Source organism: Neltuma alba, unplaced genomic scaffold, assembly GCF_004799145.2.
Source record: "Neltuma alba isolate B1F8T4 unplaced genomic scaffold, ASM479914v2 tig00000426_pilon, whole genome shotgun sequence".
Taxonomy (NCBI): Eukaryota; Viridiplantae; Streptophyta; class Magnoliopsida; order Fabales; family Fabaceae; genus Neltuma; species Neltuma alba.
The window spans coordinates 84,957-157,045 of record NW_021632044.1 but is presented as its reverse complement, the minus strand read 5'-3'; the positions used below and the strand labels follow the sequence as shown (position 1 = coordinate 157,045).

Here is a 72,089-nt window from a genome sequence, read left to right as displayed (position 1 = left end):
ACTTATCATATATACTCTATGAGAGAGTTTGTAATTCTTTTTACTCAAATCTGTGAGTGACTCAAGAGTGTGGGACTCTTGAGGGGATTGTAACCTTATAGGTAGTGAGGGGGAGTGATTGAGAGTCACTCAATTGTTGTACTGTGGCACCAAGAATCCATTGAATCTTAGGGATTTGTGAAAACTCAGAGGCGCTCTGAGGACTGGACTTAGGTCAAGTAGTTGAGACCGAACCAGTATAATCTCCTGTGTCATCTTTCTTCTACTCATTCTCGGTGAAATCTTTCTAAACTTATTTCCATCACATTATTTGGTTATTTATTTTATTAAGTCAAATTTTTATATATCACCCAATTCAACCCCCTCTTGGGTGAAACTGGCACTAACATTTAGTATTAGAGTAGGTCTCTTCGAAAAGGACTTAATCATCTGAAGAGAGATCTTCAATAGCAGGATTTGGTGACAGTGTGCTACCCGAATGATGTTCAATGACAAAACCACCAGAATTGAACAGAGAAAATTTCACCTTCTGGAAGATGAGAATGAAAATCTTTATTAAGGCTACTGAATATGGTTGATGGGATATGATAGAGCACGGGAACTATGTTTCGATGAAGAAAGTAGATAATCAACAAGTTCCCAAAAGTCTGAGAGAATTTGATGATGAGGATAAAAGGCTCATTCTGCTGAATGATAAAACAATCAACATGCTAACCTATGCTTTGAGTCAAAAAGAATATTTCTGGGTTTCAAGTCTGGAAACTGCAAAGAAAATGTGGGAAGCACTGTAGATTGCTCACAAGGGAACAACCAGAGTAAAACAGAGCAGAATCAATACTCTTACTACAGAATTCGAGCTATTCAGGATGAAAGATGGAGAGAGCATTCGAGATATGGAAGTAAGGTTCTCACACCTCATCAATCACCTCACTATACTCAGCAAGAAATATAGTTAAGAGGATCAAGTGAGAAAAATATTGAGTGGACTCACCAAAGAGTGGGAACCGAAGGTAACAGCCATTGAGGAGACAAAAGGAGAATCAATTGGTTCAGTTGTTGTACTATTCAGAAGCCTGGCAGAGTATGAAAGCAAGTAGAAGTATAAGAAGGAGATTAACGAGAAGAATCGCAAAGGCATTGCTCTTAAAGGCTCAAGAGAGTAAAGATGACGATGAAGAAGATCTAGAGGATGAGGAAATGAGCCTTGTAATAAAAAGGTTCAAGAAATTCTATAAGAATAGAGCCGGAAGAAGATTCCAATCAAAACAAAAGCCTCCACATCTTAAATGGAGACTAAAGATCCAATCATTTGCTTTGAGTGCAAGAAGCTGGGACACATCAAAGCATATTGTCCTCAACTATATAAGTCAAAGGACAAAGATAAAAGAAAAGAAAAATTCAGAAAGAAGAAGGCTTTTGTTACTTCAATCTGGGGAGATAGCTTATCTGAAGAAGATGATAGTGACGATGAAGAGAGGACAAGAAGACGAAGATTCAGAGACCAATGAGGTAATTATTTTTGAACCTTCCTATGATGAATTACAATCTAAATACAATACTTTACATTCTAAGTTAGTTAGAATAGCTAAGGAGTTGGTAAGCTCGAAAAAGAAAATCATGAGTCTGGAAGAACAAGTCAAGCAAAAAGAAATTAGTCCATCAACCTGTACAGAGTGTGAGCAAAATAAGAAGAAAAATGAGGAGCTCACAAAAACTCTGAAGAAGTTCACAAAGGGCAGTGAAATGCTCAAAGTGATACTAGAAGCTCAATGGTGTACAATGGACAAATCCAGAATAGGATATTATCCTATTCAGGATAAAAGAAAAGGAAAGAAGAAAAGTGGTGAACAATCATATCTAACATTCTTTAGAAATTCCGTTCATTCTTCTAATCCATTTGCACTTTGTTTTTTCTGTAACTGTAAGGGTTATACAACATCTTTTTGTCATCAAAAGAAGAAAGGAACCTACGAAACATTAAAAAGGGTGCCCAAAGGTATATATATACCATGGACAAGCAAAACTAACTTGAAAGGACCTAAGAAGGTATGGGTACCTAAAATGTGAATTTTCTGATGTAGGTATGTTTTAAAGCATCCAGAACAAACAAATGGTACATCAACAGTGGATGCTCCAAACACATGATGGGTGACACTGACAAATTCTTAACACTCAAAGCCAAAGAGGGTGGTAAAGTGAGCTTTGGTGGGAATCAATCTAGAAGAATAGCAGGAATCGGAGAAGTAGGAAGTAATAAAGGAATAAAAGTTGAAGACATGTACTACATCGAAGATTTATGTCACAACCTGCTCAGTGTCAGTCAGAGCACCAATAAGAATAATTGGGTAATCTTTGATTCAGAAGAATACTTCATCATTAGCAAAGATGACCTACCACTCAAAAAGGAAGAATTAAATGTGAAGCTGAGAGCACCAAGGGACGGTAACTATTATACTATTCCAATTGACTCTAAGCTTTTTGAAAACTGCTTTGTTAGTAAAAATAAAGAAAGTTGGCTTTGGCATAAACGTCTTGCTCATGTAAACATAAATCAACTTTTAAAACTAACTAAAAGATATTTGGTTATTGGTTTACCTAAAATTCAGCTTGAACACAATATTATCTGTGATGCTTGTTAGAAGGGTAAACAAATAAAGTCCTCTTTTAAATCAAAGAAGACAGTCTCAACTGAGAGACCACTCCAAATGCTTCATATGGATTTGGTTGGTCCATCAAGAGTTAAAAGTTTCAGAGGAAACTTATATACTCTTGTGATAGTTGATGACTATTCAAGATTTACTTGGACTCTGTTTCTTTCCATGAAGGACAAGACTTTTAGTGCATTCATTGTTTTTGCTAAAAAGGTCCAAAATGAGAAAGGTATATCTATTGTGTCGATCAGGAAATGAGAGACCATTTATTTAAGCAACTCGATGAATGGTGGAGGGATTTTAAATCCATGCTTACAAGAGAGTATCTTCGTGGAAAAAGAAAGGGTAAGCATCTTAAGGATCGATACTTTTTTGTTAGCGACGAGGCATAGGAGAGGTTTGTGAAGCAACGTGAAGACCCTACATTTAAGGTTTGGTTTCTTCAAACTTAGTTTTTAACCAATTTATATTTTATTTAACTAAACTAACTTTGGTGAATTTGTTTCATTGTCATAGGCATTAAGCAAGAAGAACAAGCAAATATCTGAGCAGAATGTGTACCCACATACCATGTCTCGTCGGGATACGGTGGGTTGGAAAGAAGTATGATGGAGGAGCAGAAAAAGAATACACAGATGGCTGCTGCTTCAGATCCTACTAGCTACATTACACCCATTTAGCGTCCTTCTCGCCAAGAAAAATGGAAGGTGGCGAGGGTTAAAAGGGGTCAATATATTACTCCAGAGTTTGCTACTGTTGCTGAGAGGATTGTAAGTAATATTTATGCATTATGCTTCATTAATTACTTTTTTCAATTATCTTAAATTGAATTTGTTGCTTTAATGTTACAGGATACACTTGAGGAGCAATTATCCCAAGGTACATTCATTCCTCATAGACGGATGGATATCTTGGCCACTGCCATTAGAAAGGCTGACCATCATGGCAGAGTCAGAGGGGACCCTAAAGGGATTAGCATTAAATAGTTCTTTGGCCCTGGTTCACGAAGAAGCACTGGATCATCCTTTGCTAACATGGTATCTAAAGAGGAGCTCGACCAGTGATTACAGGAAGAAACGGAGAGAGTTCGAGCTGAACTTAGTGAACAACACAAGGGTTAGAATGTATGTTTAAGTATGTGTTAAGGCCTATATGATTAAGGATGGGTAAAAGGTTAAGAAAAGATAAAACCAGGTATGGTTAGGGGATGAACTTTCCCTAGAAATGATCTAACTTGGGACACACGAAATAAATAGCAAATGTTTGAATTTGGACATGAAATTTAGCAGATTTATAGGACACATTTTTATCTTTAAATCAAGTTCTAGATCATTAAATTTGGAATTTTGTGCAAAGAGTTATGCCCTTCCAAATTTGGGCAAAAAAACTAGAAATTCCAGAATTTACCAAATGAACAGCACATATTTTTGTGGAAACTGGTATTGATCCGTGAGGAAATGATATCCATGATTATTTTTCCTATGTAAATCTTTTCATAAGCTTCGTGTGAGACTTGGAACCACTCCATTTTGATTTTTCTACATTTAGTTATGATTTTTCAAAGTTGACACGATTTTAAGGGTTACATGAATAGTACAAAAAAATCAAATTTTTAAATCCTTGGCTTTTACCTACTTTAAGTACAATGTAACGCTTTCGAATGGTTCCAAATGATGTATAATAGGTTTTAAAAATGAAGGTGTGACAGGAGAGTTGTAACATCAAAAAAAAAAATATATTTAGATTTAAGTTTATTAAAATGAGATTAATTAATTATCATTGAAGTTAATCTTAATTACGAGTTAGACTACTAATTAATAAATAATAGTTAAATAATAATTAATATATATTTAAAATATATATAGATAAATATAATATATAAAAATATATATATTTTAATAGTGGGTGGCACCCACTGTTTGTTTTTGGAGGGGGGGAGTTAAATCCCCGGTGGGCTGTGACCCACCTTTTATTAAAAAAAAAACTAAGGGAATGAATAAGGGGTCACGTGACCCACTACAAATGAATCATTTTTCCCTTCTTCCACCTCTAGTCTAGTAGCCCCTCCTCACTGCTTCGTCTTCACGTTCCTCTGGTCTGTTGTCTCGCCTCGTGAGAGAGTGAGAGTGAGAGGTTGAGGGTGTGAGCAAGAAGAGATTCTTTGGTCTCATCTAAAATATTTAGGTAAGCTATTTTCCTTCCTACTTTCTCTATTTAGTTTCTTCTATTTATTTTTCTAAGTTTATGGCAGAAGAATAAATTTTTAGGGTTTGATAGATTGTTGATATTTGAAGTTCTAACTTATTTTTGATATTGATGGAGCTTATGGGGTTAGAATAGAAGCCTTATGACTTAGATTTTTAGTTAGATGGTTGATTTGAGGCAATATATATTAGGGTTTGGTTGGAAAATTGTGATTTGTGTTAATGATGATATTAATTTCGAAATTTATCTCTTAGTTTAGTTCATTAGAGGTTATATTGAGGATTCAATGCTTGAACTTTGAGGATTTTTGTTGAAATATGAATGTTGATGATTTTTGGAGAGACTTTAACTAGTGGAAATTGGGTGTTTGGAGTAAATTGGAGAAAATAATATAAGTTATTGATTCTAATGAATGGGGAATGATTAATGGAAGAAGAGAATAGGATTATAACAATGATTGGAGGCGTAGTTGATGTATGGTTATTTTTCTAAGAGTTAAAGTAAGCACTTTTTGGAGATGTTTGGATGATTTGAAGGAATTATTCTTATTAATAATATGAATGAGGGAAATAGAGTTGGGAAGTACTAGAAATTGTTACTTGGAGGAATAGATGAATTATTATATTTCCTTTAAGTGAGCCAATTAGGGGGATTTAATTAATAAAATATTTTAATGCTATATTAATTAGTCTTTTTATATTAATATATGTTTATAAATTTATTATTGTAGAGTGAGTTTGGTTTGGGCTCTTGGATCTTGAATCCTCCCATTTTAGTTCTTGTGTCAAGAACTTGAGGTAACCACTTTCTAATTTACCTTGTATGCTTGTTGATGTGATTATAAGTATGTGTTGATATTATAAATGTTATTATTACATGTTATAGTGGTTTATGTATAAAAAGTGATATATATATACATATGTATATATGAAAATTTATGTTTTGATAAATTTATTAGTTAAATGGGCATGAATTATTTCATCTTATGAATATCTTGTTGATGTTAAACAAATTTGATTATTGAATCTGAGAATACTTTATGAATATTGGATTGTGTGGAATTAGATGGTTGGGTTGTGCTGAAATGTAATTGTGGGAGGTTTGATTATTTATACCACATGGTATAGTTGCCACTTGGCTCCCAGTGCTGGCTTCAACATTCTTAGGGCCCTCGGTATCACCTTTCCTTTGGTCGAGTCAAGAGTCAGCCCAAGGGACATGACACCTTTCCGTATTCCATGAAAAGGAAACCCATGGTTCAATATGAGCTCTGTAACTTTTGGCCGAGTTAAACCTCATTATTAGAGATCTTGGTGTAGTCTTGTTAAAGAGACGAAACCTGTTATGTATGAATAGCCTATAGGTTTTGTCAGAGGTTACAAGAAAGTTATAAGGATGGTTGATGAAGTTCTGTGCATGCAAGTTATTTTTTCAATTATTATATATTGTTTTCTGTAAAGATGTTTATCCTATATGTTATTTGAAATTGTGCTTTGCCCGCTTAACTATCTTGTAATCACTCCCTGTATACTTATTGAATCGGAATTGTGGTTATTGGGTCAATTTAACTCACCCCATGGTTATTTAATATTTTTCAGACGAGGTTTAGGTGTTGGTCCCAAGGGGAAGTTGTCCGAGGCTTAATTTTTCCCTTTTCACTCTGTATAGCCTCTGTTTTGTTATACATGCCTTGATCGATGTATATTGCCAAACTTTAGGGCCTTTTTGTTATACTTAACATAATTTTAACTTTTCCGCTGCATTCTGGAATTGTGCTGTTGGGCGGAGGCCTTTTAGACACATATGTGACTTTTATTTTGGTTGCGACTGTTATGGGTGGTAGTGACTATTATTCTGACGGGCTTCAAAGGCTCTAGCCCATTTACAACTGGTTTTAATTGTATTTTGAGATTCCAGAGTATTGCTGATGGATTTGATATGTATGTAAAAAATTAAGTATTGATTACTTCTTATTTCATTAACTTCCTTTACTATTCTAGAATAGTAGCTACTACTCTGATAAGGATATTAATTGTTAATGACTATGGTAGATTTCTAATTGATTGGTTTTATTCTTCCTACCATAGCTATTACTTAAATGTTTTTGGTTAATTCTTTTCTATTTATTGATCTTTGAAGAATTAATTATCATTTTGGAAATGTTTATTTACCATTAATTACAAAGGCTGTTACAATAACTTTTATTTTGGTTGCGACTGTTATGGGTGGCAGTGACTGTTATTCTGACGGGCTTCAAAGGCTCTAGCCCATTTACAACTGGTTTTAATTGTATTTTGAGATTCTAGAGTATTGCTGATGGATTTGATATGTATGTAAAAAATCAAGTGTTGATTACTTCTTATTTCATTAACTTTCTTTGCTATTCTAGAATAGTAGCTACTACTCTGATAAGGATATTAATTGTTAATGACTATGGTAGATTTCTAATTGATTGGTTTTATTCTTCCTACCATAGCTATTACTTAAATGTTTTTGGTTAATTCTTTTCTATTTATTGATCTTTAAAGAATTAATTATCATTTTGGAAATGTTTATTTACCATTAATTACAAAGGCTGTTACAATACTCCTACTCAATCTATGAAATTACTTGACCTTAGTGACAAAAGAAGAAAAGATTCTACAATTTTTCCAAATCAATTTACACATGCTAATGAATCTTTCCAACAAATTTTTTCCTATGATTTGCCACTAGATATAAGCATGGCTGTTATTGATTTGAATATAATTACATCTTTGGAAGCCAAGGCTTTTATTGAAGGGAGTCTTATTGATTTTATTGGATGTGAGAATTATTTTTGCTTAGCTTATTATAAACATCTCACATCTTTAACTTTGATAAGTAACATAGAATACTTAAATTCTTTTCATGGGTTTAAGTATTTTGATTCTAGCCCTATACTTGGTGTTGGAAAAGGTATTGCCTTAGATTTGTTGAATTCTTTACAGGAACCTCACTTAGGAGACTTCTATGGTGCTTACTCCATATCCTACATTTTGGCACATCCACAAATTGACCTTGAGCCACCACCTTAAACTGCTAGAGAGGGTTATAAAGATAAGATCTACTTGAGTAAAAGCAAGTTTCTCATTATAGATGAGAATTTCAACTTCAAGACACTCAAACGGCATAAATGCATCAGGTTGTTTCTTTCTTTTCCTTATCTATTTTTGATATAGTTTGAGCCTTATTGCTTAGGATAAGTGTGGGGGAGAGACAATTTCAGTAGAAAAAATAGCAGTATTTAGTTTTTAATTAGTCAGTAATTTAGCTTTTAGTTTCAGCAATTTTAACTAGTTTTGATTAGTTTTTTTTTTTGTTCCTTAGACTCCCTAACACATATATATCCTTCAGCCACTAAATTTCTCTTGCCATGTTTTAGATTTACATTGAGGACAATGTAAGATTTAAGTATGGGGAAGGGATTAATGAATTAAATTTTGATTTTCTAAAAATATGCCCTAATTTTTTTCAAATTACCTTATAATTAAGCTAATGCACTACTTGTTTTATAAATAAAAGAAAATAAATTATTCAGATTATACTTAATGCAACTAAGAAATCCTACATATTCATTGTTAACTATAATAATTTGATTAATTATTATTCTTAAGGTCAGTAATTGAAATAGGCGAATTAATGTCTTGTGGTTAATATGCTATTCAGTTTATTAATGTGAATTACTTCATGAGAAATAAACCCTTTTTTGAAGGTATTTTGAGCCTAATTTTTTCTTTCTTGTGTGTTTTTCACTTGTTTTAGTTTATTCTTCAGAACTTGTCTTAATTCTTTTTGTAGCTGCCTAATTCATGTGCAATTCTTTAAAATGATTGAGGTGCTCATATTCTAAACCCTTTTATCCCAAACACAAACCAAATTTATATTTTATCCATAGTTACCGCCTTTGAGCCCAACGCTTTTCTTAAATTCCCTCTTATAGTTAGGTTATATGTGTGTACATAACTCATTCTCGTGACATCTTTTTTTACAATTCATTAAAGTGCTTTTTTTTTTTGTATTGTTGCTATTGCTCTTATATATTATGGGGTACCAAAAAAAGGAAAAAAAGGAAAAAAGAGAGAGAGAAAGAGGAACAAAAGAGAAAAAAAAATATAATGCTCCAAAAAAAAGAAAAAAAAAGAAAAAAATTACCCTAAAAAAAAAGGAGGAAGGAAATACCCCTTTATTTCTTATAATTAGCAACCTATTTATCTTTTATACACTATATACATAAAACAAAGATGTCATTTGTTTCCTTTTGCATGCATATTACTTATTGTTTATCGTCTTCCATTCCATATAACCTATTTCTAACATTACAAGCCATAAAGACCTCTTGATTTCTGAATACACATGAAACTGGCAGCGGTAAATTAGGATAATTACAACCTTATAGTAGGGTGGTGAAACAAGTGAATCGAGTGAAACAAATACCCCATATGGGAGAGATGAGCGATACAGATATATCCTAAGTGTTCTCTCATTTTTTATTCCTATTAATTTAACTGAATATCAATTTAATCTATTTGCATTAATTTATCCTATGAATCTTACTAATCTAAAGGATATAATCAATCAAGTTATTACTTTTGTGCTCGAATATTGTCCAACTTTCTTCTTGCTGAGTTGATTTGATTGATTTTGTATTTTATTGCTTTGCTCAGGAGTGCAAAGATTTAAGTGTGGAGGAATTTGATATATCCTTATTTTATAATATATTTTTATATATAATTAAGAGATTTTATAATGTTTAAAGGGCTTAAAATGCAGAAGATACTCATATTTTGAATTAAGAAAATTATATAAATTAATTGATTGAAAGTGCATTTTTATTATATTTTTATAATTTCTCTTTTGAAAGGTATCTTTGCTTTGACTCCAGGGAATATTCTGTCAAGAAAAATATGGAACCCATGGAAACTACATTTGTGGCAGCGACCTGGCATTAAAAGAGAATTTTCCACTTCCTCTAGCTGGTCTATCATCACATTATCAGTCTGATATACCCTAGCTTCACTCGTTATCAACTGCACCTGATAAATAGGACCCCAATCTCTCACATCTTCTATCATTTCATACTCTTTAACTATTAGTGGTGCTACCTATATTACCTTTTTGCTCAATGCGTTGGCCACAAAATTGGCCTTACCCAGATGGTTTTTGATCTAATAGTTGTAGTCCTTGAGTAGTTCCATCCATCCTCTGTCTCATGTTCACCTCTTTCTGGTCCTGGAGGTACTTGAGACTTTTATGGTCACAGTATAACTCAACAGATACCTCGTACAAATAATGTCCCCATATATTTAAGGCATATACTATTGCTGCTAGCTCCAGATCATGTGTGGGATAGTTCTCTTTATAACACCCTGAAAATTTTAACCCTGGAGATTAAGGAAATAAAATAGACCAAGGGTCAGTTAGTATAAAGGGGACATAGTTCATACAATTTTTGAATTGAACCGGATAGTGGCCGAACTGATATTTTTGAAATATCAGTTAAAGAAAGATCTGATTGGGATGTCAGGTTAGAAATTTCCAAAAATTCCCAAAAAATCATGCAAAATAGAATTAAGGTCAAGGAATAGTGTTTGAGGCCCCAAAGGAATTATTGAAAGGAAAATAAATAAATATAGAATTTTCTATATTTTTAGGTATTTTTGGTTACACTAAGTAATAGTAACCAAAGTTAATTATTTAAAATATTTAAAGGTCTCAATAATTTTGAAAAAAATGTGACAAATTTTCTTAGAGGATTATCATAATTTATTAAATTGCTCTTGAATTCAATTGATGAGGAGGTTAGCTTTAATAATATTTAAAGCTGAATTATTGCTAGTAGAATGCTGGTTTTACTGGAAATGAAATTTAGAGAATTCCAGGGTGAATTAAATTCTAAGAAAAATTATGGAACTTCGCTACACTGATTGGCATGACATGAGCATGTGACATCATCACCATGACATCACATAGACAAGTGGCATGATCATGTTCTTGAAGCCTAAGATTTGTCCATTTATTTTTATTCTATTTTTCATTATTTTTGGAAGAATTTTAGAGGGCTAGGATTTATCCACCTAACCCTTGTAATTTTGTTGAAATTCAAGGGCAAATATTTAATTGAATTGCTATAAATACCCCCTCCCACACTCATGAATTTTGGCCAAGAGAGAGAAAAGCAAATCCTAGAGAGAGAAAGGTCACACAAGCTTAAGGAATCATCAAGGTAAGCTTCTATCCCTCTTGTGATTTTATGTGGGACTATTTTTATGGTGGTTTCATGTTGATTGGATGGCCATTTTGTTAAGGAAAAATGCTGCCAAATTTTCAAAACAATAGAGGAAAAATAGCCAAGAGATTGAAACATGAATTAGACACTTAAAAAGAGTAGGAATCGATTGGTTATGCTTGAGTTCCCTGAACTTGTGTAATGTTTTGGCCAAGAAGAGAAATAGGGGTTAGAGTTGGATTCAATTCAATTTGATGCTTCCAGTGTATTTAGAAATGGTGTAGGGAAAGGAAGTTTGAAAGCATTAAAAATTGAAAGTGGAAATTTTGGAATTAATTCCCCTATGTTTTCGCCAAATAATGATCAATAGGGAGGAATTGGATTTTCATAAATCTAAGTTGATATTTAAATTCTGTTGGAAATTGTGCCCTAGGGGCCAATCATTATGTTATGAACATTGTTGATTTATGAATTTATGAATTATGTTATCATATTATTTGCATGTTTACTGTGATGACTATCCTTGGATAACTCATGATTTATCCTAAATGTCCCTGGTCGGTCATCTATGTGGGAGTAGAGATGAAATAAGACCAGTATGACTTTGAAGATATATAGAGATATAAATCAAAGTCATAGGCACATGTAAGAGTACAAGGTGTTGGACCGACCCGCTATGAGAGAGCTGCATGGGTTAAGTCATAAGCTTCTCTCATATACAAACCATGTCACTGTGCCCTTTGACCTGAGATCATCATGGATTCCTACATGAGAAAAGCTCAGCTTTGACCTAGTCAAAAGTCACTTTTGACCGAGTGATCATAAAGACTCTGTTCAGGCTTAGTGGTTTTTCATGCGGAGGAATGTGAATGGTCAAGATGGAATTTGTCCCTCACATTTGTAGAGAGATATTACTGGGCCCCTCGATGAGTGAGTCTGAGAAATGTATGGCCATACTATAATGGAAAGGTAGTCCCGTTTCTATACTCAGACTACTCAGGGATCGAGAAAGTAATGGTCATGAATAGGAGGATGACGTTCTCCATGCCTCATCCATGACCAAAATGTTGTGTGACAAAAGGGAGGTGATATGGTTGTATGAAAGGTTATATCGTTCAACAATCCTCATATGATTTGGGTAGTCGTGATGTCTTGCTAGAGACCGCTTACGACTTGTGAGTCATTATAGTTAATGGCCCACTGCCAACTTCATATGGGCCTACAGGGTCGCACATAAAATAGCCCAACACGAGCTATGATGTCCAGATTCATTGAATCTAAGATATGTCCAGATTCAATGAATAATATAGGGTGGACGTATATATATATAAATTCGTATATATATACATATTATATAAATATAAGAGATATTAGTTATTAGATTTAATTTATAAGGATAAATTAGATCTATATCACTTTTAAATTTGAAATTTAAATGGATATGATATCTTAGATTTAATTTATTAGGATAAATTAATTCTATATACCAATTTTTAAATTGATAAGAAATATATATCTCTTGGATTTAATTTATTAGGATAAATTAAATCTATATATCAATTTTAAATTGATAAGAAATATATATCTCTTAGATTTAATTTATTAGGATAAATTAAATCTATATCAATTTTAAATTGATAAGATATAATATAATATCTTAAATTTGATTTATGAGAATAAATCAAATATAATTCCATCATATCTTTATTTTGAGTTAAATAAATAGGTGAATTAAATCTATGGGACGGATTTAATATAAACCATATTTATTTAATTGTTTTCTTATCTGATTACGCAATATTTGATATTGTATTAATTTCGAAATTAATTTAGGATTAATTTCAAAATTAAATATCCTTCATAATACCTATAGCATCCTATATATTTGATATTAGGAGCTAGGGTTTTGGGGGTGAGAGTGCAAAAGCTTGCAGATAAGAGACGGCCAGTAAATAGAGAAGGGAGGACGGATTCTTCGAAAATAAACCCTAGAAGGACAAGAGGCGCTAGCACGTCGTTCGTGATTGGAACACTGTTCGTGTGGATACCGATAGAGAAAGCCGATCTGAGTTGTCGACTTCGAGTGATAAAAGAGGCGAGCAGAGGCATCCTGAACGGCGGAATCCCCAAGCCACCAAGAAATCAAACATCGAAGGTAATACTTCTTACTACTTGACTTAAACACAATCGGTAGATCCGAGCAAGGGATTGAAAATTTTAAAGTTATTTTCCGTTGCGCGTCTTTCAATTCCCTTTAAATTCTACATGAAAAATTATGTAGGAATGACCCAAGGGAATTAAGGAATCAAAGCTAAAAATAATAACCCAAAAATCAAGTAAAAAGGGATTAAGGGTTATTATGATAAATGAAATAATAATGTGTGATGCTTTATTGTGTTACCAATAGGTTTGAAATCAAAAGAGAAGGAGATTTGCTAAGAGGAAGAGCTTGGAAATAAAGGATAAGCATTGAAAGATGTAGCTAGCATTTACTATTTAAATGTTACCTCGCATTGTATTTATTGCTATATGTTATGCTATGTTGCTATGCCATGATGTGAAGGGAATTGAAAGACGACGCGCAGCGGAAATCAACTTAAAATTTTAAAACTTTCAATCCCTTGCCCGGATCTACCGATCGCATTTAAGTCAGGTAGTAAGAAGCATTACCTTCGGTGTTCGATTTCCTGGTGACTCGATGATTCGGCCGTTCAGGATGCTTCTGATCGCCTCCTTTGTCGTTCGAAGTCGACAACTCCGGTCGGCTCCCTCTACCGGTATCCACACGAGTAGCCCTCAACCTCGAACGGCGTGCTAGCGTCTATGTCCGTCTAGGGTTTTGAAAATCCGTCCTCTCTCCTCACTTTTGGCCGTCCCTTATCTCCTTAGTGCTTTCACTCTCACTCTTAAAACCCTAGCTCCCTAATATCGAATATATAGGATGCTATAGGTATTATGAGTGATATTTTAATTTCGAAATTAATCCCAAATTAATTCCGAAATTAATACAATATCAAATATTGCATAATTAGATAAGAGAACAATTAAATAAATACGGTTTATATTAAATCCGTCTCACAGATTTAATTCACCTATTTATCTAATTCAAAAATAAAGATATGACGGAATTAATTTACATAGATCTAATTTATCCTTATAAATTAAATCTAACAATTAATATCTCTTATATTCATATATAATATATAAATACGAATATATATATATATATACACGTCCACCCTGTTTATTCATTGAATCTGGACATATCCTAGATTCAATGAATCTGGACATCATAACTCGTGTTGGGCTATTTTGTGTGCGACCCTGTAGGCCCATATGAAGTTGGCAGTGGGCCATTAACTATAATGACTCACAAGTCGTAAGCGGTCTCTAGCAAGACATCACGACTACCCAAAACATATGAGGATCATTGAACGATGCAACCTTTCATACAACCATATCGCGTCCCTTTTGTCACACGACATTTTGGTCATGGAAGAGGCATGGAGAACGTCATCCTCCTATTCATGACCGTTACTTTCTCGATCCCTGAGTAGTCTGAGTATAGAAATGGAACTACCTTTCCATTATAGTATGGCCATACATTTCTCAGACTCACTCATCGAGGGGCCCAGTAATGTCTCTCTACGAATGTGAGGGACAAATTCCATCTTGACCATTCACATTCCTCCGCATGAAAAACCACTAAGCCTGAACATAGTCTTTATGATCACTCGGTCAAAAGTGACTTTTGACTAGGTCAAAGCTAAGCGTTTCTCATGTAGGAATCCATGATGATCTCAGGTCAAAGGGCACAGTGACATGGTTTGTATATGAGAGAAGCTTATGACTTAACCCATGCAGCTCTCTCATAGCGGGTCGGTCCAACACCTTGTACTCTTACATGTGCCTATGACTTTGATTTATATCTCTATATATCTTCAAAGTCATACTGGTCTTATTTCATCTTTGCTCCCACATAGATGACCGACCAGGGACATTTAGGATAAATCATGAGTTATCCAAGGATAGTCATCACAGTAAACATGCAAATAATATGATAACGTAATTCATAAATTCATAAATTAACAATGTTCAAAACATAATGATTGGCCCCTAGGGCACAATTTCCAACATCCTCCCACTTGCACTAGGTACAATCATTAATTTGTCTAATTCCCATTGACCTAACATGACGCTCATGCTTTGCTTGCACAAGCGGCTTTGTTAGAGGATCAGCAACATTGTCTTCTCCTGCTACTTTGCATATTTTTATATCACCTCTATCGTTGATTTCTCTGATGAGATGAAATCGCCTGAGTATATGCTTGGTCCTTTGATGTGACCTAGGCTCTTTGACCTGTGCAATAGCACTGCTGTTGTCACAGAACAAAGTTATTGGATCTGAGATGGTAGGTATCACCCCAAGTTCAGTAATGAACTTCCTTATCCAAACGGCTTCCTTAGCTGCATCAGATGCTGCTATATACTCAGCTTCCGTTGCAGAATCCGCTATAGTGCCCTGCTTAGAGCTCTTCCAGCTTACTGCTCCATTATTCAGGAGGAATATATATCCTGATTGCGATTTACTGTCGTCCTGGTCAGTTTGGAAACTTGCATCTGTGTAACCAGTTACACAGAGCTCATCATCCAATCCACCATAGACCAAGAATAAGTCCTTAGTCCTTCTTAAGTACTTAAGGATATTCTTGACAGCAGTCCAATGGCCTTCACAGGGTCCTGTTGATATCTGCTAGTCATACTTAAGGCAAACGAGACATCCGGTCGAGTACATAACATGGCGTACATGATAGATCCTATGGCCGAGGCATATGGAACCTTACTCATGCGACCTCGCTGATCAGGTGTACTAGGACACAAATCCTTGCTGAGGTGAATACCATGAGACATGGGTATAAAACCCCTCTTTGATTCCTGCATACTGAACCTATGCAGTATTTTGTCTATGTATGTGCTCTGACTTAGTCCTAGAAGTCTTTTAGATCTATCTCTATAGATCCTAATTCCTAGGATGTAGGTGGCTTCACCCAAGTCTTTCATTGAGAAAGACTTTCCTAACCAAGACTTGACAATCTGCAAGGTAGGAATGTCATTCCCAATAAGTAGGATGTCATCGACATAGAGTACCAAAAACACAACTGTGCTCCCACTAACCTTCTTGTACACACAAGGTTCATCAGCATTTTGAAGAAATCCAAACCCTTTGACTACTTCATCAAAACGATGATTCCAACTCCGAGATGCTTGCTTCAATCCATAAATGGACCTTTGAAGTTTGCACACCTTACCAGAGTCCTCAGAACGCACAAACCCTTCAGGTTGTGTCATGTACACATCCTCAAGTAGCTTTCCATTAAGGAATGCTGTCTTGACGTCCATCTGCCATATTTCATAGTCATAATATGCTACAATGGCAAGGAGGATTCTGATTGACTTGGCCATTGCAACCGGGGAAAAAGTCTCATCATAGTCCACACCATGAGTTTGATTAAATCCTCTTGCAACCAGCCGTGCCTTGTAGACATTTACATTGCCATCCATGTCAGTTTTCTCCTTAAAAACCCACTTGCACCCGACGGTTTTTACACCTTCAGGCGGATCGACTAAGGTCCAAACCTGATTGTCGTACATGGATTGCATCTCAGACTTCATGGCATTAAGCCATTTTTCAGAGTTTGGTCCCACTATAGCCTCTTGATAGGTAGTCGGCTCATTATGCTCAATGAGCAACACATCACGATTGTCAGAAATCAGAAATCCATATCTCTGAGGCTGAAACCGTGCCCTATTAGATCTCCGTGGACCTTGCGTGACTTGAGGAGTCTCAACAACTTGTTGTGAGTTATCTCCGATTTCCACCTGTAGGTCTGTGGTGTCTTGTGGCTCTCGAACTTCTTCGAGCTGTACCTTGCTCCCACTGGTTCTTTTAGAGATAAACTCTCGTTCGAGAAAGATACCATTTCTGACAACAAACACTTTGTTATCGGTGGGGTTGTAGACATAGTATCCCTTGGTTTCCTTAGGATATCCCACAAAAAGGCACTTTGAGGATTTGGGCACTAATTTATCTGAGGCTTGTTGCTTAACATAGACCTCACATCCCCAAATCTTGAGAAAAGACAAACTAGGTTTTCTCCCAGTCCATATCTCATAGGGAGTCTTTTCAACTGCCTTAGATGGAACACGATTCAGTGTGAACGCAGCTGTCTCTAGGCATGGCCCCAAAAGGACGGTGGAAGATCTGTTCGACTCATCATGGATCGAACCATATCTAATAGTGTTCGATTCCTCCGTTCAGAAACGCCATTCCATTGTGGTGTTCCTGGAGGAGTCAATTGTGAGACTATCCCACAACTCCTAAGATGATCAATGAACTCTTGGCTCAAATATTCACCACCCCGATCAGATCGAAGGGCTTTAATTGTTTTGCCAAGCTGGTTTTGTACTTCATTTTGAAATATCTTGAACATTTCAAAAGACTCGGATTTATGTTTCATCAGATAGATGTACCCATATCTGCTAAAATCATCTATAAATGTGATGAAGTACGAATAACCTCCTCTAGCATTTGTATTCATCGGTCCACACACATCTGTATGTATGAGGCCCAACAAATCTGTGGCCCTCTCACTGTGCCCAGTGAAAGGTGACTTAGTCATCTTTCCTAACAAGCAAGACTCGCAAGTATCATATGATTCAAAATCAAATGAGTTGAGAAATCCATCTTGATGGAGCTTAGAAATGCGTTTCTCATTTATGTGGCCCAGACGACAGTGCCAGAGGTATGTCGGATTCAAATCGTTTGGTTTGACCCTTTTGGCAGTTATGTTATAGATATTTCCATGATTGAGTTGTTCTAAATTCAATATATAATGATCACCATGCAAATCACCATGAGCATAAAAAATATCATTACGATAAATAGAACATCTGCCATTCCCAGCAATGGAAGTATAACCTTCCTTATCCAAATAAGAAAGAGAAACAATGTTACTACTCAAAGCAGGAACATAATAGCAATTGTTCAAAACTAACAAAAGCCCAGTGGGAAGAACTAATTCATAAGCGCCTACAGCTAAAGCAGCAACCCTTGCTCTGTTTCCAACCCGTAGGTCAACTTCGCCCTTCTTCAGCTTCCTACTGTCCTTTAGACCCTGCACATTCGTACAAATGTGAGAACCACATGCAGTATCTAATACCCATGTAGTGGAAGTAGAAAGATGAATGTCTATAACATAAATACCTGAAGTGATAGCCCCGCTATCCTTCTTGTTCTTTTTCAGATCATCGAGGTAGAGCTTGCAATTCCTCTTCCAATGACCAGGTTCATTGCAGAAGAAGCAGACTCCTTCCTTTGGAGGCTTTGCCTTCTTTGGTGCAGGCTTGGTTTGAGGATTGCCTGACTCTCTGGTCTTACCGGATGAGCCATGACCTTTCCCTTTGCCCTTGCCTTTGCCTTTCTTCTTCATATCCTTTCCTTTCTGAACCATCAAAACAGAACTGGGCTTCTTCTTAAGACTCGGCTCAGCAGTTTTAAGCATCCCATGCAGTTCAGAAATAGATTTCTCCATGTTGTTCATGTTGTAGTTCATGACAAACTGGTCATAACTTTCGGGGAGTGAGTTCAAGATCAAATCTGTAGCTAACTCCTGGCTCACGGGAAATCCAAGCCTTTCCAGGTGATCAATGTACCCTTTCATCTTTAAGACATGAGCACTGACTGATGCACCTTCAGCCATCTTGCAGGAATGTAAGGCCTTAGTGGTCTCATACCTCTCTTGCCTTGCCTGTTGCTGGAACATTTCCTTGAGATGGACAATCATCTCATAAGCCTCCATGTGTTCGAGATCTCTTTGGAGTTCTGGAACCATGGTGGCAAGCATCAAGCATCCCACATCGACAGAGTCTTCCTTATGCTTTGCGTAAGCATCTCTCTGAGCTCTAGGAGCGTTGGCTGCTGGCTCTTCAGGAATAGGTTGATCTAGGACATGTGCCTTTCTTTCATGCTTGAGAACAATTCTCAAGTTCCTAAACCAGTCAAGAAAGTTTGTCCCATTGAGTTTGTCCTTCTCAAGGACAGATCGCAACGATAATGTAGCAGTATTACTAGTCGTCATGATTCTACAATAAAAAAATATGCAATTGTATTAGCAATCTCCCACTAAACATACAACCCTCAATGTATTAATTAGTGGGCTAAGATCCATATTTGGCTTAAACTTAAGTCCGCTTTGGCAGGACGCTTAAAATTAAGTTATTTAGGTAGGTAACACCTTTACCAATTACATCGAATGTAACTCTTAGATGTTTATGGGATTCTATCATCATATGATCCGGCATGTCTTAATCCCATCTAATGCCTTGAGACCCAAAACCGTTTTGTTAGTCTCAATTAAGTCAAACAATAACAAACAAATGTGAGTAGCACCATTACTCTTGCTTATCTCCCCAAGATAACTTAAATGCACCCACTTTGGTGGAGCCTACAATTGAGTGATCGAGGTTTTGACAAGTGTTCATTAATTGACGGCATTATGACTTAAGATTTCATTTAGAGGGCTTAATTAACTATCTGGTTTACTAGAATGCATGCATCGCGGTTGTATCTCATACAAGTAATATGCATATAAAACATACATAGAGTAACATAATCATAAGATGCATGATTTAAAACGTGACTCAATATGGCTCACCTACCCTAAGTCCCTTCAAGCCAATGAGAGGAGCTCTCTAATAAGTAAAGGAAAATTACATAAAGAAACCTCATTTTAACATTGAGGGGAGTGAGATGAGAAGAGAATGTACATGGAGAGAAATTAGAGGAAGGCACGACACGAGGCCGTATTTAGAAAAATTACAACACTTGTAATCTAGAGCCATATTGTTCACCATACCCAAACAGTCAAGAATCAATATTCATACTATGTGAAGGGCAATCAAGTTACAAAACTAAAGCATTCATACATCAAGAAAGGCAGTATAGGTTACGATTAAGTCGCGCTAGGATTAGATAGCCACAATCGCACATACATGTAACGAACGAATTCAGATTCAATTCGGATTCCCTATATGTCATACATAATCTCCTACGACAATTATCTTCTACGTTCTCAACGGTTATTTTCGCACAAGGATTGTACAATAGGAACGTTCAATTCGAATTACAGATCATACAACTATGCACGTTCAATTCGAATTACAGAAACAGCTACTCAGGCACAACGCACATGATCGACTAATAAATTCAGCATACATCACATGTATCAAACAATCGAACCTAACTTAAACACAGAACGGCACGGCTCTGATGCCACTGTAGGGAATTGAAAGACGACGCGCAGCGGAAAAATTTTAAAACTTTCAATCCCTTTCCGGATCTACCGATCGCGTTTAAGTCAGGTAGTAAGAAGCATTACCTTTAGGCGTTCGATTCCCTGGTGACTTGATGATTCGGCCGTTCAGGATGCTTTTGCTTGCCTCCTGTGTCGTTCGAAGTCGACAACTCCGGTCGGCTTCCTCTACCGGTATCCACACGAGTAGCCCTCAACCTCGAACGGCGTGCCAGCGCCTATGTCCGTCTAGGGTTTTAGGAATCCGTCCTCTCTCCTCTCTTAGGCCGTCTCTTATCTGTTGGTTCTCTCTCAATTAAACCCTAGCTCCTCATATCAAATATATAGGATGCTATATAGGTTTAATTAATAATATTTAATTTCGAAATTAACTCTAAATTAATTCCGAAATTAATACAATATCAAATATTGCCTGATCAGATAAGAGAACAATTAAATAAATATAGTTTAAATTAAATCCGTCTCACAGATTTAATTCTCCTATTTATTTAATAAAGAGATGACGGAATTAATTTGTATATATTTAATTTATCCTTATAAATTAAATCTAACAATTAATATCTCTTATATTTATATATATACGAATTTATATATATATATATATACACGTCCACCCTATATTATTCATTGAATCTGGACATATCTTAGATTCAATGAATCTGGACATCATAACTCGTGTCGGGCTATTTTGTGTGCGACCCTGTAGGCCCATATGAAGTTGGCAGTGGGCCATTAACTATAATGACCCACAAGTCGTAAGCGGTCTCTAGCAAGACATCACGACTACCCAAATCATATGAGGATCATTGAACGATGCAACCTTTCATACAACCATATCACGTCCCTTTTGTCTCACGACATTTTGGTCATGGATGAGGCATGGAGAACGTCATCCTCCTATCCATGACCGTTACTTTCTCGATCCCTGAGTAGTCTGAGTACAGAAACGGAACTACCTTTCCATTATAGTATGGCCATACATTTCTCAGACTCACTCATCGAGGGGCCCAGTAATGTCTCTCTACGAATGTGAGGGACAAATTCCATCTTGACCATTCACATTCCTACGCATGAAAAACCACTAAGCCTGAACATAGTCTTTATGATCACTCGGTCAAAAGTGACTTTTGACTAGGTCAAAGCTAAGCGTTTCTCATGTAGGAATCCATGACGATCTCAGGTCAAAGGGCACAGTGACATGGTTTGTATATGAGAGAAGCTTATGACTTAACCCATGCAGCTCTCTCATAGCGGGTCGGTCCAACACCTTGTACTCTTACATGTGCCTATGACTTTAATTTATATCTCTATATATCTTTAAAGTCATACTGGTCTTATTTCATCTTTGCTCCCACATAGATGACCGACCAGGGACATTTAGGATAAACCATGAGTTATCCAAGGATAGTTACCACAGAAAACATGCAAATAATATGATAACGTAATTGATAAATTCATAAATTAACAATGTTCAAAACATAATGATTGGCCCCTAGGGCACAATTTCCAACATATGGCATGTATATGCATGAGTTAAATGCTTGCATATAACATGAATAAACTTTACATTTTGATGCTGTAATTGTTGTTCTTTGCTACTGGGATTCTTTGAAATCTCATCCTATTATGTTTAAATTCTAACCATTTAGGGGATGTAAGCATCAAGGGAAAAGGCAAAGAGGTGGCCATAGCTTAAAAATTCTTGCCATGTTATGAAATTTTTGGAACTATGTTATATATCATGTGTGATCATGGATGATTAACTCTTTGGCCATTGTATGCTGTACATTATGGTTCAAGCATGGTTTTAAGCTGAATGGCATGATAGCTAGTGATTTTGAAATGGTAAAACATAAGGGTGCAAGAATAGGGTTTAAAAAGGGATAAAATTTGACTTAATTTGCACTCATTTTAGGACCCCTTTGATTTTGAGCAAATAAAGGAGTTTGGTTCTAAAATTTGAGAGATCAATAGATCTTATTTTTAGCTTTAAAATGAGTGATAATTCTTAAAAATTGGATTTTTGTACAAAATGTTATGCATTTCCAAAGTTAGGCATAAATTTTGAAAAATTAAAAAATTGACCAAATGAATAGTACATTTTGACGAAAGAAGTGAGCACACATGAGATGGATCCATAACCTAGAAGTATTTTTCCTTTAAACATCTCTTTGAAAGCTTTAAATAGAATTCAAAATTACTTCATTTTGATTTTTGTAGAATTAGTTATGATTTTTTAAAATTGGGTAAAATTTTAGGGTTATAGTGAATAGTAACTCGAGAACAATTATCGTAAATTTTAAATTTTTTTCAATTTAAGGACTTGATGAATGGTTTCAATTGTTTCTATTTGATGTAAAAAGGGTTTAAAGCTAAGGTATTACAATTGTAGTAGAGATATAGATGGCACAACTTTTGAAGTGAAACCCAGGCAGGGACTAGACTGTCATTTTGAAAAATTTCGTTTAAGGAAGGGCAAAATTAAAAATTATATCCAAAATTCCTGAAAATTTCCAAAAATTCATGAAAAATATAAGGGAAAACTATGTTCTAGGTCCTTATGGTTTCAGTCAAACTTGGTCAAGATTATTTTTTTAAGTATGGGTCCTTGTAATTTAAAACCGTTAAGCTTTAACTCCTGTTAATTAACCGAGCTGACATGGCTTAACAATATGAGTTGTCATTTTTTTGTCCGATGCCTAAGCTTTTCTTTTTCAAAAAAAAAACAAGAAGAGAAAATGGTTCCTCTTCATGATTTGGGAATGGGAGAAGGCATTGGATGGAAGTGGCTAGAAATCACTAAATGTCCAAATTGTCTTCTTCTCACGTTTGCTCTAGAGCTGAACAAACTCAAATCTTACTATCGAAACCCACACGGACCTCCCTAATCCACTCATCAAACTTAGCAGGCCCTAAATTCTCACCAACACTAGTGAGGATATGATGACGTTCGGAGACAGAGACGAAGTCAGTAGACTCTATCAAGATCCTTGAAAGCGTTGTGAAGTTGGCAATCGAAAAGCTTAGACTTTATGTGCGTGGCCATGACCCATAAGGTCGAGAAAGCGAGAGAAGACAAAGTGGAGCAGTGAGATTCTGTTGGGCGCCGATGGCTTTGAGTTGGGCTTATGTTGGATTGCCACCGAGAGAACGCCCTATGGTGAAAACTTCATGGAAGAAACTTAGTTGTTGATCAAATCCTTACCTATTTTCTGTATTTCTTCTTCGCTCTCAACCTTCCACCCTGTAAGATGGCCTCCCCAATCCAGTCCCCAACCCCTTCATATATGTTCAGCAATTAATGGAAGGAAACCAGATAAAAACAAAGATCTGAACTTGGACTCTTAGAGGTTGATAATCTTGTGAAGAGAGCTCTTAATAAAACCCCAAGATTCTACTTGGCACTTGCTCCCATCTCTGGATGTTAACTCGCTAGAAACTATGAACACAGACTTTTTTTTATTTAGTCTTTCTATTGTATCGGAAAACAAAATTAATCTGAAGGCATTAAAAAAATTACATCTATTATTTCATTGATTGCCAATCAGTTTTCAATTTTTTTAAATTAAAAAAATGCCCTCAGATGACGTGTGTTTTGTTATATGCCAAGTGACCATGAAAAAAAAATTGTAATCCCATGAACCCATCTGCCACCTAATCATTTTTCACCTTATTAAGCCGTGTCAGCACCGTTAATTGACAGAAGGACTTGAAACCTAACAGATTTAAATTTTAAGGACTCACATCCTCAAAAATAAACTATAGGGACCCTAACCAAGTTTGACTAAAACTAGAAGGACCCAGAAGATAGCTTTCCCAAAATATAATAAATGGTCTAAAAAAGTGTTTAAAGGGTAAAAAAAAGTAAAAAAATTTATTTTAAAATTTTCTATAATAATTGGTATTTTTGGTTAATTAAGGGAAAATTGGTCAAATTAAATTATTTTAATTATATAAAGGCCTCAATAAATCAAGAAAAAATGAGGAAGAATTATTTGAGAGTTTATTACAAATTATAAAATTATTCCCCACTTCTAAAAGTGCAGAGGTTAACTTTAAATATCTTCTCTAACTGGTTAATTTAATCCTCCACAACTTGCACAGCAAATGTCCCTTCAAGAGCAGGTGGATTGTGTTTACCAAATTCTAGTGTAGGTTTTCCCTGACCAACAAGCAAACCTTAAGGTTGGACTGGTTGCTGAGGTGCCCTAACTATTTCTTGCCCAGGTTGTTGTAGGTTTGCTATAGCTACTGCCACTATTGCTGTTATTGTAGCATCCCGCTCTCGTCGAGCCTGATTAGCTCGAATTTCTTCCATTATATTTTATTGTTCCTCTGGTGTGCTCATAATTACTTACATTGGGTCTACAAGGGGTCCTTCTTGCCTTTCTGGCTGTTTCCCTATACCAACATTTCTTCCTACTCTATCCATTTTGTTTCTCCTTAAACTACAAAAGGAACAGGATCATCATATATAGGAAACTTAGATTTCATTCATATTACTATAGGATTGTTTGGTAATAATGAAAAGTGCTTTTAAAATCATGGTTTGGTTTCCACCTAAACACCCCCTATATATAGTGAGCAGCAAAAACCATTTATACAAGTACAGGAAAAAGTCACATATTCACATATCTCAAAAGTTCTACTATGCTTAACTACTATTCTATGGGAAGTTTGCTAGTATAAACATCTCTATAGCATCAACTATCTCTTTAAAGATAGCTACCTCCCCATCATAGAGCCTAAAAAGTCCATCAAACCATATGTCCATAATAGAAAGCAAATCAAATAAGGTTCTCAACTAGGTCATATTATCTAAAGTACGATCCTCTTGGGTTACTACATAATGCAGCATCCTAATGTCATGCAAAAAGTCAATATATACTTGAGCCACTTGATTCTCATCCTTGTTTATATAGCTCGTCCAGTACTGGAACTTCTCTAACAATATGCCATAAGTTGAAAATTCCATCTTTATTAGTAATGACGCTACTCCACTAGGTCCAGCCTGATTAGTCTAGGGCACCGGGACCCTTTTTGTATCATCATCTAGGCTATAAAATTCACATCATTGAATTCCACCTCTGAATGAATATCCTCTATCTCATGGAGCAGTGTGTAGTACTTTGGAAGGGAAGTAGGATCATCGGGGTCTTCCATTACCAAATGATACCATGCAGGAAATGATTTGCCAAGAAGTCTTTGGTGAATAGTTTCCTCAGAGTGACCTCCCTTTGTACAAGCCATTATTCTATTTCCTGCAAATCTCATCATATATAACTAATATAACATCTATCACATACAATCAAACATACCATACAGAGCCAAAACCTTTATTCTGATACAAAAAATGTAACACCACCATTTTAGATAACAAGTGAAGCCAAAATATGTCCATTAGAACCACATTAGGTGGCCTTAAGCTTAGGAAATTTAACTTTGAAAAATTAGTTTATCAGGTTACTATTCATTTGGTAACCTAAAATTTTGGCCAACTTTTGAAAAATCATAACTAATTCTAGAAAAATAAAAATAAGGTGGTTCTAAACTCTGATTGAAACTGTTTCATTTCTATACATAGGAAAAATAATCACTGGTTCTTTTCCTTTACCATTCGAGTTCCATTTAATGTGCAAAAGGTACTGTTCAAACTGGCAAATTTTTAATTTCCAGCTTTTTATCATAATTTCACAAATTCATATTTTTTAGCTCACAACTCTAAATTCACTAATCTACTACTCTATTTAAAGCTTAAAATATGAACTTTAAGCCTACAAAGTTTCATGGTCAAATTCAAATATTTGGGCAAAAAAGTCGCATGTCCCAGTTCATGGTTTTTCATGCATTTTTATCCCTTTTAGTGCTTTGTTTTCACTTCCTTAAATCATGATCATGCAATTTTACCCTTTTTCCTTTCATACCAACCCATATTCATACATGACATAACTTCTTTAGTGATGGGAGCATAAACCCTTGCAAGAAATCCATTAAGTTATACAAACCACTAATATTATCCAAAAGTCACTAATTATATCACATAATCATCAACATAATATAACAAGTATTCTTTTCTCATCTCATCTTATCTTCCCCTTTCTCCCTTAATGATCCAGCATCTAGGGTTACCATCGTATAAAAGAATGAGATTTCAAAGAAATTCCAGTAGCGTAGAACAAACAATAATAAAGTTAAACATATATGGTATGTCATCTACATGCACATCATTCTCATGCTTTCATTCATGTCATTCTCATGCCATCACTACGCCATGAAAAAGAGAGCTCATGATTATTCCATTTAATAAATCAATCATGCATAAGCTAAGGCATACAATGCAAGGAGTTAAACATTTCATTACATAGCTAACTTAACCACATCATGGCATAGAAACGCATAGCAAACAACCAATACAAGTTAACATTAAAATTGTAAGTTCATGCTACCTTAATCTAAGTCTTGTCTTATTCCTTCCTCGTCTTGATCTTGGAATCTTCTTGGCCTTAGAACAATGCCTATCAATCATAGAAGAAAAGCATTCTAAATCTCAATTCAAACAACATCAATGCCTTAACCTAATATAAACCCTAACCCTTATCTTTGGTTTTAGGGTTTTAGTTCCATCTTTCTTAACCTAACTTCCATATGCTTTTTCTACAAAATTTTTTTATGTAGAATCTATATTTGAACTTAGATTTATCAAAATCTAATTTCTTTTCCTAGTTCTTGATTTGGCCAAATGGTATGATTAATCATGGTGGCTTGCAATTCTTCCGTAATTCTATTCCTTAAGTCATTCTCTAATCATACCTATTAAGCCATATAACAATTAAGGTAACATAATTCCTTAGGGTTTTAGTTACTAAATTCCAACAAGATTAAATTCCAATCAACCACTAATCAATCTAATTAAGCCTTTTAATGAAAGCTTAAATATACCCTGATTGTTTGCTTAAGCTTGACTAATCTCCCTGCTCTTTCTCTTCTTCATTTTTCTCTTCTCTCTAGTAAATTCAAGAGTAAAACATTCCCCTTTAATTTCCTCAAGTTGGCTGAATTATGCATCATGGGGCATATTTATAGGCAAATTTTTGCCCATGATTTGCCTTGTTTTGCCTTTAGGAAACTTGGAAATTTCAAAGCCACTTGTCCATTGATCATGTCATCTTTGTCAAGATGAAGACAAGTGTCTAACCATGCTATAAATCAAGCTCTTCCAAACAAGATCCTGCCATGTGTCTTGCAAACCCTAAGATCATGCCATGTGTCTTGTGAGGTGTCTTCCTTTTAGAAGATCATGTGTTTAAAAACATATTATTTTGTTACATAATTCATTCTTCCAAGCATACCCTTCATAAATTTGAAAAATTCTAACCATGTCCCCTCTTAATAAATTGGCACCAAAATGGTACAAAATTTAAGGAGAAAAATTGTTCTACCAAGCTTTAGGTCATTCTACTGAATAATTACACCAAATTGGTTAAATTTTTCTTAAATCCTGTCCAACGAGTGGCTCTAAAAATTTATTTCTTCATGCCAATAACTCCCTTTCAATGAGAGAAAGTTCTCCAATTCTTCTCATACTAAAATTCAACCCATAACTCCCTCTATTTGAATTTCTCTAAAATTGGCCTCTTACCGATATAATTTGATATTAAATATTTTTAAAGTTAACTTCTACACTTTCAGAAGTTGGGAATAATTTTACAATTTGTAATAAACTCTCAAATAACTCTTCCTCATTTTTTTCTTGATTTATTGAGGCCTCTATATAATGAAAATAATTCAATTTATACAATTTTTCCTTAATTATCCAATAATGCCACTAATTACAGAAAATTTTAAAATAAATTATTCTTACTTAGTTTTCACCATTTAGGCCTCAAATACTATTTTAGACCCTTTACTCTATTTTTCATAAATTTTTGGAAATTTTCAAGAATTTTGGACATAATTTTATTTTTGGCCCTTCCTTGACCGGAACTTTTCAAAATAACAATCCAGTCTTTGCCTGGGTTTCACTTTAAAAGTTATACCATCTATGTCTCTATTACAATACCTACCTCTTGAATAGTTCTAAATCCCTTATTAACTAGGATAAAATTAACAGGGTATGACACATGCACCATCATTGTGATGTATCTATATGTAGAGTTATGTAAGATACACACTCAAGTGAAGCGATGATTAGTCGCCTAATCTTAGGGGTTTATTAATTATGTATAGATGATAATGATGTATTAAAAAGAAAGAGAATATGCGCTCTATTATGCTATGTTAGGAATCATCCTATGTTAGGCATTTTATCCTAAGAAAGAAAAATACTAACCAATTAGGTAGGTCATTAAATCTCATCTAATACGTGCAATGGTTTTAGCATTGTTCCAATCCTGACAACCAAAGGTCTCCTAGCTGCCTTTATCATAAAGATAAAGACTCTATTTATTGAAGTTGACCTTCCAAGAACTTAAAAGCTCCATAAGGGTCAACTCTGTTGAATAGGTACTAGCTAAGATGAAGTATTCACAGTGACCTCCGAGGATTCTGGAAATCCTACAAGGAAATTATTAGAACTTCTGCTCACTAAATTACTCATAAACCCGAGTCTAGGGCCCCAATATGTGTGTGACGTAGATAGTGTAAGTGCTTGGTATGTGTGGAGAGCATACAAACTGATTGGCCTAGATTCTACCCAACCTTTATCTACTAAGCAGATTATAGAATAAATAAATAGATAGTAGTAGTATAAAGCAATAAATCAAGTAACACAAGAATTAAAAAACAAATAAAAGGAAAAAACGAATAAAGAACAAAAAAGGGAAATTAAAATATATTAAGGGCCATGTTATTTTAAATAATCAACTTAAATGGGCTTTACTCTCTGAATACCCTTAGGGGAGCCCTCAAACTGTTGCACTCAATTGCCAGTCATCCCATAAAAGGAATGAAAAAGGAGTCACCATCAAAACTTTAAGAGGGTAATTTTTGGAAACCATTTATAAAAGATGGTCTATGAAAATAGAGTAGGGTTTGAGAGTTGATTATGTGCACAGAAGATGTTAGGCATCCCACAGCACCTATTCATGAGAACGGTTACCCTAAGTTGACTATAAAAATAATATCGCCTTTAAAAAAATATTTTAATTAAAAAGAAATAAAAAATCAAAAAGAAAAAGACAAGGTTTTGTTTGCAAACATGAGAAAAATGAATAAAAAAATTATTTACAAAGCTGGACTTGACATAGAATAAAAACCTAAGACCTACATATCCTTTAGAGGGATTAAAGCCCACATAGCTTGGGGGTTAGAAATGCATGTCATTTGTTTGTGTCTTTTAGAAAAATAATTAGTTTCTTAAAACAACGATATTTTTCTATTGTGGGTTTGTATTTTTTAGTATATGAAAGTAATTCTCATATTTTTATTTGGAAAATATTCTTGAAAGAGATTTTGGATTGGTCGCCTCCTGTGAAGATTCCCATAATCTCATACAAGAGAACAATCATTTGAGCATGCGGAGCTTCAAAAACCTCACATGACTCTGGAAAATGTTTTATTTGAAAATATTTCATTTTTTGAGAAGAAGGTTTGGATTACACTTTCTGTGGAGATTCCCATAAAGTCACACAGAAAAGTAATTTTTTGAGCTTGTGGAAATTCTAAAAACCTCACACGGCTCTAGAAAACATTTTATTTTATTTTACCTTTAAAAAGAAATATTGCCACCTTATTTTCATTCCTAAAAATCAGCTCAATATTTCCAAAAAAAATTTTGAGATGAAGTTCAAAAGAACATGAGAGCAATTTATCCAATGACTAAAGAACAAGAAACAATTACTAGATCAGTACAAATCATATAATGAACAAAAGTCATGGCCCAGACATATACCTCTCATGTTCTCAATCTTGCTATAAAATAGAAAAGTGAAAGAGCCAAGTAATAATAAAAAAAATAAAAACAAGAGAGCAACTCACATGGCGTGAATTGAGACTTCAATTGCAAAACCGCCCAGAAGGGGAGGGGGAACACTTGGATTGTAGTACTAGAGAGATCTCGTGGGAGAGTATGAGCACAAGCATATGTTAGGCATTAAGTAAGAAGAGGTTACCTTTGAGGATCCAAATAGCTTCATCACATCTTGTTGGCGCAATAAAAAGAAAAGTTCTAAAGGACTCACCCAATATTCAACTAACTTATGCCTCCATCTCTAACTAGAGATCTTTATAGGTTTGGGCAAGAATCTCAAGATCTTGTTTGAACAAAGCAAAAGTAAGTTGGCCTCTTAGGTGAACTATCCTTCCCTATAGAAATTATTTTTAGGTGATGAGATGGAGAGAAATAAAAATAACAACGTTATGGTTTTCTGCCTTTCTTTCTTACCTTCTTTCTCTCTAAAACTCTGTGTGTCTTCCTCTAACCCTTATTCCCCTATATAGGCTTCAACTAGGGTTTTCCAAAAAAAAAAGATTATTTTCATTTTTTATTTTTCTCAATTATGACTCATTACATTGCTTCCTTAAGCACCAAATAATCATCAAATTTTATTTTTTATTTATTTTTGGTTTCTTTCATAATTATGGCTTCAAAAGATATTTCCAATTGAAGAACAAATCAACTTAAATAAGGGATTTTCTTATTAGTTCCTGATTTTTCTTATTTTCCCTTTTTAATGTTCCTATCCCACATTTCCTAATCTGTCGGCAAATTTGCATTTAATTCTATCTTTTATTTTATTTTCATTTATTGTGAGAAGAATATTGTTATTTGATTTTTTTTGTTTAAATTGCCTCAAGGTGAATTTTCAAACTTGACCAAGGAGGATTTTTCTTTAATTTTTTATTATTTTTTTAATTTATTTCATTTATTATTTCTTGTGGGCCCAAACAAAATAGGGTGTTCACATGGTGCCACAGTACAATAACCACCTATATACCTAAGATAACTCCTTAAACTTGATGCAACCACTCCTCCTTATAACACACAAGGTTTTGTCCCTACTTAAAATCCCATAATTCTAAGCAATAAATGAAAATATATAACAATGAAGTGAATCTTTTTTCTCTCTTAACTAGCGTGATCCCCGCGCGATGCGCGGGATGTATGAATAGGAAAGGAAACAAAAGAAACATTAGACGTACCAGTACTGTTACAGAACACCTTCATTTGACTGTACTTCTCATCAACTTTCACAGTCAGGATGGAGTTGATCTTCCCTAAATGAAGTGACGAAATCCCAGAATCCGAAGCTGTGCATATTACCTCAGAGGAACCAAAAAAGAAAAAAGACATCAAGCAAACGTGAATGAAGGTCTCAAGGAAATAGAAAAGAGTATACCATACAAATTCATAGAGGTACCCATTATGTAAAATAGGACGGTTTTCTCTTCCCCAAGACTGAACCGCTTGCATTCTCATTAATCACAGCCACCGAAACGTCCACTCAACACTCAATCCCAAAATGCATTTCTTATCATCAAAAATGAAAATACAAAATAATATAATAACTCACACCATACGAACATATAGAACAGAGGTAAATTCGTTTTACAAAATCATGTCTGCATAACGAAAACAAATTAATTCCTGCCTACATATTTGCGCTAAAAATAGTTCACTATTACACATATGCATGCATCTTCATGAAACTTATATATCAGCATCTAATATTTGCATTAAGGAACACTTCCCTGTATACAACGTTCATTGTCAACTTCTTCTTCCCACTCTCATCATTGTGCAAGAGAATCTTCAACCCGTCAATAGATTTAACTCTAGATAGCGCAACATATAATTGCCCATGCGTAAAAACGGGTTTCGGCAAGTATAATCCAACACACTGCAATGATTGACCTTGACTTTTATTTATAGTCATCACAAATGAAACAGATATTGGGAACTGCCTTCGTCTCATACGAAATGGCAGCCGACTATCAGAGGGATTCATGTCCATGCGATGTATCAACACCTTCTAATTCGGCATCGAGCCATTCAAAGTGACTGCCTCAATTATTGATTTTCCTAGCTGAGTAACCCGTAATCTTGTTCCATTGCATAACCCTGAAGCTTGATCAATGTTCCTCAGAAGCATAATAGGTGTCCCAATCTTTAAGGTCAACTTATGCATAGGCATCCCGGAACAATTTATTGTATTCAAAAACTCAGTAGTGTACATGTCTTCAATACAATCGCCATCCTGAGAGGATTTGCAAATGGAGTCGCAACTATAAAAATCAACAAATTCACCAGGCAAAATCGAACACATGTATTCATTGATTCGATTCATAGCATCAATTGTTGGTGCTAAAATTGCGCGATCATTAAAATAGGAATTATCGTTCAAATTTTCCAAAAGATCTGCATATGTAGACAAGACAATGGCACCAATTGGGTCATCATATTCACTAATCAATAGTTCAGAAGGTATCTCAATTTCTGCAGTTTCATCATGCGGCATACCCAATTTACCATCACCTACATCTAAAAGCCATTGACAAAACTTTTGGGTACGAGTACGATCCTCTCCCGATGATGATGATTGCAAGCGCATATTAACTGTCAATTGAAATATCGTGCAATAATCCCACAAATACGAAGAACAAATGCAAGCATTAATGATGTCTGCTCTTGACCCTTTGGGAATCACAGGAAGAATTTGCCGAAAATCACCACCCATAACAACACATTTTCCACCAAAGGGATGATCAAAATGCATTATATCCTTCAACGTACGATCAAATGCTTCAATGCAATATCGTTGAACCATCGGAGCTTCATCCCATATAATCAGCTTCGTGACTTGAAGTAAATTAGCCAGTGGAGAATTTTGTTTAATATTGCACACAGAATCTTCATTGACTTGAAGAGGAATTGCAAACCTTGAGTGAGCAGTTCTTCCAGAGGGTAATAAAGTTGCAGCTATACCACTTGATGCCACTGTTAGAACAATATCACCTCGAGAACGGATAGTTGATGTCAACGCATTCCACAAAAATGTTTTCCCTGTGCCTCCAAAACCATATACAAAAAAAAAGGCTCCATGCAAAGAGTTCAATGCTGACATCACGATGTCAAAAACTTTTCTTTGATCCAAATTCAACAAACAGATGAGCCTTCTTGATTCTAGACTTAAGGCATCGCGATCATAATTTAATTCTTGCAAAATAAGATAATTTCTCACATCAATTAAAGGGACTGATGAAGGAAATGGCAGAGAAGGATAATCAATAAGACTCTTTCCATTATGCTGCAACAACAATTCAATCTCTTTTAATGCTGCTTCCTCTCTATCTCTGTCAGATATAAACACGCCTACAATTTAAAAAAAACAAAAAATAACTATTAAAAAAATTCCTGTATCATTCAATGTTTCAAACAAATCATGCAACAAAAACACAAAATTAATCTCAATTCTAAATACACAAAAAAAATTTAAAAATTAATGCTTACAAAATACTTACTTGATGACATAGGATCATCCCGTGAGATAAACAATAAATCCTCCGACAAAACCTTGGATGTCTGCTCCCAAACAAACTCAGGACGACTCAATGATGAAGAAAGTAACATGCTTACAAACATCTTTCTCAACATTGAACCAGATGCCCACAATGAGGCCTCCTTTATACCATTTATGTACTCATTATCATCATCTAACAACCCCAGTGCATGACATGCAGCTCTAAAGGTTGGATAAACAACACCATCGACTGTCCTGATATCTTCAAAAGAAGTAGGGCCTCTAACCTTTGTAATTAAAATACGAAGGTAATAAAGTTCCCCTAACGAAGGTGGTGTATGAGTAATTCTCCCGATGGCGAACCCTTTTTCCCTTCGCTTCCAACTTCTTTTCAATCGTTGATAAACATAGTGATTAGGGAATTCGGAGTAAGTCAATGTTTTTGCAAACAAATCATGCATATTTAATTTCATCCATGCAAGGAACATTGACTCACATACCCTAGGCTTCTCAATCAAGTCTGCAACATCATCATTGTTAGAATATACGACATATTGCTGATTTGGCAAATGGAAGCTCAATCTTTCAACAGCAGGATATCTATGATGAATCTCAAAGGCAAAAATTCTCCAAGCAGCTTCACAAGCAGAAATGTATCTGAAGTTGTAATACTGATGAATCTCATCAGCCGTACAATCACTACTTCCTTCTTGACTGCCTTCATATATAGATGCTACCACCCTATCGTGCCCTTTACTGATATACTTAAATAAGTATTTAATAGCAGAGGATTGATTGCACTTCTCAACATTAATATGAGCTTGAAATATGGACAATAAAAATGAATTGTATGGGACAACAAAACGATTATCCAAAGGAATACCTTTTACTTCTATTGTCCTCCCATCATCTCTTCTTCTATACGTAGGATACCCATCATCATCAATTGTTGTGGTGGCAACAAACTTCTTAGGAAAGTACTTCGAACATTTGTTGTCCTTCATGCAAGGTGACTTTCTATTCAAATGACCACATGGGCCATGAACCATGAACCTTTTAACTAAGTCATATAACCCAGGGTTTGAGTGCCTATCAGGTATTTCAGCAGATATAACTTTATCAATATCAGTCGGTTCTTTTAGTTGATCATTTTTATCAAGAAATAACAAAATGTGTGCATGTGGTAGCCCTCTTTTTTGAAACTCTGTAGTGTAAACATCTGCAATTAAAAAATTTAAATGTATTAGAATAGATAATTAACAACCCCATTTTTAAATATACTTTAATATAATTTATACATGAATCTATATCATAAAGTTTAATTAAAAAAAATACTCGCAATAACAAATAATAGCATACCTGCTAGTACTTTACCAAATATCTTTTCCTTCTTAACTGTTGACATTAAAGCCTTGAGTTTCATATGAAACACACGAGACAATATGTCTGGCCTATTAGATGAAGACAACGAAAGCCCATCACAATATCTTGTGATTTCAGGCCACGCTGGATTACATGTAAAAGTAATGAATATACTAGGATAACCAAAATATCTGCAAAGAGCCATAGCATCCTGATAATTACCCAACATATATCGTGCACCACCAGTAAAAGAGGAAGGCAAAATGACACGTTTCCCAATTGATGAGGCATTTCTTTCACCACTTAATAAAGCATCTATTAACCCTTGGTATAGGTATGCTCTAAGCTCCTTCTGGTGTGTTCTGACCCATAACAACCTTTGAGACTCAATCATTGTGTATCCATCCACTATGAACTGCTGGAATAAATTTCCTGCATGTAGCAATGTTGAAATTTCGTTCTCCCTAAACATTAGTCTATATGCAAAATACTCTCTCATGCTAAGCATCTTCTTCTTTTTGGTCTTGCTAAGAGTCTCTTCACGATGTTCAATATTATCTCTATAACCATCTTCACCCCTCGGAAACAATAATGGATATTGAAGAGCTAGATAAGATGGATGTAACTCATCAATCCGCTGAGGATAACCCGACAACTCATGAACTATAATATCTCTTCTACAAAAATTTATATCAACATCACCTATGATAAGTGCTGCAACCTCAGGCGCTGAAGACAAATTATAGTTGCGCCCATTATGATTTCTAGTACTGATTAAACGTAACTTCAAATTCGAATGACTCATTCATTGATCATTGATGATGCGATCCTGTATTGTTTAACAAATGGATTAACATCATCAAGGACCTTCTTCAATTTCTCAACTATTTGAGGTTGAACTGACATTTGCTTCATATGCTTGCTGCAATAAAATAAGATGCAATGTAAGTTAAACCAAAATCTATGATAAATACGAACAAAAATACACAAAAAACATTGTTCCCTTAATCCAAATATACCTCACGGCAGAAATACGATTAGCCACTTCATTGTTCGTATCGTATATATATAACTGTAAATAAACAGGCTTGCATCCTTCAGGGGGCAACAAACTACCAATCTTATGGTAATTTATTCCAGACAACACAAAAGTGTACGGACCACCACCACGATTCTTTGAGTGATCAATTGTACCCCCCATAGAAGTAAATGAGAACATGTTGTTGTATGACCTAATGTTTGCATGAAAATTCTTTGACTCATCAGATTTTTTATCAAAGAATAAGTCGCATAGCAATTCTGGGGGAGCGGTCATGATGGGAAGCTCCACTTTTCCCTTGAGGCAACACATTGAAAATTTGGGAGTAATTGTCGTTTTACAGTTCCCAACTTTCTCATTGAACCACATCTGAGCACCACATGATTCACATACATATACTGGATCGCCTTCGTCATTGTATTCAGCGTGTATCTCCTCTATTCCTTGTAAATGATAATCAACTTCCTTTTCACTACCTAAATCATTTCCTATTCAAGTAATACAAAAATGACTCACAACCCATTTCACATTTGATATGGAATTACTATATACCAACTCGTACATTTACCTTCAGATAGATCAAACTCATTATCACTGCTTTCACCATGAGAATTGTGAATCGCCGGATATGAGAAATAAACCTCCTTATACCGTACTTCAGCAGGATCTAACAGAAAGCGATAATAACCTCTAGTCACACCATAAAATAAATAATTCAACTTTTTTGACGTCACATCTACTTGGCGCCTTTCTCAGTTTACTAATATTTTGTACACTTACCTATTTATTAAATAACATCTGTATTTATATACCAAGAAAGAGATTAATAAAAAAACTAATATTTACCAATCATACTCATACTGCATTGCCCATTAAAAAACAAAATATTATTTACCCCCACTTAAAAGGTTGTCTGACATCCTCTACTCAATATGTTGCAAAGTAAATAAAAAATTTATAAAAAAAAATCTCTAACAACACAAACAATATTTTTCTCAGAGATATCTGTTTCTATAACACACATATAAAAAATATTAAGGAAAAATATTAGGAAAAAAATTATTATAAAATAATTAAAAAATTCACAATGGGACACATTATCAAATAACGTATAAAATAAACAAACTAAATTTCATTACTTACAATCAAGTTACACATTTCATTTAAAAAATAATTAATGGAACGAAAAAAAAAGGTACTGAGCCATCATTATATAACATACTTCATACGAAAAAATAAATAATATGCGAAACAGCATTCGAACATTTAAATCCAATGAAAATATACAAACTACCCCTTCCACGGGTTTGGAAAATTTAACCATACTACACATATGTCTCATTATTCTTACTGCATATTCATCACGCCACGACACTTAGTAATAATGTGAACTGGGTTGATTTATGGAATGACAAAAATACTTTTACAATTATCCAATTAGTGTTATTTAAATCAGTACGTTATTTTGAGTGTCAAAGTTAACATAACATATTAATTTTAATATCTGAAAAACCACTATGTAAGAAGCTTGTAAATATATTAATCCCACTCAGCAATGGCGGCATAATTTATGTGCAATTAGACTTTTTTTTATAATATTTGACCAACAGTTCTAGTATGCATATAGCGAAGCAGACTTTGTTTATTCACAAGAAAAACCTGATAGCATATTTGGTGATCGATCTTCATTATCAAAACGTGCTGGAACTTCTACATCAGAAAAATCTATCCGGCGTCCTATCTGCATATTATCCCCTGAATAAAAGAAAGATCTTCTTCTGCTCCACCTATAAACATCTTTAATAGAAAAGGGACCAACACAATAGTTTCATGGCACCAATAAATAATAGCCCAAGAGGAATATATCCAGAAAAATTTAATATACGATGAAACACATCTAAAATATAATGAACTACTCACCACCTGACGTCAAAGCATAAGAGGATTGTGGCTGATCTTTAACGGATTCTATTGCCACATTTTCATCACTCGTATAAAAAACAGAGCTGTGTAAATCTGAGAATGAATTATTGGTTTCCATGTAACCGCCGTGATCAGCATAGGAACCACTTCGACCTGCAACACTAAGCATGTCCTCCATATGTGTCCTTTCTATGAACATCCAGTAAAATGAAAAAGCAGAGTGTTAATGAAAAAATTATAACAATCTATAAACTATCGTATATTAGTGCGGACAAAACCATACCATTTTGTGAAACTCCTTGAGATCCTGAATCAAGATTATATATCGTGTTACTAATATCTTGTAAAGCAATTGCCCTTCCTCTACGCTTAGATCCAATTGAACCACCATTGTCAAATGCATATGTCGCCTGACTAGTCCTCTTTTTGCAGCACCTTTTAGTTATCATATTTCCTTTTCCCCCCAAACTCCCATTAACGGAACATTGACCCATTAAGTTCAACAAACCCATCCTCCTCCCTAAAGAATTTGGACCCGTTACTCTTTCAACATCTAACCCAGAAAACCAAAACAAAAGTCAATGCAAAAATATAAAAAATTTTACATGTCACCTGATAAGAATATAACACATACTTATCCTACGATGATTTTCGCTGGAAAAATTTTCTGATGAACTCTGGTATGCACATGAATCTGTGAAATTTTGCAAACTCCCTGCATCAGAACTGACGTGGTTGGATGCCATCACTTCACTCTTCAATTTTTCTTACATAACTCATATATGAGTAACTAAGATATGACCACCTCATTTATATATAGCCAGGAAAGTATGTGCCACCACTTTCACTCTAAGATGCCGTAATGATCTAACTATAAGATACAATATTTTCCTCCCATACTTGGCAGGTCTAACTGTCATCACCCATATCTTCACACTGATGTATATCAGGCTGAAATCATTTTAACAGGTCACATCATTTTACCCCACATTGTTGTCTATGCAGGTATTTTGTGACCCCACCATATCTGTTGAGAAATGCACCAAAAAGCAAATGTAGGAGATTAATCAATCCCTCCTACTGTATCTCTTTGACCGAGAACCGCGCCCCCGTAACCTTGTTTGCATATAGTGATTAAGGCAACATAATGTTTGCATATTTTTTAAATTGATTTTTACACAGGTTGTAAACTCTAAGATAAATCAAGTTTAATTTAGTGAAATTTGTTAATTCACATTTGGTCATTCTCTCTAATTCTTCCAATATTATTTTCACGGTCACTTTGTTTTGTAAAATACAGTTAAAAGATTATAGTTTAAAATAAAACATTGATTAGATTGATTTAGATTATAAATTCATAATCATGCGAGCCTTCTCCTACTAAAAATAAGGTCTTTTATTGATTACACCACTAATTTTATCTGTTCTGTTTAATAACACTTGCAAATTGCTTGTGAGTATTTGAGACCATTTTGTTTTGTGTGTAGCAATGAGCAATGTCAAGTAAAATATTCCTTGTGTTACAATACAAAGCCTTTGATATAAACAGTTGTGATGGAGGATATAGTGATCTACAAGGTTGGTTCTCTGTGTACTCTTCATCCTCTCCAAACTATAAGTGAGAGTCAGCGTGCTGCTCATCCTCCTTGCTAAAGATGTATATATATAATTTCATGGTTGATTGTCCTTAAAGATGCTTATATTAAAAAAACCTCCCTTGCCAAAATATTTGAACAAACCAGAGTCAATCCTGGATCAATATAACACTTACAACATTACTTAATATATATAACTGAAATCGAAATACATTCAACACAACATACATAATAATATCACAGCATCAGTAGGCTGCTAAGACATTTTCCACCCTAACGGGCTGCCACTTAAGGCCAAAATATTGGTTCAAATCAAAACATAACATAACCCCATCAACAGTGGACTAAAAAGCAATAACATTAATAAAGTTATACGACATAAACATATCTAATCCTACGACCCATAACAACGAAAACTACATGCATCACTTGAAGCATCATTTCTTCTCCTGTTTGATGGACTTTAAAGTTTTCCCTCCAAACTTGATAGGTGAATCATTAGAAACAGACAACCCCTTTGAACTTCCTCCTCCAATCCTCCTGGCTATGCTCTTCCTTTTCCCCTTATAGGTGGCTGGCATCATCTCAGACACAGGGATCTCATCAAGATCAACCTTGACCACAACAACATCCTCCATCATACACGGCTCAGTTTGGGGCAGATAACTGTCCTGGGCAAAATCCTCTTGCATAACTACGTAATCAGAGCCCTAACACATTTTCAGAATATTTTGTTAGAAAAAAACAATAACTAAGAATTAATATGAACTAATAAGAGTGTCACATGAATTAGTTAAATGCATGAAATTTTTATACCTCATCTGCCACCTCTTCAATTGCCTTGCCAGCCTTTAGCAAAAGACATTGAACAAAAGAAATAGGTTAACTTCTAAAGACTTTAAAAATTTATATAAAGAATCTTAAAAAACATTATAAAGATTTTCTCACCCTGTTAAATTCATCCATCAGATCAGCAACTTCAGTATATGTAGCAACAGAAATGCTAGAATGTGGAAAATCTACATTATATTGGTTCAGCTTCATTTTGAGCAACAATCTTTTCCCCACAAGAAAATCTAACTCACCTGGGACATCAATGTAACCATCCTTATCCTAACCAAAACATGAGTATCAAATGAGCTCCCTCATTAACATATTTCATGAAAGACAGAGTAAACTTTAAAATGTTGAAAAAATACCTTTGGAAGACCTTTCTCCAGCTCAGCAGCAGTTTTTCCAATAAATTGTATAGCCAACTTATCAAAAAACACAACACTAATCTTTCCAGATTCATCCATGACTGTGTAATGGACTCTAAGCCTACAGCCACAAATGAACACACAAATTTCAAATGCCACTCTACTGAAAATGGTACTTAATAAGACTTACATGTTGGAAATAATTAATAAAACCAATTAATATTGTACTTAATATACAGCCTCCATTTAGATATAAACATGCTCTCAACATCTTACTTAGACTCGTAGGTTGTTGGCTTCTTCTTGCATAAATTGCCCATGCAAGGCTGTTTAACGTCATCATCTTTGGGCTTGCTGCCACACTTTGAACATCCTATATATTTCCATCCATGCCTTGTATCCACCTTAATGACCTTGCACCTGATCCAGAAATATTCACCCTGCACATTAAAAATCAATTATTCAATACAATAAGACATAAAGAACCTTGTCAATAACTTCACCTCCCACCATGCTACACTAACCATAGTTTGTTTCGCTATATCAACAATTGGGATGAAAGGTTGATTCTGGATAACAGAGCTTTCAACCGTATTTGATGCCTTGGAAGATACACTTGCAGAAATTGTGCTAATCGTGGGAGAAGGTAAGGACTTTGCACTATTACGAAACAGACACACCATGTCACATTTTGCAAATAATGCATATATATGACTAACAATCAGGCCTAGATAGATTCATACCTCTTAATAAAATGCTTCACCTCTGGATAGTTCATGTTAAATAAAACTTTAGAAGCATGGAAAGAACTACATACTTCTGGCTTACCTAAATGCCAAAAAACAAAATCAAGTCATTAATGGCCTGCATGATTTAACTTAATCATTCTGAGACTAAAATCAATTACCACATCATCTCGACCTTACCACCACAAGATCAACTGACCAAACACTTTCTGATTGCGTACTATAAAATAATACTGACTTTCAAGACAATAACTGAATTATCAGCAATGCACATGCACTCATATGCCTTTTTACTCAGTCATTTTAGCTTTTGCAGATGTATGTAAATAAAAGTTACTACTTTTGCTGCAACACTTCTTCAGAAGCAATCTCACCTTGTAGCAGTACACTATCAACTAACCCAGAAAAACATCGCGGGCATCAATTAAAGTGAACCAGCAAAACTATAGAGTAATGTGAAGGCCAACCAAAAAACTTAAATTAGATGAGAACTATATATGCCCAAAATTTCATTAGATTAAAAAAGCCAAAACACATTACGTCCATTACATTAACAACCGCCATCATTACAATCTTTTTAACATGATGTTGGGTCTCACAATACTTAATATATTAACATGATGTTCATTTATTAGAGATAAAACTATGGTAAAAATGATGAGAATTGAAACTTTACTTGCTGTGTTCTTTTTTAAAGTTATGAAAATACAAGAAATAAATGTAGACCCTGTCATGCCATCGTTAATGCAAAAATCATGATTGATAAAAAAATAACAAACATCTTCCTATGCATATTTTCCCACCATAAAAATCAGGAAAACATTCTGCCCACCCATGTTTGTTTAAATCTTCCAACATCAGGCTTGATTATGCAACATAATATATCAACATGATCAATTTCTTCAGTCAACCACAGTCACGATTATAAACATCAAGAAAAAATTCTGGTCACGATTATATACATTCTCACCTTTCGCATCAAACCCAATTCTAGCCAGCTGCATCAACATTACCACAGGAGCATCCATCTTGGTGAAGTCCATCATACACACCTCTGTTGCACATTCATCAAGTAACACACAAGACACAGAGTTTTCCCTAATAATTTAAAATCAATGATTAATCATAGCACCCATATGTACATGTATTGGCAAAAATAAATTGCAATTCTAGCAAAGTCAAATAAATTGCACATACAAGTTATCAGACAAAGTTAACCGCATCCTATTCTTCATTTCAGAATCATTACGGTATTCTTCCAATGGACCAACTGAAGTGACAAATCCAATGACATCTGCATATTTATAAAATATATCACTATGCAACTGCTTCACACACATAAAATGATGTGCTTCTCATTCGCTATATATCAAAACCAGAAATTAAATTATAATGATGAACTTCACACTTACCAATGAGATAATCAACACTCTTCTTATCTGTAATTTCAATAATTTCAGATATAGGGAAGAAATTATAGGAGTATTCTGGTATATCAGCTTCCCTTTCCTTCACATACGTATGTTTGCCCAATGTAATCTTAAATGGATGCTTAGTTGCCCTGTACTCCTTAGTGTTACCCACCACAGAAAAATTAGCAATGAAATAACTCCTCCCCTCTAAAGCTTTATCTTCAAATAGCTTGAATGCACTTTTGTTGCTAACCGATGCCTGGATCCTCGTCCCCTACAAGATTTTACCCACTCATAATATACTTGAAAAATCAATAATAACTTAATCAAGTGGTAGTCAATTTGAAACTGTATAGTTACAGCACATATATTTTTACGTGGGAAATACAAATAAGACTAACCTCTTCATCAATGAGTAGCATGGATATACATAAAAGGTCAGCAGGGGAGTCTTTTTCATAAACATTCCATCTCCTAATAACACGAGCAACAATCTTCCACCTATCTGTTGAATCATCAATTTGCCTAATCATTGAAGTCTTTGAAGAAGACATTCTGGTTGATGCACTAAAGACTTGAATTTTCTCAAAAAGATGAACTAAGACACATGAACGGACCTTTAAGAAAATGACATCAATTTATAGACCTCTACACCTTCACGTAGTCGTTGACTTAGAAGCAAAAACCAACACTGATACACTGACGTAACTAAAGATTCATAAACACTGCATTGTAATTATGGCTATAGATCCTCTCTGCACCATAAATCTTCTTGTTTCAGACTTGTTTATGTCGCTTTTAAACCACTATCCCACTGCTACACTCTTTGTGCACACAAAATAATACTGACAAGATTACATCCCATACTTTCAAAAGAGCCACGATATCTCTGTGTTATCAATGTTGCTTCCAAAAAGATTTCATCCAATGAAGATTAGATTTTAGACAGCCCAATATCAGTAAATCTTGATAGAACGTGAACAACATGATTACCATTACCCACCTCAATATTATAATCAATAATTGAATATATGCACGAAACCTCCTACCACAGGCAACTGAGAAGACAAAACATGTTCACGTTTGCCAAAAAAGTCTACTCATATCTGCACAAAAGCTGTAAAAAAAATGTGACAAGCAACATGGACATCAAAAAAGATATCTACCGTAATGATCAACCGTAATAACATGGACATCCAATAAGTTCAACGTAGGCAGGATTTTCAATAATAGATTATGGGAAATATACCGCAATAGTATAAATAACAATAGTTTTAATGAAAAAGTTTTTGAGACAAGTCTAAATTTGCTTGTGTTAACGATAAGTTCTCACCTATTATCAAGCAACTTCTCTATTTTGTGTCTTTTAATATTTTTTAATCCTTTTTTAGTTATGGAATCTTGATTAGACGTCACCTACATGAAATGATTTATCTATGGTTCCCCCCTCATATGAAGAGTATTGGGGTTGATCCATAGGTACCTAATCTTTGAGTATTTTAAATCATCAAATATATATTTGATACTCAACATGAGACCCGTGTCCTCCTATTACACAATTGTTATTTATTGTCAACCCAACGCCACTACTCACAAGTTCGATCATTATCCAGCTTTGGGAAAAAACACACATCATTTTTCTTTTATTGTAAGTCACTTCATTGGATATTAATAAATATTTTTTTTAATGTCAGCGTAATTTTAGAAAAGTTAACTATACAAGATAATATAATACAGATTCAAAACTAAATGGAACTTTAATTTAAGAGTTTTTTTTCCCTCAATGAAAGAGCATCGAGGTTTATGTCCTCATTAAGATGTACTAATTGAGTTCTGAAATCTAAATTATTATATAATTTTAGTAGGAGATTATATATATTTGGTTGATTCAAAGTCAACAGGTTCACTCTCTGAATCTCCTCTAAGACATCTCAATTTGCGTCTAGCAAGTTAAATCATCAAATTACTATGATATTATAATAATAATATAATATTATATCAACAACAACAACAACAACAACCGGTGAATTTGAGGTAGAAAGGGCACAAAAAGCATGTTTCAAGCCATATAACTTGAAGGGCTGCACTGATAATCTATGCAAGACGCAAATTGCAATCAAAGCATGAATAGTAATATTGATACAAAAATTTACAAAAAATTTTTCATAATAATATTAGTACTAATACTTTTTTGTAATTTTCATCTTGGTCTATTTTTTATTAGTAAGAAGTACCTAATAAATTTTTGTACACAAAAAGTATTAGTACTAATATTGCACAAAAAGTCTTGTTTGGTGATATGTCTACTGCCACTATGTAAAATTTAAACAAAGAACTTCAATCATTTTTAATAAAACACCATAAACATATTACGATATATTAAAATAGAAGTGAATTACAATCATACAATTTCCCACCAAATATAAAAGATACATCAACACATTCGACTAAGTTACACAACCTAATACTACATCGAAAACTAACAATAACCATACAATATTGCCACTAAAGGCCAAAATACTATACCTAATAAGACAGACTGAATAAATTCATGCACACAATATTTTGGACATGATTGAAGGGAGTCCACACAAATTGCATAACGCCAAAATCACATCCTTTCTTGATTGAGCGGTTTCTCTGGCTTCATTGTCATGCAAGCATTGTTAACACGCACTACATAAAGTTCATGAAGGTACTTCATTCTTTGTCGTCGTCTTTTGTTCCCTCCTTTCTCCCTCTTATTACTGTATTTCACACGTGGTGCCCACTGTATGGCATGCATCTCTTCCAACTGTATATTCTCCTTCTCCATTTCATACTGACTTTTTGGAGTTACTTGATCTTGGAAATTTCCACACCCAAGGTCTTTCATAGGAATAAAATTTTCAATCACCTTCACGCCCAAGACCCATAAGAGTTAATGATCAAATTTACAAATAGGAAAGTTCACAATAATACCAACCAAATAAATAATCAAAAAGTGTCCTACCATGTCAGCTACTTGACAATACGCATGCACATACATGCTGCTATCAGGATACTCCAGATTCCGCTGCTTCAATTTTATCTTCAGCAGCAACGTCTTGCCGACCAACATGTCAAGCTCTCCAGGAAAATCATACCCACAGCCCTGCTGCTCGTAATGAACGCACATAACAGACTATCAGTGCCGTGAAAATAAAAAACCAAATAAAAATGTGAGTTATGAAAAATCTCACCATATTAAGCACTTGCTGCATCTCACATGCAGTTTTCCCAAATATCTCATAAGCCATCTTGTTTCCAAACACTACAGTGGTCCTGCCTGTACAATCCAGCACAGTGTAATGAACTTTCAACCTGCATGAAATCATGGCAAACTTCATATCATCCCTGCTCTAAATTTTAAACGAAAAAATAACCACAAAAAATGAAAAGCCTCATAGTTACTTGAAGTCGACTGTTGCTGGGTACTCTTGACATATGAAATTCATGCATATAAACTTGCCCCTCACAAGTCTCAGTTTACATCCACACGTAGGACAACACTCATACTTCCATCCATACCTTGTATCAACTTTTACAATGAGACACCTGATAATAAAGTATTCATCCTGAAATATAACGCAGCATGAACACATGATCACATATCATTAAAAATCATACTATCGTCAAAACTTCAATAGCATATAACTCTACATACCACACGTTGGATGCATATGGCAGTGCTCAACACAAGAGGGAACTTTCTAAGAAGGCTACTCTCAGATGCATTCCCACGCAGCAATGAAAACCTCACCATTATCAGGAAAAAAATTAGTAGAAGAAAGAAACAGTTCGAATAGTTACAACGTAACTTGCCCGGTGGTTATCCCAAGCACCTCTATGTATATATATACTACTGAACTACATGATTAATAATAGATTAAGGTAGTTTATTATTCTAATAAGTTTATTTATTTAAAAGGAAAACTACGTTGCCTGAACTAAACTAAAAGGTTTGCCATGACGTTTTTAGTTGGGATTAAATGACTATTGCCAAAGCTTTCCCATGCAAGTTATAGTTGATTCATGAATTTCCCCTGACAATCTACATTTTAAATTAATATCTCAAAAATTGAACAGTATGTTTTCATTTCCCTTGGGCAACGTCAATTTCAGAACATTTTTTCCTTACCTGTTGACATGTAATTTCATGATTACATATTCATCCTGACAAGTCGACTGCTACATCCACACCAAGCACTTAAAACAATCTATTGATTTGACTTGTCAAGCACGATTATCACTTTTCATGGGTGCCCAAGATAGTGTTATATTGACAATAAATCTCCACGTTGACTTTCTGAATTAGTTTTTACTTATGTTGCATAAACAACCATTATGGTGGAAGATTTAAAGAAAGATTGTTGGGGAGAATTTTTTGATATATGAAATATAATATGGTGGAAAAAATACGCATAGGAATATTGCTAAACAGTGCAACTAAATTAAATAATAACCATGCAGATATGTTATCATTTCATTAGTTACACCCATTGACTAAAGCCACAGAACATTTCCCATCAAACAACCAAAAAAAAAATTTTGGGCCTCTCACTAATCACCCTAATAAAAATAATTTACACATACATGAGAGGAAAAAATATGAAAAATCAGTCACCACATCATCTCGACCTTACCACCACAAAATCAACTGATCGGACACTTTCTAATTGCGTACTATAAAATAACACTGACTTACAAGACAATAACTGAATTATCAGCTATTTATACGCACTCATATGCCTTTTTACTCAGTCATTTTAGCTTTTGCAGATGTATGTAAATAAAAGTTACTACTTTTGCTGCAACACTTCTTCAGAAGCAATCTCACCTTGTAGCAGTACACTATCAACTAACCCAGAAAAACATTGCGGGCATCAATTAAAGTGAACCAGCAAAACTATAGAGTAACGTGAAGGCCAACCAAAAAACTTAAATTAGATGAGAACTACATCTGCCCAAAATTCCATTAGATTAAAAAAGCCAGAACACATTACGTCCATTACATTAACAACCGCCATCATTACAATCTTTTTAACATAATGTTGGGTCTCACAATACTTGATATATTAACATGATGTTGATTTATTAGAGATAAAACTATGGTAAATATGATGAGAATTGAAACTTTACTTGCTGTGTTCTTTTTTAAAGTTATGAAAACACAAGAAATAAACGTAGATCCTGTCATGCAATCATTAATGCAAAAATCACAATTAATAAAAAATTAACAAACATCTTCCTATGCATATTTTCCCACCATAAAAATCAGGAAAATGTTCTACCCACCCATGTTTGTTTAAATCTTCCAACATCAGGCTTGATTATGCAACATAATATATCAACCATGATCAATTTCTTCAGGCAACCACAGTCACGATTATATACATCAAAGTCGGTTCTCATATAAATCATCTCCACCCTCACGATAACTCTCCATATCTCCACGAGGTGCCAAGTCTTCAAGCCTATCAAATAGCTCAGCCATGTTTGAATGCAGATAAGAGAACTAAGAAATCAACAAAAACGCATACAATTAGTGACTTTGAATGTAAAAACAAATACACCTCATTAAATAACCAGTTTGAGAGACTTTCAGATGTTGCTATACGAATATAAATATGTACACTCCACTCCAAAAAACTCTCACCTAGTCATACTTAACAGCAAATGGACCATACCAAACATACCAGTACTCCCTTTATAAACAAAATGTAACCAGTAACTAACCTGCACACATGGGTTACCCATGACTTTACCCCATTCTGACACATGACAACCAACGCACGGAGCCAGATGTATTAAGCCATTACTGTTCACACAGCCATTACTGTTCATAGAACAGTAATCTAAGTGAGGCGCCATCCATGAGCTCAAAACAGCTCAAGCCGACCATTGATTTTTTTTTAAGATTGTTATAGATAGAATAAATACTAATCACTAAAGCTCAATAAATCTTCCAAAGAATTTTGCAAAGAATGCTCTATAGCTTATCACTTGTTCTTGTGAAGTTCTCTTTAGGGCAGAGCAACAGACAGGTTAGCAGCCATGCCCTGCCCGTTTAAGATTACACGGGCACGGAACAACCCTTACCCGTAATCAACCTGTTTGAACCTGTAATAAACGAGTTAGTACAAACCTGTGCGGGTTTGGGTAGGAATGGGTTAGCCCGTTTATTACTTCCTGAAAGCTGAAAAAACTTTTCTTAATAGATCAAAGAAGACTACAAAATCAATCAATAACCACTATTAGAACATTAGCCATACCCCAACTAAATTTTTAAAGGCAGAAATCAGAACCAAAAATCAAAAAATTTTATAAAAAAATCATAAGAACAAGAAGGCTAGAAGAACCATTTATGAAAATGAAGATGATAGATTGAAGAAGATGAAGGAGGCTGAAAGAGGGCAGAAAAATTTTCATAGAAAAATCACAAAAACTTTTGAGGAAAGCAAAGTCACGGACACCGAGAGAATGGGTGAGGCATGTTGAAGCCATGAGTGTTTCCCACAGGTAGCCGTTGCTGTCGCGTGGTCAAGATCGGAGGTCAAGGGTGAGGTGTCTCAATAGTGGTGGAGGAAAAGACGGTGATGATAATGCGAGAGAAGGGGAGGAAGAAGAGAGGAGTGGGTGGAGGAGGAAGGGACTTGAAAAAAAAAAAAAAGTGATGTGTGGAGAGTCTGAAGACTAGAGAGGATCAGGTGAGAAAGGGTGGAAACGGCGGTGGGAGATGTGAGGAGTTTGAAGACCGGAGAGGATTAGGTAAGAAAGGGGGAAAAAGACGGTGGGAGACGTGAGGAAGGGAGAGGGCTTTTTGAGTTCTGAAATTTAATTTAAATATTACATAAAAAACGATACTCCTTCTGTCTTTAATATATGACTCAATTATTAAGTTAGTTTTGGTTCTAAATATAAGACTCATTTCTCATATTTATTAATTTTCTCTAAATTACCCCTATGGATACTCTCAACCATAATTAAGTAGAAGAGGAAGATGGGATATTAAGAAAGATGATTATAGTAATTTAGAAAAAACGTATCACATTTCTTATAATTAACTAACTTACCTAACTTCCTTAATCTAATCAAATTAGTTAAATGGGTCTTATATTAAGGACAGGAGGAGTAAAAAATTTTTCCAGTGTAAGGCGTGAGGTGTGATGGGATCATGATTCATGGGAATCAAACCTGGGAAAGAGAAGTAATGGGCAAAGCACTTGGGCCACTAAACCAAAGCTATCACCTTTACAAGGACAAGGAAAAAATAAAATACTCTTCCAGTCCTTAATATAAGACCCATTTAACTAATTTGATTAGATTAAGGAAGTTAGGTAATTTAGTTAATTATAAGAAAAGTGACACATTTTTCCTAAAATACCATAATCATCTTTTTTAATACCCTCTCTCCCTCTTCTATTTGATTATGATTGAGGGAGTATCTATAGGGGTAATTTAGAGAAAATTGATAAATATGAGAAATGGGTCTTATATTTAAGACCAAAACCAACTCAAGAATTGGGTCATATATTAAGGACCGGAGGAGTATTATAATAAGATACATACATATAAAAAAGTAAAAAAAAAATATGGGCGGGCACGGCAGCCCGGAGGTGTGCCCATAGCCTGTCTGTTTATCTTTCTAACCCGCCCATTTAAGTTCACCTGTTTTACATGTTTTTTAGGTGAGTCTAAATGGGTAAAAAATTTTCTGGTTATGGGCAGACATAGCGGGTTACAGGTTCTTTGCTTAGCCCTACTTCTCTTCTACTTGTTCATTCAATCCGTTCTTTTATTTATAGTCCATTTTTGAATTTGTCCATTAAACACAAAGTTAAGTTTCCATTAAGTCCTATCTTTGAAGTAGGTGAGAGTATTAAATGAGACTTTCTGTTGAAACTTGTTTTCGAATTAGTCAGCTCTTATTTAATGCTAGTTGGATAAGCTACTTTTCATCTTAATCTTCTTTCCGTTAGAACTTTGATATCCTATAGTTTGTATATTTTGAAAATATTTTCTCTTTGATAAACACTTATATAAAACAATTTTGAGAGCTTTTTCAAACCCATTGAAATAACTTTTCAATATAAAATTTAGATAGGAAGAGAGTTAGAAGTGACTTGGAATATATCTTTAATCTATTGAGATAAACCAACAGAGATATAACGTGTGAAGCTTAGTCTGACTAGGATAGAATTAGGATTATTTTTTACTTGATTTCTATATCTTGAATATATTTGAATCAAACACTCAAATATAATGTATAGTTGAGAAAATATGAATCAAATCAACTTAGAGTTGAAAACGGCTCTAAATATATTGAAAATATATTCAAGTTTTTTCTTAAGCCAAACGGAAATAGTATATGAATAGATAACGAGGTTTTTCTCACTTGGCTCATATCTTGAATTCATGTTAGTCAAATACTCAACACTCATTTAAAAACTTATAAACCAATTAAATGGCTTTTTTAAAATACATTTAAGAGTAACAACTTATTCAATAAATATTTTAATTAATTATTTTCCCTACAAAAGAAATTCTTCTCTAAATTTGATATCATCAAAACATTGGGTGGAATATTCTAAAAACACAGATCATTTAGACTCAAATACTCAAGGAAGAACACAGATAAAATTTGAATTGAGAAAGTTCTTTAGTCTGAAGAACATATCTGCATATGTAGTCAAAAATATTAGTAAATAGAATCGCTTGAGTAGAAATTATCAGTATTTGAATAATACTGCATTTACGTTTCACACTAGAGTAAGTATTCTAACTTAGATATCGGGAGAATATGACTTGCAAAAGCTCATAATCCGAATCCAATTTGAAATAAGTTTAAAGAATGGATAAAGAGACTTAGAACTTCGAATATGATACTTAAGAGAGATCAAGTAAGACTAAGTTTTTAGAAAAATTTGATCTTAGATATACCTGGAAATAGGATGTGATATCAGAATATTATTCTAAACTTAATTCAAATAGAAAAGAGCACGAGACGTGTTGAAACAAGTTTTATCGAATCAGATATATAACTGGAAATAAGTCTTTAACGAGACAACAAACTTGAACAAAATAAAAATTGCAAATTGACATTGGGTATAATATTCACGGTGGCTAACCTTTTTTCCTTCAACGAAAATAGATTAATCCGTGCGAAGCACGGGATAACCAATTTAGTAAGTATTTAATCCAGCACAATCATCTATCCCTATGAGCAATTGCATATTAAAAAAAATAAATCTCAATTCAGATCTCTCTATATATATAAATATATATGTGTGTATTAAAATCTAACATTGATGGATTGTTAAATTGAATTTTGCAAATTGTATTCCTCCTATAAAGAGCTTGCGAAATCAAAATCATGACTATGATTAATTAAATTTGAAACTCAGAATCATCCCATTGAAGCACAGCAGATTCAATGTTCTGCTCTCTTTTCAGCTTGTCTTTGACAAACCAATCACATACCCTCCCAGCATTAAGCTCCTCGATTGAACACCCTTCTTGCTCAGATATCACTCTCAGCAGATTTAAGGAAGATATCTGAACCAAAAAAAAAAAACAGAAGGAAATTTTAGTGAACTAGTGAAACAAAAAAAATTTGTTAAAAACTTATCATTTTAAGAGTTTATTTAGCGTTCTTACAAATTCATTGAAAAACTATACTAATTAAGTCAATATAATAAGAATAATACTGATACCAAATATGCTTAATGATGCATTCAAATTTCAAAATAGTGGCTAACTATATGACAAAATGCATATAAACTTGGGAAACATATTTTTGATAGTCATATTTTATATCTGGTTCATAATTCAGTCTGTATAATGTGATAATTTGTAATTGATTTTTTATATTTTTTGAAATTTTTAATTTAGCTTATCCTGATAAATTTTGATAGTATTTTACTAAATATAATTCTATCAACGTAACTGATTATATCTTGTAGTTGACAGAAATAAAAGGGGAAAAATGTAAAAGCTAGTTGAAAATTCATCTTGATCCTAAATATAAGATTTTAATATATTTTGTCTTTTATATTTATTCATTTTTTTCTAAATAATTCTTGTGATGATTGCACATATTAAATGGTTTTCATTCTAATGTACATGATTAGCATGAGCATTTTAACAAAAACAACACTCATTTATTAGAAATAACTAACTTAACTAATTTCTTTAATATTCAACAAATTAATTATCTAATTCTTAATTATATTAATGATCGAAGGTAGTATATTATATCTAAATTAAGATTCTTCTCAAATTTGACAAAATATTGAAAGTAAGATAACAAGGACCACATAAAAATGATTTAAATCATATGAGACCTTATTAATGACATATTTTTCTATTATTCATGTAATAAATTGAAAATTATGTCAAACAATAGAAAGTAAAAATTAATTTTTCTTATGATCTTATATTTGATTATATGTATATCTATCATTGATATAAAACCGAATTAAACACCAGATCCGACAAATGTCCAACCAGAAATTTGTGCACCCCTTTACCGTTTATGGAATACAAACTTATCTGGCCCCAAAATGTATTTCAAATTTTCCCCTCAAGTATATTTGCTTTAATTCGCTAAAAGGTCTAAATTAAACTTCAGCAAACCCCCCCCCCCCCAATTTTTTCATACAACATTCATCATTTTGTTCCTATAGTAAAAAATTAGGATAAAAATGCCAATAAAAGTTGGTCTAGGACTAATCCTATCATGTTTTTCAGTCCAAAAAACAAAATCCTATCGTGTTCAATAATAAAAGTTCAAGTTTAATAGTTTGTGTAATATATACGTGAAAGATTACTTAAAATCATATATTCAAAATATTCTTTCCTTACATTGGGGTTTGGCTTCTTAATTATTATTCACACCTCCCGTGACTCTTGTCATTCAATTAGTTATAAGGAAAATGAGATATTTATAGTTTTCTTGAATTTTTAATCTAATATCAATGGGTTTTTTTATTATTAAACCATTTAATTTTATACCAGTAGCACATTTAGTTTTTACACAGGGATCGACTAACAATAAAGTATAATCACAGGGGTTAACAATGCTAAAAAGGTAAAATTTAAAAAAAATTAATAAGAAGAAAAAAATACACAAAGTATCAAATTAAAAGTTAAGAAAAACTATAGGTATTTCAAGAATTGTTTTCGCTAATTAATAACTATAGTTACTACTTTCTTCCATCTTAATTACATTACAAAGACATTTGTGCATTTCATAATATAATATATTTAGTTTAAATATCAAGTTTTCCTACCTATCATCCCATGACTATAAAACTTTCTAATTCATTCAAACCCTCTAACTAATAAGTAACAAATTTTAACTGATTTTATTAACTTGTACGTAAAGTGTTCAATTGAAATTTTAAAGAAGTAGAAGGAGAATATTATAGTCAAATTATCATGATAAGTAATTAAGTCAACTTTTTTGCTGGTTAAAAAAATTAAGTCAACTTTTTTCATACACATTATCTATTATTTATTCTGATCTATAAATAAATCAGAACGTCCACCGATTTGCTATATGAAAATGTTATTAGTGAAATCCGAAAAGAAAAATACCTCTCAAATTTTAAAATATATTAATTAACTATACTTAAAAAGCAAATGATAGCATATTTTTATGTATTTTCTGATATGAGATTTTAAAATTAAAGGTACTATCTCTAGTCTTTTTAATATAAGAGCCAGTTGACTAATTTAAATAAATTTAAAAATTTATTAAATTAGTTATTTGTAATAAATATGTGTTATTTTCTTAAAACACCTTTACTCATTATGTGTATTAGCTAGAATCATCATGTGATAAAACTTTTAATATATGTAATTATTACAAGAACTATTTTTAAAAAAAATAAATTAATATAAAAAATAAAGTGAATTGGATATTACATTTAACATAAATTGTCAAACTTATTTTTATGTTAAAGAGAGGGAGGAAGTAGTATTTTTTTAGAATTTTTCTAATATTATTTATATGAAAAGGGAAAAGAGAAAAAAGGAATATTGAGAGAGGAATATTACTGTTAGACGGCAAAGAAAGCGTTCGTGAGAACTGAGTCCAGAAATCTCCACCAAACCAGCTTCCTCCAGAGTCAAAAACGACCGTCTCTCGCTCTTCTTGTCTCCCTCTCCTCCATTACTACTGCTTCTGCATTTCACTTTCCTTTGGTTGCTTTGGCAAACTAACAACCTCCTCCTTGACGACGTCGTTTCTGGCTTCCTCTCGTTGTTGTGGAGCTTTGAGGTTTCGAAGAGGCACGCCGACGCTGACGGAAGGCGAGTCTTATGACAGGGTTGCACCGAAATCATCATCGCTTTCTAATTATTTTCCTTTCCTTTTCTTTTTTTTTTTTGGATCGATATTGAATTGAGAGGGTTTTTTGGACCTGGCTATTGAATTAAGAGGTTACGAATGCGAATGGATGATTTTTCGAAACCGAACAGGAGAAGTGAATGAGGAACTAGAAGATATGATGGCCTTATCATCTGCTTTATCTTGTGGAGGAGAACGCTATTGACTTCAAATGGGTCACAAGAATTCCGTTGACCCGACCCGAAGTTAGTAAGACCTAGCTGTAGCTTGGGCCAGCTTAGGTGCCCCAATTTTATTATCGTTTAGACACAAAAGTTGGCCTGTGTATTGAATGACAACATTTAATTTGAAATGTTTCCCATCGATACTTCTATAAGTTAAATTACATTTTTGTCCTTGAACTATTTTTCACATGAGCACTAGATATCATTATCTGAGTGGTGCAAGGTTACTTTTAAATTTAAAAAATGCTGCAATGTCACACTCCTTTCATTAGAGTCCGTTTGGTATGAGAAAAATGATGGGGAGAGAGGAAAGAGAAAATTTTAATGAGCCCGACTTAAAATATTAGAAAAGTAGGTGTAAAAGTTTTTAATTATTTTTTATTATTCTTTTATCTTATATGTTTTTTTATTAAGGTTTTAAAATTCCACTTTTTTAATTTTTTAAATTGAGTTTATCAAAATTTTTCCTCTCCTTCCCTCTATTTTCCTCATAACAAATATAGGGTAGGAAAAAAGGACAAATGTATATGAAAAGTAAGCATAGAATATGTATGTGTCTCACATATATTTTAAGGAAAATTTCACGCACGGACCACTGTAATTAATTAATTTCTAAAAGCCCCCTTATAATTATGAAATCTCACTGTAGGAATAAATGAGCCAAATGAAATTAACTTGAGAATAGAAAAGACATTGTTGCTACTCAAAACTATTCTCCTAAAATTTGAAAAAAGGTGCGAAAATTATTAAGGTCTCTTCCCTCTCTCACTCTCCTACAAGTGTTGAACAAAAGCCTTCGCTGTCACCACTGTTTTGGGAATAGGAGCCTTTGATTCTTCTTTGTTACAACAATTGACTAAAAGCAATAGAAACATGTGTGTTCGCATCAGAATTTATTGGATATTGTTGAATCAAGGCATCCATATAATTCTATGAGATGTTCTGGAGAGTGTTATAATCATTGCTGCTTTTTGTTAACAAGGAAGATTTCTATGAGGTGTATAAGTTTGAAGCTTTTTTCCTTTGTCATCCAGATTTCTTGCTTGACAAACTGATCATTATTCATTCATAGCATAAGCATTCTTGTGTCAGGCTCAGTTTATTTGTACTCACAAATAAGTATCCACTCTTCATACTGCAAATTTATTTATTTATTTTATAGTTGTGGATTGTGACTAATTTTTTTAGTGTCACAAGGTTCCACATGCTTGGTTATTTGAGCTTACAAAAGAAATTTTCTTGTTTTCCTTTGTAGGAATTCGATGGGTGGAACAACTTATTGCTTTTTATTTTCCAAATCTATAAAATTTTTGGAAATACTGTTGGTATTAGAGACTAATGTCTTCAGTATAAGATTTTATATGATCGTGTTTGATATGTTCTCAAAAGTGTAGCAATCATTGCTGCTCTTTTATTGGAAGAAAACTTTCATGAACCCAAGTGTATATGCTATTATTGAATTAAAGCTTTGTTAAGCAAGTGAAGTTAGGGAATTTACAAGAAGAATTAGTGTATTTACAAATTAATTGTGGCAATTTGATGTTTAGTGGAGTAACAAGTAAAGTTAAGAATTTTACAAGGAGAATTAGTGCATTTATAAGTTAGTTGTAGCAATTTGATATTTAGTGGCATGTTTGAGTTCTACTTTGTTCTCTTCACATTGGGAACTCTTCTTTGTCGCATATGAACTGCAAGTGTGAGTAAGTGTAACACCTCATGACGAATTTCCATCAAACATAACAATTCTTCAATACACAACCATGATATAAAAAGAACAAGGTAACATTATCCATGACGTACTATATCGTGGTTATAAAAGATTCATCTTACCTCAAATTGTATTACCATGTTGGAAAAAGAATTGAACTACTAACATGGTTATAAGGAGCCTGTGTTATGCATGATGAACACAGTTAAGATGCAGAACAAAACAAATCATCAAACTAAATCCACTTATTTACTATATAACATGTTGCCAATTGTAGTGCGAATCGGCCTCGAGTCAAGCTACTCAACAAAATCCAATTTAAACCAAAAAATACAACCAAAATAGAATTAACAACCAAGTTAACAACTTCAAAAAAGAAATAGAGAATGTTGATATCCTTGGTAGCAAATAAACAAAAGTTAACATAATAGAAAGATGTGTGAAGTAGGGTTACTTTGCCACGTGACCTCTGTCATATCCCACTAATTTTAATCTTCGGAGCATGAATAATAAATTAGACAGAAGGCCAAGTAGTAAAGTAGATTCATAGTTGGAACAACTTTTGAATTGAGATCTGACCCCTGACCGGACTGATATTTTTGAAATTATCGGTCCAGGAAGGGCAAAATGGGAAAGTTGGATAACAATTCTAGAAAATTCCTAAAAAATCATACAAAAATAAGTTAGAGAGTTTGGAATCATATTTGAGGCCCTGGAAGTAGAATTAGCATAAAAATAATTTATTACAGAATTTTCTGTAAACAAAGGTTTTTCCGATAAAATAATAAAAAATTAGCTGGAAACAATTATTTAAAATATCCAGAGGCCTCAATAATTCTGAAAAAAAATATGATAAAATTATTTGAGGGCTTATGTGAGATTATAAAATTATTTCCAGGCTCTAAAAATGAAAGGATTAATTTTAGAATAATTATTACCGAAATCTTATCGGTAAAACCCAAAGAAAATTCAATACAGGTAGTTAGAGGGTGAAATAAATTCTAGAAAAATTCAAAAGACCTTCCTATATTAAAAGAAGATATGTGATAGGTAGAAATAAATTTTGGAGGTCCAAAAATATCATTGAAAATTAGACAGGAATTTTAGCCAATATGGCAAAATCGGGTTGAGAAATGTTGGGAATTGAAAGGTAACACTTCTTCCTTCTTTCTCCAGCCCATTAGGCATGATTTTGGGCCAGGAAAGCTCAGAAAATTTGTGACCCAAGTGGCCCATATGATTAAGGAATAAAATGATAGAAATTATCATATGGTTTATCCTAAAAACATAACTACATGGGACACTTGGCTTGCCCTAATTTTCTGCAGCATGAGAAGGTAGACACATGGACTTTTTAATCCAGATTTTTCACGGACACTTAGAGGGCAAGGGAGGCTGAATATGTTAGGTTTAAGGTTTTGATGATAACAAATTAAGTAATTTCTGATTTAGTAAGTTGATCGATTACCTGATCGATCAAAGGTTAATCAATCATGTATCAGATAAAATGTCTCTGTATGATAATAACTTAGCACTAAGTTTGAGCGATAATTTGATAGATAATTCAAATCTTGTGGGTTGATCAATCAATTGATTGATCATCGTTAACACCTTTAACTGAACAAGCTTGCAGAAAATTAATGATCAATTGATCGATAATTTATTGTTCGATCATCTATCAGAAAAATTCATACAATTCTGGTAAGCTTTTATCGATCACCAGATCGATCAACAAGTTATCGATGAGAACATAGATAATTGGTAAAGTCTTTGTACTTACTTTATGTTCGGTTTAATTCACCTTTTATCGATCAGTCTTTCATTGATAACATGTTCTAACATTGCTTGATAACTTACTGGTTTATTGATAATAAGTTCTGTTTAAGTTGCCTATTAGGATATTTAATCGATCAATTCTTTATCGATCAAATGATCGATCTTCATCACCTTCACTGCACTTAGTTGTTTTAAGCCATTTTTGGATCACCTGATCGATCATTGATTTATCGATAAAATGATTGATCATCCAAACATCTACAACTTTTGTTTTCACATAACTTGATCGATTAATATCTTTTATGGTCTTTTCTAAAATAAGATTTCAATGATTATTTATCGATCACTTGATCGATTAATATTTAATCGATCATTTACTCGATCATCATATATTATGAGACTTCATTGTGAAAATCTCTCTTAAACCTTTTATCAATCAGTTCTCCTATCAACCATTTATCGATAAAGTATTTGATCAATGCTCTTTGAAAATCTATTTCTCTCATACTTAGCTTTATTGATAATATGATCAATCAAGCAGTTTTTGATCACTTGTTCGATCATTGAACCAGTTCACTTCAAAACAGCTATACACGTTGTTTTTCAAAATCCTCTATCTCTTTATATTCAAGCTTTTCTCAACGTTCCTTTTAGTCTTAACTCTCTATTGAAAGGATTCAAAGACATAGATGAATTTAAAGTTTTATTCTTGCATAATCTTTTCAGAAGTCACTGTATTCATTTCTCATCATTTATTGATCACCTGTTCGATCATCTATTGATCCATAAGCTTATCGATAAATATATATGTGTGACTTAAGCTTTTTCCTTGTAATTAATCGATAACTTGATCGATCAACCAGTCATCGATCAAGACATTGATCAAGTAAGTTCATATTATATTTGAAGGAACTGACGATTGATTCTATACTTCTCTAAAACTGTTATATGAATATCAATGATCATCACTTGCTCAGTTACCTTTACAAATTTCCTTCTGAAAAAGGACTTACTTGTTTCTAAGGTTGTTACAGATTACGAAGCAAGCTCAATGGTTATTTAGTAGCCTTTAACCTACCGTGTCAGAAGCATTAATGGCAAACTACCGTTGTAACTGCCAAACACACATAACCGATCTTCCAATGGCTAGAAGCTCTTCAGTCTAACGGTTAGTTAAACTTCTCCAAATATAAAAGGCACAAAGAGCATTGAATGAAGAGAAAAATACACGAGTTACCATCTATTGAAATATTTACTGCAACATTCAATACTCTGTTTTTCACCGAGCTTCAATGTTTAATATTCATTTACTCTGTAAGAGAGTTTGATACACCTTCTTTACTCATTTTCTAAGAGAAACTCAAGAGTATGGACTCTTGAGGGGATTGTGGCCTTATGTAACACCTTATGTTTATACCAATTAACTTGCCTTGCGGAAGCATTTGGAATCACTTTTGAAGACTACAAGTTATGAAAAATCAAGTTTGAAAATTTTCTTTCACGGATTACTATTCATTGTAACCCAAAAATATAGCAAACTTCGAAAATTCATAACTAATTGTAGAAAAATCGAAATTGAGTGATTCCAAGTTCTATGGAAAGCTCTTTGGATAAAATTTTGAGAGAAAATAGTTTCTAAACTGATTGGCTTAAAATTCGAGCCCAGTTTTTCTTGAAAAAGTTACTGTTCATATGGTCATTTTTCCATTTTTCACTTATTTTAGCCCGACTTTGGAAGGACATAACTTCTTGTGTGGTTATCAGGTTTAGGTGAACCAATTCTCATCTTAAAGAGAAAAATCCCATCTATTTACTTATCGAATCTCATGGCTATACTCACTCAATTGCTTAATTTGACTTTGGTCAAAGTTTAGGTCCATAATGTTGACTTTTATCCCCCTTGGAAGGATAAATTGTCTTATTTGACCAAGTACTTGCATACTAATTCTCCTACCATATAATCATGCATATTGGACAACACTAGCATGCTTTCACATTTTAACACATAAGCTAGCATATATCTATAACTTAAAACCTTAAAGCATACTCTTAATTATATTCATCCAACATAAGGTTTTTCTTCATTCTTCTTCTTCTTCTTGAGGCAAACTTAACTCTCCACTATGGCCACTTCTTTTCCTTTACTCTTAGAGGTTGAAGGCCCTAGGGTTTGTTAAGTATGGGGGTAAGATTCTTGGGGAATCTTAGTAGCACATTGCATACACTACTATGGTTACACATCACAATGTAATTCAAGCTACATGCATACATACATACTTGAGTATTATGTACTTGCCATGGAAAAAAATAACATCATAACATAACATATCATCTCAACCTTGCATAAACCAAGGTATACATGCATGGAGGCATCATGACATAACATCATAACACATAGCAATGAACATACAATGTATAGTAACTCTAACAAGCAATGGAATGCAAAAGCTACCTTGTTGGCTTTCCTTCCTCTTGAACTCTTTTCTCTTGACTAGATCTTTGCCCCTTTGTTGTGTATAGCCTATTAGGCAACCAATGACACAACATTAAGCATTACTTCAACTCCATAACTTAACATAACCCTTTGAACCCCTTTTTTCTTGACTTTTAGGGTTTATTTTTCTAGCTTTGATTCTTGAACTTTCTTGGGCCTTTCCTACATAATTTTTCATGTAGAATCCATTTATCATATTAGTTTTATGAAAATCCAATCCCTTCCCATTGACTTAGCTTGGCCGAACCATATATATATTTGTAGGGAAAAGGATTTTCAACCAAACTAACATGTAACCACTTAATCTTTAACCTTTAACCATGCTTAATCTTCATCTAAACCATTCCTTATCATTTTGATAAAATTTGGGCAGCACTTCCCCTTAGAAAAATGACTTTCTATCATCATTAAAATAGCACAAAACCCACATATCATTATTATACTTGAAATAGGAGAGTTTTAGAAGCTTACCTTGCTTCCAAATGACTTTCTCTCACTAGAATTCTTCTCTTTCTCTCTCTACACGAAAATTTGCAAGAGGTTTCCTACTTGAAAGGTCTTGCATGAAATGAACATGTGAGGGGATATTTATAGGCTCCATATTTCACTAATTCCACATATGCCCTTCTTGCATAGGACTTAATCTTAGCCCTCCAATTTTTACCTCTTTCCACATGTAGGCTATGTGGCTTAATATGTTGACACTTGGATGGTGAGTCATTAGCGCTCATGTCATCTTTCTTATCCATTAAGATTAATTAGGCTTTAATCAAGGTTAACTCTCTTAATTCCTTGATTAACTTGGCTAATTACCCTTCTAGAAACTTTTGACTTTTCAAAGATAGATGGTTAAATCCTAGCCATCCAATGAACCATGTTTGCCACGTGTCACGATCTTACGGAAGATGACTTAACCATAATCATTTTACTTATCCCTAATTAAATTTTAATCTAACTTGATTTAGTATTTTCTTTTCCTTTTTCTTTTTATTTTCTTTTTTCCTTTCTTGGCCAATTTGGGCATGACATGTATCCTTGACATTCTGTCAGAAATTTTACCACCCCGGTTGTCCTGACAGTCTACTAAATCGTAATATAATATTGGTTTATTTTATCTGATAGCCAAAAAATTCTAGTATCTCAAAATTTTTATATCAGCTCACCATTAATTATATCTCAGTAAAGGGAACTTCCCTAATTAATTTCATAATTTTTCTCCCCATATAATTATTTAAATTGCCGTTTCCGTAAAAACAGACAATCTACCGATATTAATTTAGCTTTAAATTCAATTAAAGCTAACCTCCTCATCATTTAGGGTTGGAAATAATTTTATAAATCTCCATAATTCCTAAATGAATTTCTTTTAATTTTTCATAATTTTCTAAGATCTTTAGGTATTTTTAATAATTGATATTGGCCAATAAAAGGCACATATATGGCGCCACCTTAAAGGAGCAGAGGGGAAAAAATAGTCAATAGTATTGACCAATTAGTCAACCTTATTGAGTCACATAGTAGAAATTTTGCTCTACCGGGTAGATAGGGAACTATCTAATACTTACCCGTATTGCATTCTAATTTTTCTACTGCCCATAAAATATCTTCTAGTGACTCATACGATGACTCATCACCCTCATAAATGAAGCACATGGGAAAGAAGAAGAGAATTCAAGTTGAACTTGTCTTCCTCAAAATATCTGAGATATTTTCTAACTTTGTCTCCTAATTAAGGGACATTAATTATTTAACATTTGACTGGAGCATTTTATCCCATCCTGAACTGCAAAAATTTATCTATATATACCATAAAATTCGTTTAATTTTGTAGAAAATTTCTGAATTTTCTCATATCATAACTCAGACCATAAGTATTTCTTTTTAAATTTCCCATAACAAACCCACAAACTGCAGTTCTGGCCTTAAAAAATGTTAAAGCCATTATGCTGGCCTTCAAGGGTTGAGACTAATTTTATAAATTCTATAGCCTCTTAGATCATACATCCCCATTTTATCATAACTTTCTGAGGTTTCCTTATGACTCAAATAATTAAATCTACCTCTACATCTCAAACTAAGCCATAAACTTATAAATTCCTTTTAAGTCAACTCAAGGGCATTTTTGTCATTTCTCCCCATATATAGGCCTTAAAATGTCATTTTTCATTTTCTGGAATTTTCAAATTTTTGGGTATTACTTCCATTTTTACCCATTCCTGGCCCGAAACTTTCCAAAAATTACAGTTTTGCCCCTGGTCAAGTAAACCTCATAAATCACCCTATTATGGCCTCTATCATAACCTTTGGTTTGTACTAACCTCTTTTCTCATTTTTGGGCCTTGAGACTTTACTGGAGCCTCTAACTTTCTTTACATTTTAGTCTCTAGAACTTTCTCTATTTACAGTTTAGTCCCTAAAAGCCTTCAACATTCCTTTTACATTTCTGGGACTCCTGCTCATAGGGATTTAGTAGCCTACCTATCTTAGGCTAATCCGTGTATTCTTAGGCCCAAAACTTGGGGTGTGACACCTTACGGGTAGTAAGGGAGAGTGATTGAGAAAATCAATTACTGTACTGAGGCACCAAGAGCCCGTTTAATCTTGGAAACATAGTGAAAATCTCAGAGGTGTTTTGAGGACTGGACGTAGGTCAAGTGGTTAAGACTGAACCAGTATAAATCCTATGTTTTTGCTCTGCGGTGAAATCCTTCTAAGTCAACCTTCTCTGTTTTATTTACCTCAGTGTTTCATTTCGTTAAAATTTTTATAACTCACCCAATTCACCCCTTTTTGGGTGAAGCTACCACTAACATTTGGTATCAGAGCAGGTCTCTTTATTTAAAGAATTAACCGTTCGAAGAGAGATCCTATTGCAAGTTTCAGAGATAGTGTGCTACCCGAAGGGTGTTCAACGTCAAAGCCACCGGGCTTTAATGGAGAGAACTATACCTTCTGGAAGATAAGGATGAAGATCTTCATCAAAGCTACGGAATATGGTTTATGGGACATGATCGAGAATGACAACTATATTCTAATAAAAACGGTAGACGGTCAACAAGTTTGGAAGAGTCCTAGGGAATTTGACGAAGAAGATAAGAGGCCGGTGCTATTGAATGATAAAGCCATCAACATCTTGACTTGTGGCTTAAGCCAAAAAGAATATTTTTGAGTTTTGAGTTTGGATACTGTAAAGGAAATGTGGGAGGCACTGGAAATTGTGCACGAGGGAACAACCAGCGTAAAATAGAGCAGAATCAACACTCTCACCATAGAATTTGAATTATTCAGAATGAAGGATGGAGAGAGTATTCTAGACATGGAAGTTAGATTCTCATACCTCATCAATCACCTCACGCACTAGCAAGAAGTACAGTCAAGAAGATCAAGTGAGGAAAATTCTAAGTGGACTCACGAAGGAATGGGAGCCGAAGGTAACAGCTATTGAGGAGACAAAAGGAGAATCGATCGGCTCTATCGTAGTACTATTTGGAAGCTTAGCAAAATATGAAAGCAAATAAAAGTACAAAAAGGAGATAAACAAGAAAAATCATAAGGGTATCGCTCTCAAGACTCAGGAGAGTGAAGACGATGATGAAGAGGACCTGGAGGATGATGAAATGTTAGATATGATTAGTTTTGATGATGTCAAATAATAGAGCAAAAATTTTGCATAAATTATTTACCTCATATTTTGACTAACTATCATGCTTAATATCTTGTGTAGTTTCCTCAAGAAAAGAAAGGAGTTATTATGTTGAACTTTGAGTTATGGAAAATGATCAAGAGGAAGAAGAAAAGGAGAGATTGAGAAAAGAAGAACTTGCAAGATCAAATGGAAATATCAAGATTCAAGTTCATAGATTTGATGTTAAAGGTTGCTATGCTCAATCAGAAGTTTGAATGGCTCAATCGGAAGCTCAAATACACAAACCGGAAGTTATATAATCATATATTGAGTCACCCTTCATATAAACATGGAAAATAAGCTTCAGAGGTGATTTTCATGGCCAATTATCAATCACTTGATCGATCATCCACTTATCGATCAAGTCATCGATAAAACACATACTCTGTTATGCTCTGTTCTTCATTCAACTTTGACATAGGTTCGGTATTTCTCTAATATCTCTTAAACCACAAATCTGTTTGAGGTGAAACTTTATTAATATGAAACTAGACTCAGAACACAGTTCATGGACACCAAAATCAACTTCAAAGAGTTTCATATGAGGGAGATATGTTGTTTGAAACATTGAAGTAAGGATTAACGCCTTGATTCCGACCTTCAGTCACTGTGATGAAGATAACTTTGTAACTACAATGAGTTTTGGGGTGATTCTTGTTGATTTAGAAAGTAGACTCAAAGAGATTTCTAGGGATATGTCATTTGAAAATTTTGGAGTTGAATTGGAAGAGTTATGATCACTCAAAGTTGACCTTCGTTCTGCTTGAATCAGAATTCGAATTTATTGAGGCAAAGACCAGAAGTTCTACATTGATTGATTAAGCTCTCGAGCAACATGCTACTCAAACATGTTATTGAGTAAAAGCACTAGAAGAAATGAGGAAATGAAAAGCCATTATCAGATGTTACTCGAGCCTGATCAAGCAACTACATACTCGATCACTTTATCGAGTTCCTGGTATTATCTCTTCAATTCTTCTCTTTTATCTTCATATACATTATTGAGGTTTTATAACCTGTTGGATAAATGGTTTTCAGATAACGTTATGGATAAATGTATTTATCGATCACTTGATCGATAAATAAGGTTAACGTTATGGATAAATAGGCATTTATCGATAACATGATCGATAAATAGATTATCGATGAGAAGACAGATAAATGGTAATGCGTTCTACTCATTCTATGCTTTGCTTTAGTCTCCATTTATCGATCACCTTATCGATCAGTCATTTATCGATAATATGATCAAACATTGCTTCATAATTCTGTGTGCAGGTAATTATTTTAGTAGCTTATTGATCACCTGATCGATCAGCAAATTATCGATCACATGATTGATAATTAGCACATCGCTTTTAAACCATGATTCTTCGATCACGGGATCGATAATCTCATTATCAATAATATGATCGATCACTGCACTTCATGTTTACCTTGGTTTCACATAACATGATCGATAAATAAGCTCTTTTGTTTTACAAGAATAAACCTCTTTATCGAAAACATGATCGATCATTCATTAATCGATCACCTATTCGATTAACCCACATAGCCTATGTTTTCACTGAATATACTTTTGCTTAATGTTTATCGATAAGGTTATCCATTATCTGTTTATCGATAAAGCGTTCGATCATTATGGCTTTAAAATCTGTTCTATAACACTTTGTTTATCAATAACCTGATTGATCAACAAGTGTTCAATCATTGTACGAGTTCATTTCATAACAGCATTTCATCATTTATCGATCATTTGTTCGATCATCATATGATCCATAATCTATTCGATAATTGCATATATCTGCTATATCTTTTCTTCATATAATTAATCGATAATATGATCGATCAAGGCATCGATTAAGTAAGTTCATCTTACTTTCTGAATATCTGAATATCTGATGATTGATTCCATGTTTTCCAACTTATTGTTTCTAAGATTATCAGATACTTATCACTTGATCTGAGAAAGATTATTTCATGTAAAGAGCCACAATGAATTTATGATGTGAAGAATCGACTTTTGTCAGAAGCTTCCAACGGCTAGTTTCAACGGTCATATTCGTCAAGCCAAATGGGAAGAAAATGCTCAACGGTCAAGTACCCAATATCATCTATAAATAGAAGAGCCTTTAAAACAAGAAAAAGAAGAAGAGTCTGAGCTTACAACATCAAATGCTAAAATGCCGGATCAATATATTCTCATTTAGAGCTTCGAGAGAAAACTCCCTGTCTCTGTACTTCATTGACTAATACTTATGTATTCGTAAGATAGAGAGGAGAGTTTCCCAAACATGCTTAAGATTCATCTATCACTTCTTTGAGAGAAAAATATTCAATCTTCATTATCATTATTAGATTGTATCCTTATGGTGAGTAAGGAGGAGTATTTACCTCGATGTGAGGTTGCTATTGAATAGACTGATTAGTCTAAGAATTGTAAGTGGCGTCACAAGTGCCCGGATCAAACTTGTGGTTTTAGTGGTTCTCAAGTAGCCGTGTTAAACTTGAGGGAGATAGTAGATTGAAAATCTCAGGGGGAGCCTAGGGATTGGACGTAGGTCGGTGAGGATCGAACCAGGATAAATCACAGTTTGCATCTTCTCTTCCCTTACCTCTTTATATTTCTAGCTAAACCATTTTACTACTGTGATTATGCTTATGTCGATTCATTATTTTTATACTCAGAATTTCTTATGAATTTAATTATATTGCGAAAAGGTTTGTGATTTTTATTAACACCCAATTCACCCCCCTCTTGGGTGATCAGCCATTCTAACATGAAATAGGTCTCATAGTCAGAAGATTCAAAAAGTTCTACAGGAACAAAGCTAGAAGGAGATTCCAATCAAAACGCAAAGTCTCCACATCTCCAAACGAGCCTAAAGATTCTATCATCTGCTTCGAGTGCAAGAAGCCGGGACACATCAAAGCAGAGTGTCCTCAACTGTCTAAGATGAAGGATAAAGACAAAAAGAAAGAAAAGTTTAGAAAGAAAAAGGCATTTGTAACTTCAATCTGGGGAGACAGTTCTTCAGAAGAAGAAGACAGCAATGATGAAGAAACAGCCAACATCTGTCTTGTGGCGTAAGAAGATGAAGATTCAGAGACAGATGAGTTAATCACTTCTGAACCCTCTTATGATGAATTACAATCTGAATATAATGCATTACATTTAGAACTAGTAAGAATTGCAAAGGAGTTGGTAAGCTCTAAAAAGAAGATAAAACTTCTAGGGGAACAGCAAGCAAAGCAGACAGACACCACACCCTTAGTTTGCACAAAATGTGAGCTGAACAAGAAGAAAGCTGAGGAGCTCACTAAAGCCCTGGAAAAATTCACTAGGGGCAGTGAAATGCTTAAAGTAATTCTTGGAGCTCAACGGTGCTCGATGGATAAATTAGGAATAGGATATGATCCTGCTCAAGATAAAAGGAAAGGAAAGAAGAAAAGTGGTGGTTGGTCGTATCTGACATTCTTTAGAAATGCTATTCATTCCTCTAATCCTTTTGTATTATGTTCTTATCGCAACCGTAAAGGTCATACAACCTCTTCTTGTCATCACAAAAAGAAAGTGACTTACGGGACACTAAAATGGGTGCCCAAAGGTACTTATGTACCTAGGACAAACATACTAACCAAAGAGGACCCAAGAAGATATGGGTACCTAAAACATGATTGCTCTGCTGCAGGTATGTCTTAAAGCATCCAGGACAAACAAGTGGTACATCAACAGTGGATGCTCCAGACACATGATGGGTGATACCAAGAAGTTCTCATCACTTAAAGCAAAAGAAGGAGGCAAGGTGAGCTTCGGCGGTAATCAATCTAGGAGAATTGTTGGAATCGGAGAAATAGGAAGTGACAAAGGAATGAAAGTCGAGGATGTCTACTACGTAGAAGGCCTATGTCACAACCTACTTAGTGTCAGTTAGAGTATTGACAAAAACAACTAGGTGATCTTTGATTCAGAGGAATGTCTAGTCATAAGCAAAGATGACTTGCCACTGAAGAAGGAAGAATTGAATGCAAAACTGAAAGCTCCAAGGGACGGTAACTGCTATACTATTTAAATTAATTCCAAACTTTCTGAAAATTGTTTTGTTAGCAAAAATGAGGAAATTTGGCTTTGGCATAAACGTCTTGCTCATGTTAATATGAATCAACTTGTAAAATTAACAAAAAGGGACTTAGTTATTGGCTTGCCTAAAATTTAATTTGAACATAATATTGTTTGCGATGCTTGTCAGAAGGGTAAACAAACAAAGTCCTCGTTTAAATCAAAGAAGACAGTCTCAACTAAAAGACCACTCCAAATGCTTCACATGGATTTGGTTAGTCCATCAAGAATCAAAAGTTTCGATGGAAACTTATATACCCTTGTGATATTTGACAACTATTTGATAATATGATCGATTATTCATTATTTGATAACTTGATCGATAATTGCCTTCAGTGTTCTTGTTTGTTCTTCTTGTTTATCGAACACATGATTGATCATGCATTGATCGATAACTTGATCGATCAATTTTGTGTTTATAACATTTAGAATTTGAAAAATCCCATCAGTTTCAGAACCTTAACTCGATCAACGTTACCCCCTGTTTTCACGTAACGGTCAAAAATCCACTGTTCCATTAAATTTCTTACTCCACTTCACTCGAAATCACTCCCTAAGCCCTTTCAATCTCTGCCAAACCTTTTGAACTCACAAACCATCGAACTTTTTCTCAAAATTCTTCTAGGCAACGAGAAATGGCTAGAGTTAAGCAAGCTGGAAGTGACCAAGAAGAAAGCATCGAGAGGCCAGTACAGTCCAAGGAAACGGGTCAGGCAACAACAAAGAAGCGATACAGACTTAAAGTAAGGGATGATTCCTCGAAAAAGAGAGGGATGCTCAAAATCAGAGAGAGTCGAGTAGGAAGTACTGAGCAACCACAGAGGAGGTCTCCACGGTCCAAATCAAAACTGCCAGTGGTGACTAAAGAATCAAGGACCGAGTCTGACGAGGAGGTCTCAGTTCAGAAAGCTGTGGATATAGCCTTGAACATTCCAGTACCAAGGCAGCCGAGACACAAGAAACAAAGAACCAATGAAGGGGTGTCTCAACCTACTTAAGGTATTCCCTCTGAATCTAATTTCTTAGTGGGAAATCTAGATAAGGCCGTAAACCAGGCCAAGTTTAAATCTGATTTTGCTACTAGGAAACTCTGTCCAGTAGTCTCTGTTAACTTTGACAACCTGAAAGCCAATGAAAAGATTAGGTTGGATTTAAGTGACACCCTATAATATTATTCGAACTGGTTAAGTATTAGAGGGGAATATTGTCCTGAGGTAGTTAAAAGATTCTACTGCAATATGGAATCAATTGAAGAGTTTGATGACCAAGACAACCTGATAAATGAGTATCTTAAAATCAAACTCAGAGGAAGATCCTTCATTCTCACTGCTGAATGAATTACTGGGGACTCAAGACCATATAAGGGGAGGTGATATGAATGACATTAAGGCTTACAAGATCCTCTTGCAGAGTGATAATTATCTTGGTGAGCTGAGCTTTCCTCCTAAGCAGATATGCGATTATTACAGAATAATGCACTATATCTATTCAAGGAGCATGGTCAACAAATATGGCAGTTTCTCTCACTTCAACCAAGATGATTATCTTTTGTTGGCCAAAATAATCAGTGGAGAAAAGATCAACATAGGAGCCTTGATTTATAGTGAGATGAAAGACTTTGTTCTCAACAAGTCTAAGTCTACTCCTATCCCATATCCTTAGTTGGCTATCTATCTGCTTCAAGTGCATAATATTACACCTCTTGAGCCTGGAGAAGTTAAAGTGAAGGTCCCCACTTTTGGCATCAATCAACTGAATAAGATTAAGATCTCTGCGCCCCTGAGACCTTCATAGAGGCTAGCACACAAAGAAAAAGGGAAACAACCTATTGCTAGCACCTCCAGACCCCAGGATGAGAAAGAATCCACTGCAACTCCTGTAATATCCTAATATTTTAATTCTAAAAAAAGATAAAATAATAATATTTTAATGCAAAAAAAAAACATAAAAGAAGGGAGCAACTTTCCACACTTTCATTGAAAAATTGAACCATGGAAAATGAGGCATGAAAAGTTGGAAGAGAGTGGAAAATGGGGGCAGCGTGTGGAAAAGGGAAGGAAGACTTTAGGGAGGAATTAAGTACAGGAAGAAAATTGGTGCTGGGTGGTTGAAAGATGGGAGATAAAAGAGAGAGAGTAGAGCCAGAAGACGAGAATGCGGGAAAGAAAGAGAGAGTAAGGGAGAAAGAGAGAAAGAGTGTGGGAGAGAGAGCAAGAAGCTGATCAGTAATCGTTGTGAGGGAGAAGGAAACCTTTGAAGATAATTTAGAAAGATTGAGACATTTTTGTTATATTGTGAATGATTGGTTGTTATTTGGATTTTGGATTGAGCCCTATCCTACCACGTGGTAAGGCCATCATTAGTGCATATTGGTTGGCTTCCTTCATCCCCCATAGTGAGGGTAGGACTTTGTGGCTTCTTATTAGTCCCCCATAGTGAGGGATAGGCCTATATGTCTGATTGATCCCCCATAGTGAGGGATAAACTTATGTGGCTTGTGTG

At 34.2% G+C, this 72,089-nt stretch overlaps 4 protein-coding genes across 5 annotated transcripts; all 4 read right to left on the bottom strand.

The window, feature by feature from the left end:
* Positions 1 to 32,443: 32,443 nt before the first annotated feature.
* On the bottom strand, positions 32,444 to 36,098 carry LOC114734111 (uncharacterized). The gene is made up of 3 exons (XM_028921674.1): positions 35,291 to 36,098; positions 33,933 to 35,150; positions 32,444 to 33,783 (listed from the first exon to the last, which is right to left on the bottom strand). Exons 1-3 carry the CDS (start codon positions 36,096 to 36,098, stop codon positions 32,444 to 32,446), a joined length of 3,366 nt encoding a protein of 1,121 aa, XP_028777507.1.
* A 4,189-nt stretch (positions 36,099 to 40,287) lies between these two features.
* Positions 40,288 to 43,761, bottom strand: LOC114734032 (replication factor A protein 1-like). Its single transcript, XM_028921557.1, has 11 exons — positions 43,609 to 43,761; positions 43,208 to 43,481; positions 42,993 to 43,089; positions 42,766 to 42,893; positions 41,793 to 41,877; positions 41,574 to 41,709; positions 41,326 to 41,489; positions 41,050 to 41,170; positions 40,799 to 40,963; positions 40,667 to 40,699; positions 40,288 to 40,560 (listed from the first exon to the last, which is right to left on the bottom strand). Exons 1-11 carry the CDS (start codon positions 43,759 to 43,761, stop codon positions 40,288 to 40,290), a joined length of 1,629 nt encoding a protein of 542 aa, XP_028777390.1.
* Positions 43,762 to 45,551: 1,790 nt separating this feature from the next.
* LOC114734276 (uncharacterized) lies at positions 45,552 to 46,719 on the bottom strand. 2 transcript variants are annotated; one of them, XM_028921907.1, is made up of 4 exons: positions 46,640 to 46,719; positions 46,429 to 46,549; positions 46,200 to 46,343; positions 45,552 to 46,103 (listed from the first exon to the last, which is right to left on the bottom strand). In XM_028921907.1, the coding sequence occupies exons 1-4, from the start codon at positions 46,681 to 46,683 to the stop codon at positions 45,819 to 45,821; spliced, it is 594 nt and encodes a 197-aa protein (XP_028777740.1). In that variant the 5' UTR covers positions 46,684 to 46,719; the 3' UTR covers positions 45,552 to 45,818. The 2 variants fall into 2 exon arrangements, with proteins under 2 accessions (XP_028777740.1, XP_028777815.1); XM_028921982.1 differs by having other exon boundaries at positions 46,200 to 46,340.
* A 5,670-nt stretch (positions 46,720 to 52,389) lies between these two features.
* On the bottom strand, positions 52,390 to 55,955 carry LOC114734408 (uncharacterized). Its single transcript, XM_028922070.1, has 2 exons — positions 55,289 to 55,955; positions 52,390 to 52,783 (listed from the first exon to the last, which is right to left on the bottom strand). Exons 1-2 carry the CDS (start codon positions 55,577 to 55,579, stop codon positions 52,616 to 52,618), a joined length of 459 nt encoding a protein of 152 aa, XP_028777903.1. The 5' UTR covers positions 55,580 to 55,955; the 3' UTR covers positions 52,390 to 52,615.
* Positions 55,956 to 72,089: the final 16,134 nt, after the last annotated feature.

Excerpts from the sequence above, each read along its gene's own strand:
- LOC114734032 (XM_028921557.1), bottom strand. The coding sequence starts at position 43,761 with ATGTCTTCTTCAAAGACTTCAATGATTAGGCAAATTGATGATTCAACA. Across the intron at positions 43,090-43,207 it reads GAGTGTTGATTATCTCATTG|ATGTCATTGGATTTGTCACT; the intron begins GTAAGTGTGAAG and ends ATAAATATGCAG. Across the intron at positions 40,964-41,049 it reads TGGAGAAAGGTCTTCCAAAG|GATAAGGATGGTTACATTGA; the intron begins GTATTTTTTCAA and ends TGTTTTGGTTAG.
- LOC114734111 (XM_028921674.1), bottom strand. The coding sequence starts at position 36,098 with ATGAGTCATTCGAATTTGAAGTTACGTTTAATCAGTACTAGAAATCAT. Across the intron at positions 35,151-35,290 it reads ATTTGGTAAAGTACTAGCAG|ATGTTTACACTACAGAGTTT; the intron begins GTATGCTATTAT and ends TTTTAATTGCAG. Across the intron at positions 33,784-33,932 it reads GGATGATCCTATGTCATCAA|GCGTGTTTATATCTGACAGA; the intron begins GTAAGTATTTTG and ends TTTAAATTGTAG.
- LOC114734276 (XM_028921907.1), bottom strand. The coding sequence starts at position 46,683 with ATGAATTTCATATGTCAAGAGTACCCAGCAACAGTCGACTTCAA. Across the intron at positions 46,550-46,639 it reads CCAGCAACAGTCGACTTCAA|GTTGAAAGTTCATTACACTG; the intron begins GTAACTATGAGG and ends GATTTCATGCAG. Across the intron at positions 46,104-46,199 it reads ATTGTCAAGTAGCTGACATG|GTGATTGAAAATTTTATTCC; the intron begins GTAGGACACTTT and ends TTGGGCGTGAAG.
- LOC114734408 (XM_028922070.1), bottom strand. The coding sequence starts at position 55,579 with ATGATGATTTCGGTGCAACCCTGTCATAAGACTCGCCTTCCGTCAGCG. Across the intron at positions 52,784-55,288 it reads GCTTTCTTTGCCGTCTAACA|ATATCTTCCTTAAATCTGCT; the intron begins GTAATATTCCTC and ends TTTTTGGTTCAG.